The sequence below is a fragment of the Pelobates fuscus genome, chromosome 11, assembly GCF_036172605.1.
Source record: "Pelobates fuscus isolate aPelFus1 chromosome 11, aPelFus1.pri, whole genome shotgun sequence".
NCBI lineage: Eukaryota > Metazoa > Chordata > Amphibia > Anura > Pelobatidae > Pelobates > Pelobates fuscus.
Window position 1 is genome coordinate 121,258,598 of NC_086327.1, and position 72,089 is coordinate 121,330,686.

General features: G+C 42.0%; 1 protein-coding gene across 1 annotated transcript; it reads left to right on the forward strand.

The window, feature by feature from the left end:
• Positions 1–24,720: 24,720 nt before the first annotated feature.
• Positions 24,721–54,198, forward strand: LOC134577461 (uncharacterized). Its single transcript, XM_063436221.1, has 5 exons — positions 24,721–24,762; positions 40,316–40,424; positions 46,628–46,774; positions 49,758–49,897; positions 53,535–54,198. Exons 2-5 carry the CDS (start codon positions 40,322–40,324, stop codon positions 53,760–53,762), a joined length of 618 nt encoding a protein of 205 aa, XP_063292291.1. The 5' UTR covers positions 24,721–24,762; positions 40,316–40,321; the 3' UTR covers positions 53,763–54,198.
• Positions 54,199–72,089: the final 17,891 nt, after the last annotated feature.

Below are 72,089 nucleotides of genomic sequence, written 5' to 3' on the forward strand. Positions count from 1 at the left end.
TGCAGCACCACATAGTCTTAACCTGGCAGCCACTCCTCTCTTTGAGTTCAATGCTTCTCACAGAGAAGCATTGGGGACCTACTGGACATGCGCATCAATTGCCGTGCTCAGCCAATTGCATGCTTTGAATACTCGATGAGAAGCATTCTCGATGTTTGTTTGGTGGCATCATGTTGTGTGTAGTGATGTACCGAACTGTCCGCCGGCGAACAGTTCCCGGCGAACTTAGCGTGTTCGCGTTCGCCGCGGCGGGCGGACACATGCGCAGTTCGATCCGCCCCCTATTCGTCATCATTGGGCAAACTTTGACCCTGAGCCTCTCGGTCAGCAGACACATTCCAGCCAATCAGCAGCACTCCCTCCCTTCCACACCCTCCAACCTCCCTCCCAGCATCCATTTTCGATTCATTCTGAAGCTGCATGCTTAGTGAGAGGAGGGAAAGTTTAGCTGCTGCTGATTAGATAGGGAAATTGATAGCTAGGCTAGGGTATTCAGTGTCCACTACAATCCTGAAGGACTCATCTGATCTCTGCTGTAAGGACAGCACCCCAAAAAGCCCTTTTTAGGGCTATAACATCAGGCTGCTTTTTTTTTTTTTTTTCCTGTGTAATGTAATTGCAGGTGCCTGCCTGCCAGCTTCTGTGTGAGGTTCACATTGGATACTGTGCCTACTTGCCCAGTGCCACCACTCATAGCTGTTTTTACAATAGGTTAAGCTTTACATTTAAAAGAAATAATTTTTTTTCACTGTAATAGAAGAGCAGTTAGTTGTCTGCAAGCGTCTGGGTGTCAGGCCTACTTCAGCGTGTGCTCTGCAGACCTGTGCCAGCGTGCTTTGACAGTTGCCAATCATATCTGGTGTCTCTTTAGCGTGCTTTTACAAATAAAAAAGGTTTCCAGTGTAAGCTAATAGCAGCCAGTCAGTGTCCTTCAAGCGGCTCTGTCAGGCCTTCCTTCAGCGTGTGCCCTGCACAACCCTGCCAGCGTACTTTGACAGTTGCCACTCATATCTGGTGTCTCTATAGCGTGCTTTTACAACCAAAATTTTGTTTCCACTGTAATAGAAGAGCAGTTGCCTGCCTGCCAGCTTATGTGTCAGGTTGGATGCCTTGCCCATTTGCACAGTCAGTGCCACCACTCATATCTGTTTTTACAATAGGTTAAGCTTTACATTTAAAAGAAATAAATTTTTTTCACTGTAATAGAAGAGCAGTTGCCTGCCTGCCAGCTTCTGTGTCAGGTTGGATGCCTTGCCCATTTGCACAGTCAGTGCCACCACTCATATCTGTTTTAACAATAGGTTAAGCTTTACATTTAAAAGAAATAATTTTTTTTCACTGTAATAGAAGAGCAGTTAGTTGTCTGCAAGCGTCTGGGTGTCAGGCCTACTTCAGCGTGTGCTCTGCAGACCTGTGCCAGCGTGCTTTGACAGTTGCCAATCATATCTGGTGTCTCTTTAGCGTGCTTTTACAAATAAAAAAGGTTTCCAGTGTAAGCTAATAGCAGCCAGTCAGTGTCCTTCAAGCGGCTCTGTCAGGCCTTCCTTCAGCGTGTGCCCTGCACAACCCTGCCAGCGTACTTTGACAGTTGCCACTCATATCTGGTGTCTCTATAGCGTGCTTTTACAACCAAAATTTTGTTTCCACTGTAATAGAAGAGCAGTTGCCTGCCTGCCAGCTTCTGTGTGAGGTTCACATTGGATACTGTGCCTACTTGCCCAGTGCCACCACTCATATCTGTTTTTACAATAGGTTAAGCTTTACATTTAAAAGAAATAATTTTTTTTCACTGTAATAGAAGAGAGCAGTTGCCTGCCTGCCAGCTTCTGTGTCAGGTTGGATGCCATGCCCATTTGCACAGTCAGTGCCACCACTTATATCTGTTTTAACAATAGGTTAAGCTTTACATTTAAAAGAAATAAATTTTTTTCACTGTAATAGAAGAGAGCAGTTGCCTGCCTGCCAGCTTCTGTGTCAGGTTGGATGCCTTGCCCATTTGCACAGTCAGTGCCACCACTCATATCTGTTTTAACAATAGGTTAAGCTTTACATTTAAAAGAAATATTTTTTTTTCACTGTAATAGAAGAGAGCAGTTGCCTGCCTACCTGCCAGCTTCTGTGTCAGGTTGGATGCCTTGCCCATTTGCACAGTCAGTGCCACCACTCATATCTGTTTTAACAATAGGTTAAGCTTTACATTTAAAAGAAATAATTTTTTTTCACTGTAATAGAAGAGCAGTTAGTTGTCTGCAAGCGTCTGGGTGTCAGGCCTACTTCAGCGTGTGCTCTGCAGACCTGTGCCAGCATGCTTTGACAGTTGCCAATCATATCTGGTGTCTCTTTAGCGTGCTTTTACAAAGAAAAAAGGTTTCTAGTGTAAGCTAATAGCAGCCAGTCAGTGTCCTTCAAGTGGCTCTGTCAGTCCTTCCTTCAGCGTGTGCTCTCCAGAACTGTTCCAGTGCACATTGCCAATCATATCTGGTGTCTCTATAGCGTGCTTTTAAAACCAAAATTTTTTTTTCACTGTTATAGATTGAATAGCAGTTACTTGTCTTCAAGCGGGTGTGTCAGGCCTACAGTGTGTGCTCTGCAGAACTGTTCAAGTGCACATTGCCAATCATATCTGGTGTTTCTATAGCGTGCTTTTACAAAGAAAAAAGGTTTCTAGTGTAAGCTAATAGCAGCCAGTCAGTGTCCTTCAAGCGGCTCTGTCAGTCCTTCCTTCAGCGTGTGCTCTGCAGACCTGTGCCAGCGTGCTTTGACAGTTGCCAATCATATCTGGTGTCTCTTTAGCGTGCTTTTACAAAGAAGAAAGGTTTCTAGTGTAAGCTAATAGCAGCCAGTCAGTGTCCTTCAAGCGGCTCTGTCAGTCCTTCCTTCAGCGTGTGCTCTCCAGAACTGTTCCAGTGCACATTGCCAATCATATCTGGTGTCTCTATAGCGTGCTTTTAAAACCACATTTTTTTTTCACTGTTATAGATTGAATAGCAGTTACTTGTCTTCAAGCGGGTGTGTCAGGCCTACAGTGTGTGCTCTGCAGGACTGTTCAAGTGCACATTGCCAATCATATCTGGTGTCTCTATAGCGTGCTTTTACAAAGAAAAAAAGTTTCTAGTGTAAGCTAATAGCAGCCAGTCAGTGTCCTTCAAGCGGCTCTGTCAGTCCTTCCTTCAGCGTGTGCTCTCCAGAACTGTTCCAGTGCACATTGCCAATCATATCTGGTGTCTCTATAGCGTGCTTTTAAAACCAAATTTTTTTTTTCACTGTTATAGATTGAATAGCAGTTACTTGTCTTCAAGCGGGTTTGTCAGGCCTACAGTGTGTCCTCTGCAGAACTGTTCAAGTGCACATTGCCAATCATATCTGGTGTCTCTATAGCGTGCTTTTACAAAGAAAAAAGGTTTCTAGTATTTTTTTTTTCACTGTTATAGATTGAATAGCAGTTACTTGTCTTCAAACGGGTGTGTCAGGCCTACAGTGTGTGCTCTGCAGAACTGTTACAGTTCACATTGCCAATCATATCTGGTCTCACAGTAGCTTGCACGCATAGTACCACTAATCCCCCAAAAAATGACAGGCAGAGGCAGGCCACCCCGCAGGGGCCGTCGTGGTCGTGGTGCTGTGATTCCCTTTTGCCCTAGAATAATGCCCAGTTTTCAGAAGCCACGTACCCTGAACTTGAAAAGTTCTGAGGACATAGTTGACTGGCTAACACAGGACACCCAATCTTGTACAGCCTCCGCTCGGAACCTTGACGCACCATCCTCCTCCAGCTTAGCTTCAGGCACCTCTCAAGATACCACTCACCCGCCTGCCGCCACCACCAAAACTAGCACCACAGCCGCTTTACTTGGTATGTCAGAGGAGTTATTCACACACCCGTTTGAAGAAATGAGTGATGCGCAACCATTATTGCTAGAGGATGTATATAACAGGGATATGTCTCAGGCAGGCAGCATTAAACACATGGAGGTACGGTGTGATGATGATGATGTTGTACCCGCTGCTGCTTCCTTTTCTGAGTTGTCAGATACAAGCGAAGCGGTTGATGATGACGATGCGTCCATGGATGTCACGTGGGTGCCCGCTCGGCAAGAAGAAGAACAGGGCGAAAGTTCAGATGGGGAGACAGAGAGGAGGAGGAGACGAGTTGGAAGCAGGGGGGGTCGTCGCAAGGAGCTAGTGGCACAGTCAGACAGCATGCATTGGCACCCGGGGTCATGCTGTGTCCACCACCAGAATGCCGTCATTGCAGAGCTCAGCAGTGTGGCATTTTTTTTGTGTGTCTGCCTCGGGCAACAGCGATGCCATTTGCAACCTGTGCCAAAGGAAACTGAGTCGTGGGAGGTCCAACACCCACCTAGGTACAACTGCTTTGCGTAGGCACATGATCTCACATCACAAACGCCTATGGGATCAACACATGAGTACAAGCAGCACGCCTACTCTAAGTCGCCATCCTCCTCCTGGTCCAGCATCTTCAGCCACGTCAACCACTGCTGTCCTTCTTGCCCCCTGTCAACCATCCGCCAGCTCATCTGCCCACAGTCATGTGTCTGTCAAGGACATGTTTGAGCGTAAGAAGCCAATGTCACCAAGTCACCCCCTTGCCCAGCGTCTGACAGCTGGCTTGTCCGAACTATTAGCCCGCCAGCTTTTACCATACAATCTGGTTGAGTCTGAGGCGTTCAAAAAATTTGTAGCTATTGGGACACCGCAGTGGAAGGTACCCGGCCGGAATTTCTTTTCACAAAAGGCAATCCCCAACTTGTACTCGATTGTGCAAAAGGAAGTCATGGCATGTCTGGCACACAGTGTTGGGGCAAGGGTCCATCTGACCACTGATACCTGGTCTGCAAAGCATGGTCAGGGCAGGTATATCACCTTCACTGCGCATTGGGTAAACCTGCTGACGGCTGACAAGCAAGGAATGCGTGGCATTGCAGAGGTGTTGGTGACACCGCCACGAATTGCAGGCAGTCCTGCTGCCACCTCCTCTACTCCTCCTACTCCATCCTCTTCCATAACCTCCTCGGCTGAGTCCTCTTGTGCTGCTGCGTCTTGCTCCACATCAACGGCACCCCCCCAGCTCCCCAGGTACTATTCCACATCCCGGATACGGCAGTGTCACGCCGTCTTGGGTTTGACTTGCTTGAAAGCAGAGAGTCACACCGGACAAGCACTCCTGTCCGCCCTGAACGCACAGGTGGAAAAGTGGCTGACTCCGCAGCAACTGGATATCGGCAAAGTGGTGTGTGACAATGGAAAAAATTTGATAGCGGCATTGAAGTTGGGCAAGTTGACACATGTGCCCTGCATGGCACATGTGTGTAATCTGATCGTACAACGCTTTGTGCATAAGTACACAGGCTTACAGGACGTCCTGAAGCAGGCCAGGAAGGTGTGTGGCCATTTCAGGCGTTCCTACACGGCCATGGCTCACTTTGCCGATATCCAGCGGCGAAACAACATGCCAGTGAGGCGCTTGATTTGCTACATCCCTTAGCTTTGAGGAGGAGGAGGAGCAAGACCAAACACAACAGGCATCTCAGGGTGCTCGTTGTCACCTATCTGGTACCCGTGGTGTTGTACGTGGCTGGGGGGAAGAACATACCTTCAATGACATCAGTGAGGAGGAGGAACAGGAAATGAGTAGCTCGGCATCCAACCTTGTGCAAATGGGGTCTTTCATGCTGTCCTGCCTGTTGAGGGACCCTCGTATAAAAAGGCTGAAGGAGAACGACCTGTACTGGGTGTCCACACTACTAGACCCCCGGTATAAGCAGAAAGTGGCGGAAATGTTACCGAATTACAACAAGTCGGAATGGATGCAGCATTTGCAAAATAAATTAAAAAGTATGCTTTACACAGCGTATAAGGGTGATGTCACAGCACAACGGGAATCTAACAGGGGGAGAGGTGGAAGTCATCCTCCTCCTCCCACGACCACGCCGGCAAGGACAGGACGCTTTAAAGACGTGTTGTTGATGGAGGACATGCGGACCTTTTTAAGTCCTATGCATCGCCACAGCCCTTCGGGATCCACCCTCAGAGAGCACCTCGACCGACAGGTAGCAGACTACCTCGCCTTAACTGCAGATATCGACACTCTGAGGAGCGATGAACCCCTTGACTACTGGGTGTGCAGGCTTGACCTGTGGCCTGAGCTATCCCAATTTGCGATAGAACTTCTGGCCTGCCCCGCTTCAAGTGTCCTGTCAGAAAGGACCTTCAGTGCAGCAGGAGGTATTGTCACTGAGAAGAGAAGTCGCCTAGGTCAAAAAAGTCTAGATTACCTCACCTTTATTAAGATGAATGAGGGATGGATCCCGAAGGGACTGACACTGGACGATACATTCGATTAAAAAAGGCCTGATGAGATGAGCTGCCTTGGGCTAAAAATGGTCCACACGCTGCTGTATTTTAGCTCTGAATGACGTTTGACTTGCATGACTTATCCGCCACCAACTAGGGTTCAAGCCGCCATGTTTTAGGGCACTTTCTGCCTGTGAAACAAACATCAATTTTTCTGGCCGCTGCTACAGCAGCGGCTGCAACAATACCAAATTTTTCAGGCATGTGTACATGCCTAATTTTTAGGCCCACTGGTGCAGCACTGTGGCTTCAAAAACCAAACCAAAAAAAAATCCTCCAAGATGGCACCAATATACCAGTGGTCTAAGCATCTTCCCACCTTGGCCTAAAAAGGGGAGGTGATTCAACAATTAAAAATCTCTGCCATTTACACGTCCACTGATAGGAGACGCGGAAGGTATTAAACTGATATGAACAATACTAAACTCACCACTCCTATCTGGTGGCACATTAGCTTGCCCGCGCAGTGCCCCAAATTTCAAGTAAGAGGACCGACCAAGCATCTTCTTCCATCTCCCTGTTACATAAATCAATGCCATATCCATAGAAATTGTAGAGAATATCCAGGATAGTTTTACAGGGCCAAATCATGTCGCCTGTTGAAAGAGGTGACCTTGCTTGGGTCCCAGGTGTGCGGTTCCTAAAATGGCTGCCATATACACGTCCACTGATAGGAGACGCGGAAGGTATTAAACTGATATGAACATTTACTAAACTCACCACTCCGAGTGCTGTTATTTATTTAATTTTTTTGTGGTGAGGCTTTACAGGACAGAGTGCTTCTCCACGGGACATGTTAACTCACGGGCAGCTGGCTCATCAAGGAACCAGAGCAGCTTGAACGAGGTGACCTTGCTCGGGTCCCAGGTGTGCGGTTCCTAAAATGGCTGCCATATACACGTCCACTGATAGGAGACGCGGAAGGTATTAAACTGATATGAACAATACTCCACTCCTATCAGTAGGTCCGTCCCATTGTGATTTATGCCCCCCACCCACCGCGCAGGGATGGGGGCCGGGGGGGGAGGAAAGTAGGCCCCCCCCATTGTGATTTATGGCCCCCACCCACCGCGCAGGGATTGGGGCCGAGGGGGGGAGGACAGTAGGTCCCCCCATTGTGATTTATGGCCCCCACCCACCACGCAGGGGTTGGGGAGGACAGTAGCTCCCCCCAGTGTGTATCATGGGCTTTGAGGACAGGTGTCAATCCATACCTGCCAAGTGACCCTATGTAGGGGTAACAGTCCCTATTCTGCTCTGTGTCAGTGTGTATCATGGTCTCTGTGGACGGGGAACAGTCTCTATTCTGCTCTGTGTCAGTGTGTATCATGGTCTCTGTGGACGGGGAACAGTCTCTATTCTGCTCTGTGTCAGTGTGTATCATGGTCTCTGTGGACGGGGAACAGTCTCTATTCTGCTCTGTGTCAGTGTGTATCATGGACTCTGTGGACAGGGAACAGTCTCTATTCTGCTCTGTGTCAGTGTGTATCATGGTCTCTGTGGACAGGGAACAGTCTCTATTCTGCTCTGTGTCAGTGTGTATCAGGGGCTTTGAGGACAGGTGTCAATCCATACCTGCCAAGTGACCCTATGTAGGGGGGACAGTCTCTATTCTGCTCTGTGTCAGTGTGTATCATGGTCTCTGTGGACAGGGAACAGTCTCTATTCTGCTCTGTGTCAGTGTGTATCAGGGGTTTTGAGGACAGGTGTCAATCCATATCTGCCAAGTGACCCTATGTAGGGGGAACAGTCCCTATTCTGCTCTGTGTCAGTGTGTATCAGGGGTTTTGAGGACAGGTGTCAATCCATATCTGCCAAGTGACCCTATGTAGGAGGAACAGTCCCTATTCTGCTCTGTGTCAGTGTGTATCAGGGGTTTTGAGGACAGGTGTCAATCCATATCTGCCAAGTGACCCTATGTAGGAGGAACAGTCCCTATTCTGCTCTGTGTCAGTGTGTATCAGGGGTTTTGAGGACAGGTGTCAATCCATATCTGCCAAGTGACCCTATGTAGGGGGAACAGTCTCTATTCTGCTCTGTGTCAGTGTGTATCAGGGATCATTAGGATAGGTGTCAATCCATATCTGCCAAGTGACCCTATGTAGGGGGAACAGTCCCTATTCTGCTCTGTGTCAGTGTGTATCAGGGATTTGACTATCTTTATTCAGATTCCAAAATTACAATTCCAGGAAAAATGTAACAAACATTTACAAGAACATGTTATGCACATCATAGAAACAACGTAAACCTCTTTAAAGCCACAAACTTAAGACAAAAAATACGTACACACAATGTGTAAGGGTTTGAAAGAATATTCTGAATCCTTACATGTTTACTTTATCGTTTGTTTGATTTTTGTGAACCATATATAAACTACAAGCAGCGTGAAAACTATAAAAACTCAAGTGGCCATGCTGATCAAATTAAATAGTATGCTTTACACAGCGTATAAGGGTAATGTCACAGCACAACGGGAATGTAACAGGGGAAGAGGTGAAAGTCATCCTCCCCCTTCCACGACCCCGCCATATCTGCCAAGTGACCCTATGTAGGGGTAACAGTCTCTATTCTGCTCTGTGTCAGTGTGTATCATGGTATCTGAGGACGGGGAACAGTCTCTATTCTGCTCTGTGTCAGTGTGTATCATGGTCTCTGAGGACGGGGAACAGTCTCTATTCTGCTCTGTGTCAGTGTGTATCAGGGGCTTTGAGGACAGGTGTCAATGTTAGGTGATTTCTGCCCTTTATGGATTAAAAGCAGACTCTGCATCAACTGTGCAATTTTCCATGGGAGTTTTGCCATGGATCCCCCTCCGGCATGCCACAGTCCAGGTGTTAGTCCCCTTGAAACAACTTTTCCATCACTTTTGTGGCCAGAAAGAGTCCCTGTTGGTTTTAAAATTCGCCTGCCCATTGAAGTCAATGGCGGTTCGCGCGGTTCGCCGGTTCGCGATCATTTGCGGAAGTTCGCCGTTCGCGAATCGAAAATTTCGGGTTCGCGACAACACTAGTTGTGTGTGATGATGCTGAAGGAAGAAACGTTTAACAACTGAACGTCTTCAATGAGAAAGTGCCTCTAGTGGCTGTCATTCTGAGTCCAATTAGACAATGTGGTATGTAAACTTTTCGATTTCTTTGAAGGGACAATTTTTTAAAAGGGCAGAGACTGAGTATCCCTTCATTAAAAGCAAGTGTTCTTGGTGCTTACAGTGTCACTTCAAGAGAAAATAGTCAAATTGAAGAAATTCTCAAAAATTCACAAATTATGATAATTAGATTTGTTTTATGATTATAGTATTTAAATGCTCTGAAATCCATTGAGGTTCTTTTTTTTCCAAACTATTGATGGTCTCTTCCTTATTGTGTCATAAGTACCAAATAAAAAGTGTTGTAATAACGTGTTTTTGATTGAATATGCATCTCCAAATGTTGTGGTTAGTGTTTCTGCTTTTTGACAGGCATTTCATATGTACATCCCCTTCAATATCATGCTCCCAAACCATATGGTTTTTGTTTCCATTTCGTAGGTTATTATGACTGACTTATTTTTAAAATTTGTGTTTTTTGACATTTATTCTGGATTGGTTAGAATTATTGTTTTTGAGGATGAGAACACATTAAAATTAAATAGATTTTAACTTAATTTTAATTTACGAGACACTCCAAGCATTCTTAGCACTACAGGTTACTGTAGTGGTTATGGTGCTTGTAGTACCTTGTCCTCCCCCAGTTTAAGGAGTCAGGTGTTTTTGAATGTTCTAGCTTCTTACATGTGCTGTAAGCTTCACCTTAAGTAGTGGAGGCAGGGAGCAGTAGCTAGCAGACTCCAGGTGATAAGTTAAACCATTCTGTCCTTACATAATACAGATTAAGAAACAGCGCACAAATAAATATAATTTTTTACGTTTTATAAGGCTACTTAAAATCACTTATCTCACACTGGAAGAAACAGACTGCACCCCCACTAACCCTCTGGTTTCAGCACATGGAAGAGCTTCGGCGATGGATGAGCTCTCCTTACATGCAGAAGGGAGAACACAGACTTACATGACAACATGGACACACTGGATCTTGGCTACCGCACGCCCCGACTTCCAGACACTCTTAAACTGCTAAGAAACGACCACTCTGACGCACGACGGACAGACAAGACAACAGGGACAATGACTAACAGGAGTTAACAAGATCAACTGACAGGCCGGTGCGGGCTGAGGGGAGGGTGACGGACAAGCAGCAAACGATGTAGGGGGAGGAATCGGGAAGAAATACCACATAACAGAGGGCAACAGCCTGGGGGACATCCCGCCATAGAGAGAGGGCAAGCATGCCCAACTAAGGCACGCAACGCACACATGCATACCACACCCCTCGCCAAACAGACCCACACGCCAAACAGCCGAGTTCATTACCCGATAAGGGACTTGCAGGTGACGATGGAGGCAAGTTTAATATGTTTAGATACAGCGAGAAGCACTGAATTAGAAGAGAAAAGCGTAGCATACAGATAGAGTAGCTATAACGCTAGGATAACGATACACAATGCGAGATCTGCGTATCTCAAGTCAATGAATGTTGTATACGAAAACTGAAACCTGTGTGTTTCACTGTACGAACCACCTGACCTTCGTTCTGTAAGGACGAAAATTCTGAATAAAAAAAGTAATTTACAAAAAAAAAAAACCCTTATCTCAGCTAACAAATATGAGGATTCAGTTTCACCATATGGCCATATTGTGTTAAGCCCACCACCACTGCACAGTACCCCAATATACTTTACTATGTGCACTGTGTCCTATGTAAGTCAATCACAGTCTTGCTGGAAGGTTTGTTTATTTCTCAAATTGATAGTTTTGCCTTCCATCACACACTGGTTCTGACTTAATATATAAAGTAACTAAAACATTCCATTTACTGATTCTACCATCCCCGATCCATCTTCTAATCTTCACTGACTAACTAAAATACACTATACAGTTTTTCAATGAACCTTCATTTGCTCTTTATATATTTTTAGAATTACTGTAACCACTGCCTTCTAAGTGCCGTATTGGACCAATGGCTATTCATTTTTATCAGCTTTGTAATCTTGTAAGTGCTAGAAGTCCAAACTTTTGGTTCTATCTCTTCCCCTGAATATTGGGTTATGTTGCAAGTGTGGCTTGGCTGATGTGCAAAAGTGTAGTGGATTAAGGTTTCCAAAGTTGAAGGATGGTGCCCTTAAATACTGTTATGAGTTTCTTTATACAGCAGTAAGAACAACAGCAATAATACATATATTGACGGCTTATTTTTTTTCAATCATATTTGAGATACGATTGATACGAATTTAAAACTATCACTTTCATGTTTCAAAACTTGTAACCAAAACCCACAACTGTTTAACATGTCAACACTCAATGCTCTATTTTGGAGTGTGTACACTTTTTCAGGGTGGTTTACATCTGTTCCACGTGTTTGTAGATGGTGACTGTAGTGTGTTAACACTTGATAAGGCTGCTTTCAACCCAGCATTCATAACCAGTTCTTCTTTATGATTTCTAATGTATAAGTAAAAGCGGAACTCAGTTTCATTTATTTTACTTTTATTGCAAATTCTACTGTATGCAAATAAACTACTGTATGCAAATAAAAGTAGATTTGTATGTATTTATATTATGTATTGTTGCATATTAGTTCACTTTGGGTTTTCCATAGTCATTTTTAATAAGATCAGGAGCACAATGAAGAGATTTTAACTAGTCTGTCTGATACACATAGTTCTAACATCTTATGACCAAAGTCAAAAAGTCCGTGACAAACAAAAAAGTTCCAACAATTCTTAGAAATTATTGCTCAAATCTTTAAGTCGGGGGGTCTCCACATAATGCATTCCACTTAAAAATATCTCAGTGAGTGAGTGTAGGCCTGCAGAAAAGCAACATTGTTTGCCAACAGCACATGCACAGACCCATAGTAGGCTGGGCCATCAAATGTCATGCCAGAATCCTGTCTTCTGCCTCACTCCTGCAGTACTGAATATTAAAACTATTATTTTAAGAAATAGTAATGCATGAGTCTGTGAATGATATGTGGATGAATGGGATTGGAGCATTAGGCTTTTAAGCACATGCTTACTAGATATAATATAATACAATTATTGAACTATAAAATTCTTTTATCATGAAATGTACACTTAGCTTGCCAGTAGTTTCTAAGTAAGCTTTGGGGTTTAGATGTTGTTACTCAACTTAATGGTACTCGTTTAATTGACTTCACCTGACTCTGAGATACTGTAGCTGGATATCTATCTACTGATCTATCTCACCTGATATTCATATAATTTGGCATACTGTGCAAGGCTGTAAGTGCCAGGTTGGGATTGCAGGACTCGGAAGAGAATGCTGAAGCCTTGGTATCATTGCACATACATCCTAATGCTCCTGGGTTTTGTGGGACAGTCCCAAATCCTGGGTCCGTTTTCACCTTTCCAGGTTTGCATCTCATCATGCCAAGAAATTGTCTTCAGCAAACACAGTGTGCTAAGTGCAGTCTGTGAGCAAGTGAACTCATAGACAAGGTGTTTTAAAAGCGCTCATTCAACCCTCATTGTGCCAGATTTGTACAGGCTGGCTAGCTCATTTTCAATCGTCAATGAGGAAAGACATGTCACTGTCACTCTCCAAATAGGACTACCAAGCCATGTGCCGATTTTATAGCTTCCATTGTTGGGAGGTATGATGTGGTATGTGTTTTACTGCAGTTGTATGTTATGTATGGTTTCCACGTTTGTCTACAATACAATAAGAGAAAGTGTTAAGTTAATTTAGGATCCTGTGTCTGTAGGTCATGACTGTGAGAATGACTCATCAGTGTGTGGGTGAGTCATCATTTGTTGGTGTCATCAGTGTGGAAATTACAGTAATGGATTTTACTTGGATTGTAAAATCTTTAATTTTTTAACTGTTTGTATTCCAGCAAGCTTGTACATGTATGTGCAAGAAATCCTGTTTGCCAATCTCTGTAAAGCTTTCCTGGTATAACTTATAGTAACACATATTATTTATTTAGAGTGTTACAAAATTGTCATTTATCTCTGTCATTCTTTTATTCTGCCTCGTGTTAATTAGCCCAAAAATTCCTATTTACCCAGCACAAATGGGGAAAAATAATAGAACCACCGGCTCCCAGAAGGCTGCTGACTCTAAAAAGAGCTTGCTGACCCCGTCCCTCTGCCGGTACATGGCTACCCCGGCGGACCTCGCCACCCCGACGGACTCGTCATCGCAGCCTGTGTCGGAAGAGGCCTTGGACGACCAGGGTGTGGCCTCCCTCCGCTTCTCCCCGGAGGACGGATCCCCGATGCCGGCGGATGTAGAATGGCTGACCCTGCTTCGGGCATTACGCACCCTAAGGAGCACAAAGATCTTGCTGTTGTTCACCTGCGCTTCCCCACTTCTCCCCCTTTTCCCTTTTACACCCCTTACCTCCTCCTGCCCTCCTCGTCTTCTCGCCCGCCCCCCCCCCCCATTCTGGGGGCTCCACTGTTCATGAAAAACTGAGGAGCCTGCAGTAAGGAGGACGTTGTGACACCCCATCTCTGGATACGAGGCATAATCGATAGACAGAGCCAGTAGGAACACATGCACAATCTACCCCTGACGCTCAACTTAAGTACACTAGGAATCGTATAAACAATATAAAAGCGCTAACAAAAATAAGCAAACAAATATAATAAATTGAAAAAATAAGTAGAAAAAAAAATGGGGGGGGGGGACAAAATGTGCAAAAAAATCCTCACCAACTTAAAGTAAAAATACCCCTAATACTTAGGGTTAAAATGTGAACGAGCTGCTGCACACCTGTGTGTACCCAAACCACACACAAATAAAATAGACAGTATACTTATGCAGGTGGAGCGCAAAATAAGTTCCAGAGTCTCAGAAAGATCTTGAGATTACTTCAACTCAGATATATATAAAAATAGAAAACATATAATAGTGAAGCACAGCAACAATTAAATACATTTATTATTCCACACTAGACATAAAACACTCCTATCCACATCAAAGGGTCAGAGTCATGGACATTACAATAATAACAGAAAAAATAAAAGTAGCCTCTTACAAGATTGAAAAAGTGAGTAAATGCAGTCCCAGCTGCTACTCACAAACGCTTAGTGGTGCCCCTGCACGGGCTCGATCAACACAGCAGCCGGCTTCCACACATCCTCCACGGATAGGTAGTCCCACTGTGATCTCCGGCCACCAGTTATTCAGTGCATCGGCTTGGAGTCTTCTGAGTACTTTAGTAGCTCTGCTCACTTTGCGTCAACACGTAACCTACGTGGTTACGTCACTGCGTCGTCTACGCGTTTCGCCATAAAGCTTCCTCAGGACGTCAGACAGTGATACTTCAATCCCTTGCAAGTCCACTATTTAAGGCAGTCGACTTACACTCTATTGGATGAGTGTATGCAACCTCATTTGCATAAGTGCCGCTGAACATGGAAGTCCAATACATTTACATGTGAGTGGCCACTTAATAAATATTCAACCTACAGTCCCAGATACAAATTACATTAACAGAGTAAAAAATAACATTAACAGAGCAAAAATAAAATACTCTTATAACTATTGTGACAATCAAAACATCTTTTCTTTCACATAATTCATCTTTATACTCATTTTTAAAAACACATAAAAACACCTTAAGTACACTAGGAATTAATTTCCCTTGAGTTCCCTGACCGAGACACATGAACTGCCAGGAGTTGAATTCCTTTCACAAAGTTACCTTTAGACTATTACATGCCACGTGGTTAGTGGCACAACACTTTAGAGGGGGTGGGTTTCTCAACCTCAGCTGGACTGGGTGGGAGCCCTGACCCTACTGAGTCACCAATACCAGCTTTTCACTCAATGTTCCCATGACGCCTGTGTGCTCCCGCGCCTTGACGGACCTGAGTCCCCAAGCAGACATCCGTCCTATCCTTCCCGATTTGAGTGCTAGCTCACCTAGTGGTGTACCTTCCTTTACACAACTGACCTGTGACTGGGGGCAATTTAAAAAGAATTAGCTAGGCCACCCCAACAACCCCCGAACCAACCATGACCAGCCACACCTCTTACTACTTGCCCACAGACCTGAAACTGCTGTCGCTCAATACTAAGGGACTCAATACACCAGAGAAACACTCACTTGCATTGAGGGACTTTAAGGCCCAGAGGGCTCACGTGGTGTATGTCGAAGAAACACACTTTTGGGAGGGTTCTGCCCCGAAACTGACCAACTACCCTCTAGCCATTTTTGGGAACAACCACACAGGCAAATCGAGAGGAACGGCCATCCTCATTCACAAGTCCATTCCATACTTACATGGCGCAACCTTAGTAGGGTGGGAAGGCCAATACGTTTTCATAAAAGGGAAGATGCTGGGAAAGACATACACTTTTTTTTAATTCTTTATTTTTGTAGTGCAGGTGATTACATACAGCTTGTCATGCCACAATATCGTTTAACAAGAAAGTCAGGATACATATTTTACATGGTATGGTTCTCTGATGAACGAAAGAGGGGATGTCATCCGACAATACCTGGAAGCCAACGTACACACCACACTGGAGGTGGAGGGACGAGAGGCACTCGAGGCTCCCCTTTCCAACGAAGAACTGGCAGAGGCCAATGTGAGTGGGAATTTCCAATTTCAATGGTCAGAGAGAGCTATTAAGTACCTAGGGATCTGGATAACTAGAGGCATCACACCACTGTACGAGACAAATTTTATTCCGATGCTTTCCACGATACGGAAAAACCTGGCAGGTTGGATGCTGCCGTATATATCCTGACTGGGACGCATTGCAGTGACCAAGATGAACATTCTACCACGCATCCTCTACCAGTTCCAGACTCTCCCCATCAAGATCCCGGCTGCGTACTTCATATCCCTAAGATCACTTTATTAAAATACATATGGGGCTTGCAGAAACCCAGAATACGTTATCAAATTCTGACCAAACCAAAAGCGGAGGGGGGTCTGGTGGTCCCTGACTTCCTACTGTATTACTACTCCACCCACCTGCAAAGAGTTCTAGACTGGGTCAAGGGAGGGGTAACCAAATTATGGAAGGACATTGAGCAACGCCAAACAGGCGGCTCCTTGCAAGCCCTAGTTTGGATGACACAGGGAGAGAGTAAGGTGTTAACGAGCCGACAGCCGTGTGTCAGGGCGACACTTGAAATCTGGCACCAATGGGCCCCCAAAACAGGCCTATCATCCTTCCTGTCCCCTCTGTATCGCCTCACTAACAACCCTGACTTCCCACGGGCTTGGGGCCCAGACCATATGCAGACTTTTTCCCCACACACACAGGTTCAGGCCTGCCACACGATTAAAGGGAAAATACTCAAGACCTCAGAGGATCTTCTGGAGGACATCTCAGGAACATTCATACCTACAGACGCAGTGGAAGGGTTGGAGAGGACGGTGGAAGTTTGTGCCAGGTGAGGGGACAGGCCCTGGGTCACTGATGATAGGAAGCCAAAAACTAGATGGGATGCTGTAGCGGGTTAAGCAGTTGACCTGCCGACCAACATAGTGAACTTAACTATTCACTGACACATTAGTAGCAACGGGCCAAGGAAGGTACGAATTAGTTGTACCCAACGGCGCATAGCTAGGGTTTGACCTGTGAAAGTGGAATGGGACATTGGAGAAAGGGTCAACACTTTATAGCGACCATACCAACTGTTCATTAGGACATACTGATTGATACTGTAGGACTCAAGGGCCCTAGTCGACGATTTACACGCTCTTGACGTCTTGAATTCAGACCTACGCAACTGTTTATTCTGTTACCATGACTAGCTTAGAGATGGAGGCTGAGGTTAAGGAGAAAGGGACATTACCATAGGAGGAACACACTACCATTTACAAGGACTTGAAAGAGTCCCAAGTTATATTTCCATTTTTGGTTTTCATTTATTAATCTTGTTGATACTTCATCAGTCCTGCGTGGCTGCATGCAAAGTTATTATACGCTTTCACAAAAAGGTGATACAACAGTTACCATGACGACATGCATATCTTGTTAAGTGCAATTCATTTCTATGTGGTGACAAAACTTTTATTCACAAAACCAAGAATCTCATTTATCTGAAAACTACATATAAGAATTACTCACGTACATGAAAGAAAATTCCTTTCACTTAAGGCCCTGGGGAGATAGCGCAGCTAAGCGGACAAGGGCACATGTAGGAGTGTGGGGATAGATGCATGGGATTGGTTGGGAAGAGTCTGTGGGTGTGATTATGTTCTGTGTAAGACAGTGTGGGGGAGGTCTTACCTCAGTGCCACTTGGGATTCGGGCCAGCAAACAGCTTCCTGTCCTCCTGCTCCTGTTTGCCTGGGCCTGCAGATTTACACAGCTTGATGGTTGAGGCTTTCTGGCTTCCCTCAGGGCTGCTGCAGCGTGGATGGTGGCCGGCTCCTGTGGAAACAATTGGCAAGCATTACTGAAGGTATGGCTACCGGTGTGGGCCCCCCCCCCCGCGGCCTACCTCCCCCTGGAGCACCCCCTGCGGTCTCCCCTGCTGCCTCCTCCTGGAGCACCCCCTGTGGTCTCCCATGCGGTCCCTGCCCCTGGGGGCCGCAACAGCACTGGCAGGCGTCCCCACCCGCCTGCCAGGCTCTCCCCTGATCCCACTCCTCGGGCCCGGTTGATGAGGTGGAGCCCGGGCCCGAGGCATCGACAGGACCGCGTGTCTGGGGCTCCAGACACGCGGCCTACCTCCAGTGGCTGTGATTTGCGGCCTTCTGCGGCCGCGCGCGTGGCACGGCCTTTTGCCATGAGGCCTGCCACTGCCGCGGGGCCAGCCGCCTCCATTGCCGCACAGCCTGGTACTCCCAGGCCGGGGATGCGGCCTAGTACCGCCGCGCGGCCTGCTGTTTCCACAGCCGCGCGGCCTATTGCTACAAGGCCGGGGATGCGGCCTGCTAACGCCGCGCGGCCTCCTGGTGCGGCTGCCGCGCGGCCTACACGTTGGTCTCCCTCCTCACCATCCGCCCCGGCCGCCTGTGCTGGATTGCGGTCCGGGGGCGGTGGGTGGCGGTTACAGGCCTGCCGCCCGGCAACGGTCCAGGTCCCCCCGCGGCCCGCGGGGAGGTGTGGTGGTGAGTAGGCCCTCGCGGGCCGCGCGGGGTACCTTGATACCGCCGTTGGGAGTCCAGGGGGGGGTCCCTTTGCCCGTCGGGAGCCTCCTCTGCCAGTGAGGAAGGCTCCCAGGGCTGTCTCACCTGTCCCCCCCCCTCTTTCCCCTGTTGGTGCTGTCCGTTCCGCTGGGGGGCCCAGCTTACCCTTGGCTGGTCCCCCCCCTCCTCTTGCCTGGTTTCCTCTCCCCCCCCTCCCCCTCTCTGGTCCCCCCCACATCTGCTCTAATTTTCCTCCCTCTCCCCTCCTGTTTCCCCTTTTCTGCTATAATCCCCCCCCCCTCTCTGTCCCTCCCTGTCTGCCTCCCCTCTGTTCTCCCCACCCCCTATTCCTAGCCTGGCTCCCCCCCCCCTCCCCTCCCCCTGTAGGTCACTTACCTCGGCCATCTCCTCTGGGGTGTGGGCTCTCATCTTCTCTGCTGCTTCTTCTCAGGACACTGCTGCAGTTCTAGGACCGTCCAGCAGGTGGCGCCTGGAACCCAGCTGATGTCTTCTGTGGATGCTGGGACTGCTGTTTCTTCGCCTTCGCCTTCTGTGAGCGCAGTGCCGGGCTTGGATTGCCAGGCTGCGACCGGTGAGTTCATTTCCCCCCTCCTTTCCGCGCTTTGCGTGCATACGTTGTTCCTTCCTTTATTCAGTCTGGTCCTCTTGCACACACACAAAAAAAAACAAAACAAAAAAAACACTGTATATTGCCAAATGGCATAAATGACAAAAAAAAAAAATAATAATAAAGAAAAGAAAAGTGCATACTATGACATATACAAGAAGATTAAACGTTAACATTAAAAAAAAAAAAAAAAAAAACAACTATAAAAAAAAGAAAAAGGAAATGCAAAACAACAATTAAAAAAAAAAAAAGAACGAAAACGGAAGAAAACAACTGACATAGAATACAAGTACTTAGGTGCATGGACGCCGCTTCCCCCTCCCCCTTAATTTGCAGTATGCATCATATGTTTAAGTGCGCTTTCCTGCAGCGTCCCGGGTTCGCGTGAATCTGGGTGTTGCTGAGCTTATATGGCCCGCTTGGCTTGCGCGCAATGCTAGGGAGCAGATGGGGGGGAGGGGCTTTTATTGCAGGGATGTTCCCTCCTGCCACGGGGGGTCCCTTGACTAAGAGGGACATTAGGGGCTCCGGGAGGGTCGTGGGGAGCATGCTGTGGTCGGTTACGCCCCCTGGCACATATTCGAATGTACCCGGTGTTCTGGATAGCATGGTCGGGGAGACGGCTCCCCGGGGATGCGCTGCGTGGTTCTGCGGTCAGGACACCTTCGGGACGCGTATCGTCCCTGGGAGGAGCTGGGTTGGTGGAGGTACGTTTTGCACTTTAGTTGGCGGTGCAACCCTTCTTGGCCTGGGGCCGGATGGGCTTCGGCCTCTGGTTTTACTTAGTACTCGCCTGGTGCCTCAGAACGGTGCATTTTTTCGTCCTCTCTGCGATCTGTCGGGTTGGGGACGTGGGTGCTCTCGGTGCTGGACCCTCAGTCCATGTGAGAGCTCCTTCGGGTGGTGTGGGTCCAGTTTCCCAAAGAACGCTCGATTAGCCTACTTCCCAATCATTACAGGTGCCCCTGGAGTTCGCTTTGCGGTTCCCCCCCTTTGGGATGTGGTACCCATGGAGGAGCGGGGTTGATATTGTCTGATTCCTTATTTACTCGTCTGTCGTTTCCTTCCGGGGGCTGGGTTTGAGTTGGTGGCTCGGCGCATCGGTCTGCGTGGGTGGGGCTGCGGGGCCCTGGGGCCTTGCTGACGAAGGCGGCGGTGGAATCGGTCTTCCGGCTGCTGCCGGTACGCCCGTCGAGTTGTTGGTTCTGGGCTGTGTTTCTGCCGCTCAGGATTAGGTGGCTATGTGCCTCCACGTAAGTTGCTCCCGATGTCGCCTATGTGTGGGGCTGTCAGTGTCGCATGTACGCACTCTGCTGTTGCAGTGGTTTTTCTTGGGATAGTGTTTTGGAGTTTCTGAGTTCCGTGGCCAAGGCCTTATCCGTGGGTCGGGATGTGTGCTCTTGTCTCCTGGATAGTGGGATCAATTCCTGTAAGGGGAACGCCGGTGCCCCTGGCTGCGGTTTGGGGCATCAGGCAGGAGGCGTCGGTGGTTTGGAGGGGCGTTGTGGGTTTCGGCTGCGCTATCCGTGGGCTCTCCTGGGTACGCTGGGCTTTGCCTGTTGGGGTTGCCCTTGGGACTGTATGGGGTTCCTGCTGGGCCTCCTCTAATGCTGGCCTGTGCAATCTGGCCCCCTGTGTCCTTTTCCGCTGGCTTCCAACTGTTTTGCCGCCGCACCAGGTTTTGGGGTTTTTGGGCCATTTGGGCTCTCGGGGGTGTGCTGCCTCTTGCCCAATACGCTGGCTCTGGCGGACGCTGGTGTTCTTGGAGGTCCCCCCTTTCTGGTGGCATGGTAGGCATGTGGTACCCAGCTCACGAACAGGTGGGTGGGTTTTCCTTGGGGACCATCGTGGGGTGATGCTGGCTGTCTTTCACATGTGACAGTACCCTATACCCCGGTGGTACTCTGGTACTCTGGTTCGGTGCTGTTTGAGTCTAGGGGCGGCTGGTCAGGGTTTTGTCCGGTTATTACCGATAGGATGGCCGATGCTTTGTCTGGTTCATTATAGAGCGTACTTCGGGTGGAGGTGTCACGGGGTCGATTTTTCTTAAGGCAGGGGAGGGGTGGTCCCTTGGTCCAACGGTCTGCTGAAGCTGGTCTGTGGGCGATCTCTGGGGCGGCGTGGGGCCCGCTCCAGTAAGGTTGGAGTGTTCGGGACGGATGGGTATGTTTCCTTTTGGTTTCCGGGATTGGACTGCTCATCTACATGTTTGGTTCCGCTGTTGCGGGCGTTGGGGGCGATTTCTGCGATTAGCGGGGCTCGGCTTCCCGTTCATGTTACGGTCGTCGGCAAGTGGGAGGGTGTTTTGGTGGAGTTGAGTAAGCGTTGGAACGGACTTCCTTCAGGTTTCGCAGCTTGATGGCTGTTGTCGTTGGGAAGCGTAAGTTGGTTATGGTTGGCTGTTTCATCGATGGGATCTGTGCAATTCTTGGTTGTTGCGGGGTTGACTTTCTGCATCCTCCTGGGGTAGGGGGATGCACGGGGTAAATGGTTGGGCTCCTACCGTGCTGTTATGGGTTTCCAGGATGGTCTGTAGTGTACCGTTCCGATCGGGGGCGGTGCAGGGTTCCGTCATTTGCCTGTTTTCGTTGGGAGTACTGTTCCGTCCCTGGGATTGTTCGGCCTCCTCCCCGGTTTGGAACTCGGTGATGGGTTTTTTCACCCCCGCGTCCATTTAGTTGGGGTGTTCCTCTTGGGGGCTCGACTTCCTGGATAAGGATGGTGGAGAATTCATTTATTTTGGTTGGGGGCGGCTACGGACACCGCCAGGCTGGGCGTGCCTGCGCCGATGGTTCAGAGGGCTCGAATGGTGGTGCTCATGGTGGTGCTCAGGGTGGTGGGTTCCTTGGGTCGCCCTGTTGGTCTCTGCTTGGATTTATCGCCGCGTTTACGGTCCCCCCCCCCCGGACTGGGGAGGGCGGGGTTTTCATGTGTAATTTGGGAAAGGAGGAAGGGACGAGTGGTTGGATCTTCCGCCTTCTGGGGCAGAGGTTCGGTGGTCTGGCTCCGGGTACGTGGAGGGGGTGTGGCTCCTCCTCATACGGGGTCAGCTGCCCAGCCTCATGGGGTACCAGGGGTTTTGTCATCCCTGGATGGAATGACATGGGTCGGTGGTGTTTTAGGACTTGGGTGCTCGTCGACCTGGACATGTTCGCATTATGTTTCTTCCCAGAGGTTCTCACGGGCTGGGATGCGCCTATCGCCCTTTCCTGTTGGCAGTGCACTGCGCACTGTGAGTGCCCTGGTGCGCTGCCGTCTGTCATCGGACTGGATGGGTTTCTAGGTTTGTCGTGGCCATAACTAAAAGACTAACCACATAACTGACGAAATGAATATATAAAACATAAACACTTCCAGTTCGCCTTTTGGGTTTGGCTAAATGTGGTTTAGTTATCTCGAGAGAAGGGTGCGCTTGCTGGAGGTCGGACTTGGCCTCTGTTACTCTAGCGCTGCGTGAAGTGGTGGAACAGGCCATGGCTGGTTGTGGTGGGGTCCCCCGCTGATTTTAGGCGTAAAACAGCAGGGTTGTGGCGGGGGTATGTCCTTGCCAATTGAGTTTGAGGTTACGTTTAAGTAGATGGAATGAGATGAACAAGTTTTTTAAGGTCTCAAACCTCCCCTGCTCTAAAGGTTAAACTTTAGGTTGCCTGAGGTCTCGTGCCCATCGAGCGTGGATAAGGTCGGCTGATGGCAGGCATTGGAAGGATTTTTTATGACGAGGGGGGAGGTGAGAGGGAGTGGTGATTAGGAACCACTCCATGTTTTTATTGGCAAGGACGGTTGGGTCACTGTATAACACTATGGGTGGAGTTATATATGTATATATGTTAATTTATGCTTATTTATGTCTAATGTTTTGGTTACAGAAAAGAAGAGATTTAATAAATAAAGTTATGGATGTGTTATGCAGTAATTTAGTTGTGATAATAAATGCTGTGGCCTGTTTCATCCATACTAAGTGGTCTGTCGTTATTGGGGGGTTTAATGGGGTTAGATTTTGTTCTAGGCTGCATCGCGATTCCCCACTACGTACATACATGGAAGTGGTTCTCTCTCACTCATTGTTTTCAGTGAGTTAGATAACACCTGAAAAAATGTCAAGTCATAAATCTCACTGAGGAATTTGTTACAACAAACACGTGTACATGTTTGATACTTCTCCAACACAAAACAGCGAGAGCAGGGATTGACTGAGTTTTTTTTTTTACTTTTGTTTTCCTGGATGTCACAAGAGAGTATGTGTGTAGAATTATTGGAATTGTTGGGAATTTGACTAGGAGATTGCAAATCTTAGCCCAAAATAGCCATATTGGAAAAATATATTGATATAGACAATACTAAGTTTAGCAAATAAACTTAAATATTTGCTTTAACGATCAAAATAATATTTATTTGTGAATATGGAATTTGTTTATTAAACATTCGGGATTACTCACTACACTTCTGTACTGAATAAAATTAGAAATTACAGAATTCTAGCTAAAAATAGCCAAGCCACTCTTGTAGCTGAGTTTGAGAATTTTTCTTTTACAATCTTCTCTTTTAACCTTAGTTTTGCTATTCTGATTTTAAATCTGGTTATGATGCCCTGGCACTGCCCAAGCGTGGTGACCTGCCTGTTTAGGTATGGTTTGACCTGGAGTTCGCCAGCTACCCAACACTCCCTCCTTTGGAGCCTGAAGCTCCTGCAGGGAGCTTCTGTTAGCTCCACTGAGCCCAGTGCCGCTTTCACCTGAGCGCTCTCAGCCAATGAGCGACTCTCTGTACAGCTGGGCCTTGCTCAGTGCTGGAGCTTCTTGGGGCAGATAGAGCAGTAGGCATCTTGAGATCCCTAAGTAAGTCATAAACCCATTCCTAAATGGTTTGACTGCTTACAGGGCACTTCTGGCAACATAACTACTATAGTGAGTTGCAGTAAACATGGTGCTTGGAGTGGTTTTTAATGCAGAAGAATTAAAAGTTTTTTTTAACAAATCACAATGTATTAATAGTGAACTGATAAGGGAGTTGTGAATTGCATGCCACGTAGCCATGCAATAAAATTGTCCAGCTCAACAATCTTTGCAAGTCAACTGCAAAGCATTGCAATTTCTTAAAGGTACAATATAGTCACCAGACCCACTACAGCTTGTGAACATGCGCAATAGACTACCAATGCTTTCCTATGGGAAAGCATTGGATTGACTGAGATCATCAAGACTGGAGGTAAAGTCAGGCGGGCCAGCTCACCTTTTTACTGAGATCAGAGGTAAGTCGGACACCTAAACATCCACTTCACAAGGGTTCCTTTAACCCCTTAAGGACACATGACATGTGTAACATGTCATGATTCCCTTTTATTCCAGAAGTTTGGTCCTTAAGGAGTTAAGTAAGTAAACAACATTTTGTTTTGCATACACTTGTTGCATAATATGGGAAACCCCATTAAATCACTTGGTAACAACACAAAAGGCTGTCCAATTGCATCATTTCTGAAGTTGTTTTTACGTTATCCCAAGAATTTCCCAGTAGCCGCTAACAATACTCGTTTTAAGCTAAGAACAGCAAGCAGTCTCAGCAGTCACGGTGCAGGTTGTTAGGCAGTTCATACAACGGTAAGCCAAATACATTTAGTATAATTCTAAAGTTATGTTGATTTCTTTTTATGCATGTGTCTGTTGTATGTATCGTGGAGACAGGAATTGAGATGCATTTCAGCATGATTTTGCAAGTTGTATTTACTCATTTGAATCATGTTTTGACACACCCTAATTTTATTTTAGTGTTAACGATATTTTGGAGTTTATGCACTAAACAAAGAGTTGTGGGAAAACCAAACTGGAAAATTTATGCTAAAATAGCCAATTTGACTATAGCTAAATTGCAGGGTTTTTCTAAATCAGCTATTGGTGCCTAAATATTGCAATCAGTTTGCTGTTCAGTCAGTGTTTAGGGAATAAACTCTGTTGTCTTTTTTCAGTTGCTTAAATAGACTCTCACTTTTAAGTGAGTTATATTCATGAAACACTCAGATTGACGGCATTGGAATTTCTATGAAATTCGTACACAATTAACAGGTATCATAAGACAAATTAGGAACTATATTTTCTTGTGGACAAGTGTAAAAAAAACTGATGAACATACACGAAAGTGGAGCTTCAAAGAGGTTTCTGCTATGTACTCTTCTCTTATCCTTGCAACTATTGCTAGTGATGGCTGTGGGAAAGGTCATCTTTTTACACGATGCACAAAAAGGTTTATGGAGAATCCTGCAAGCTCACTGGAACTCCCATCGACCTCAGTTGTGTGAACATGTTTGAGAGTACAACATTGATGCATTTTCCTAGTGTAGGTGTAGGCAACCTTTGGAACTCCAGATTTTTTGGACTGCAATGCCCATAATGCTCGCAAAGCATCAGGGAAGATGTAGTTCAAAACATCTGGAGTGAAGAACGTTTCCTAAAGCTTTCGATAAGAATATCTCCATCTGCCCAGTACAAGTATTGTACCTGTACATACTTCAAATAGACACTTTAATTTTTAAGATAAAAACAATGCTACAAAACTATACAAAATTGCATGCACAAATTAAACCTTATTATTTAGGTAAAATGCCAAGAAATGTATAAATGTTTCTGACCTAGACCCAAGAATCTTCATTTGAGGTCTGACAGGTAATTATAAGAGAAAGTTGTCTGTATGTGAATGTTCAAACTAGCCAGAGAGATACATATAAAATAACATTGTAACAGAATCGCCTGCTTGGAATCCAATTTACATATATTTGCATATGATGGTATTGCAAACAGAATGTTATAATTTGTATTAACTTTAATCACCCTAACGACCCCTTTTTTGAAGAGTAATATTTTATTGTAGTCTGTGGTTGCCTGTATAATTCTCCATGGGGTTATGTTTTATGTTTAATGTCACCACAAGTTAAATGCAAAGTGCTGAGAGGCTAGTTTTGTTTGAATTTGAGTTGGCACAGTTGCATTAACATATATGCATATATAAATAAATTAAATTAATACGTTCTGTTTAAATTACCACATTTTGTAAATATATGTGAAATGTTAATCCAAGTGGTTATTTCATTGCAACCATAAAGAGTTAAGATAACACTCCATTGGGGAAAATCTATAATATATATACATGTAATATATTTAGTAGATACATCCCAAATAATACATGCATGTATTTTCTTTTAAGCAAAAAAAGGGGATGATCTGCTAAACCAATCACAAATAAAACAACATAGCATATAACTGTGTTTAAAAGCAAATTGTAAAAGTTGCATTCACAAGTGGCCACTCACACTTTTACTGAAGTTTGCAAGCCTTGAATATTTTTCTTTTTCAAAATGGAAAATCCAAATCTTCTGTCTGGGTTAGAATCTCCATAGATGTATTAGCATATATGTGCTCAAGAAAAATATATATATAAAGAATGAGATGCACATTCAGAGTGAAGTACAAAACAAGTATTTAATAACTTACATCAAGATATAAAATCATCAGTGTAGTCCCTCTATGTCACCACCAGGGGTCCCCTGTAATGTATTTTCTTTTTCATGTTTTATTTTATGGTTTATGAACAATTAGCTTACAACATCTGCAGATCTAGTGTCTGTAACTACTGCAAGCCCTCTTTTACCCACATTCACCGATCAGAGGCTTCTCACTGAAAAGCCTCTGTGGTGTAGCTACGAGCTCCTCCATGTAGCTTTTCATTCACAGACTTATCAATGTCCCGACGGAAAATTTAAAGCTAATTTGAAGATAATTATTGAATATGCTCATTTAATCCAGGTGAATTCCATATCTGTTAGTGCTGAAATTGTCCAGAATCCAGGCCTAGTATGGAAATATTAGACATAAATCAAGTTTCCCCCCCGATCTCATTTTTAATCCGCTTGTTAGCAGTAGAGTAAACAGGATTCTCCTGCGAGCTGGAAATGGATTTAAATAAATATGAAATGCTAATTACCTAGATCTACTAATAAGACTGAGCTATCAGGAAACCCCTCACTTCCTTACATTGAGGGTGGCGGTGAGAAAATGAATATAAGGTTCCATTTCTCCTGCTATTAACCTTCACATCACTGGCCATAGTATGAGGGAATAGTTTCTGTAGGGCCCTGTCTTGAACAAGCGTGGGTCCAAAGCCCAATCTCAAGACACAGAGTGGCAAACAAAAACACCTATAAACAATGCATGTTGCTGTGTGTTTTATTGCTCGGGCTACCTAATGTAATGTGCATTATATCATGTCAGGTAAGGGGCTGCAAGTGTAGGGCATGCAAGTCCCTATTTAGGGCCCAAATCCCTTTGTACCTCTTTTCTGTGGAGCACCATATTATTAGTTTGTCTGAGTTTACAACAGAGCTCCACAACACTGATACTCACAGTAATGTGTCTTTAGAGATCAGTCTGTGTAAATAAGATATATTGTTCTTGCTCTACATAGCATTTTAGTTCTCACACCCATAAAATGAAATTGACGCTCTTTATCTGTTTAAAAAGTTAGGGGTATGGATAGGTGTACTATATGTGTGTAAGGGAGGGGGGAATAATGTCTGTAGTGTATGTGTGTGGGCGATAGAGCCTGTATAGTATGTTGGGGTATAGAGGCTGTCGTATTTGGGAGCTTAGGGACTGTAGGGATATAGGGCTGTAGTATATGGGGGGATGCGGGCTATTGAGGGGCAGGTTTATAAAAAAAAAAAGAAAATTAAAACAAGTTAAATCCCTTCTCTGGCTTAAATTGGGTCAGGAAGGGGTTTAGTTTGATGATTAGCACAAATTTTTATTTTGACAAATAGTGTTAAATTTAATTTTGCTCATGTCTACTAGTCAAGGCAGTAAGCTTGATATGCAGGAGGTGCAATCGGCAAACTCCATGGCATTAGGATCGCCTCTTCGGGCCAACATCCCGGGAGCTTTGGCCAAAGTGAAAAAAAAAAAACAGTCTGAGACTATTTAGACAAGAGGATTTGCAATGAATTGTTTTTGCTGGATTTCCATCACATTGCTTCATGTTCACATGCTTCCAACAATCATTGCTGAGTCACAAAATGAACTTGCTTTGAGAAAGTTGTACTGAATTGAAAACTGATTTTGACTTTTAAAACTAAAAGACTTTTAGTTTTAAGTCAAAATCAGCTTTCAATTCAATTGAAAGACAATTCACTTTAGTGAGAATTGTCAGGAATTCAAAGGGACTTTCACATTTATGGTCAAAAGTAGAATTATTTTTCTTCAAGGCAGCTATAATTCCAGTTCCACGACTGTGGCCTTGAATTAGAAATTCACGTTGAATTCTTGACAAATCTCACTATAGCGGGTATCTCTACACAGAACAAGCCAGAGGGAACTGCACTCAAGGTCAATAAATAATTGATAAAGAATTTTGTCATTTCTTTTGGCTCTGTACCATTAAAACATTTTCTCATGAGGCCGGCTTCCCAAGTTTCAGTCCCCTGGAGGGAAGGTCGCCGCCAGACCGGTCGAGGCCTTCGCCGGCGGTGAGTGGGGCGGACGGCCGCTGCCCCACTATCCTGCCTGACAGCACCCGGCCAGAGACCGAACCCCGGGCGGATCCGGCCCCGTCTCCCCCCCCTATGGACCGGGGGGGTGATCCCGGTCCTACACACCGGCTCGGCGAGCTAGGCCCAGGGACATTACCGCTTCGCATGATTACCCGGGCGCACTGCATAAAATGGCGGACGCCATGTGCGTCGCGGCGAGAGACGAGCTACCACTATAATGAGCCCCCAGCAATGCTCGGGACCTCCGGACGGAGCCTTGGGGAGGCGGAGAAGCCTGCGACCCTCACTCCTCGCACCACGGACCAACGAGAGAAGTCTACACTAGCCCACCACCGAGAACTACTAAGAGAAAGCAGAGCAAATAGCTTGTCTAAGCCGCTGACTGCACTTACTCACCTTGAGGACCAGGGACTACTGCACACAACGGCATGCTCCCGCAAACCACCTATAGGATTACCCGCTGACCACAAGCTCAGCAAAGCGGCAGCTCAAGCAAGAGGATACCAACGACTCCAAGCGACAGTCTTTAAGCGACTTATTATTTATCCCAGAGGACTCTGCCAAGCTGATGCCCGATCCGGAAGACCCGCAGGACACCAACTACTGGACTTTGCCCGAACCCCCACTCTGGTGGTTTATTATACCCAGCAACACTACCAAGTCAAGCCAGACATCGGTTGAGCATGAAGCGGCGCATACCGGAGAAGCAACCTACCAGCCTCACGGACAATCCCCAGGGCCTACACCAACCCGTGCAAGTTAGACCAGCCAGGGTGACATTAAGCATTTAAACCAACCTTGATAATATGTTAAGCCTCAGTAATCTTTAGTTAAATACATCAAGGCTGTCCATCGGTAAATATAGCCCACATCGTTGCAATATATAGCATAAACAGACACATAGCCTTTATATTGGCCTGTTACTTATGCCTAGCTTTCTTGTCAAGCCGCAACCCAGCTAAGATAGCTTAACTTGTGTCAGATTCGTTAGACCTGCTCTAATTATTTAAACATTCAACTCAGCCTGTTTGTATATATGTCTAGGTCGTTCCCTTTTGCAAACTGAAGTCAGCAGCATAGCTTAGATATGTATTGCAAACATGTTTATACAATCTTGATTCAAATACTGCGTTTATTAATATTTGTACACGAAAAAAAAAAAGTGCACTGCTTATCGACCCAATACTGTAACTAATGTAACGTAACCTACATATGGAATGCCGTTGGGGTACCATGTGTATGCCTGTAACTAAAATACGCACTACAAAAATAAAGAATTAAAAAAAAATAAAAAAAAAAAAAAAAAAACATTTTCTCATGACTTGTATGCCGGGATTTTGTTTTGGATTTAGTGAATAAACGGATTCTAGCAGAACTGGAGAATGTGTTTCAAAGCAATGCATTTGGCCAAACATTTGCAATTAGGTTTTTGATCCACTATAATTCAACATAAAGTGATAAATGATAACTCTACATCGCACTCTGAAAACTCACAGAAAAAATAAAACAAAGCATTCCTTGCTGGGACGATTTATTAGAAATAGTGCAAAATAGAATCAAAGACAAAACACATAAAAAAAAAGGAATCTTTGCTTTGGATAGAAGAGGGTGGAGGGAACTCAAATAAATCCTAGAGTAACACGGAACATCATAAACTCCATTCTTTGCACCTTTCAGCAAGCGTAGACGAAGTAAAACAATGAGCGTTATGTATAAAAGTGCTCTAAAATACGAACGGTTAGCCAATCACCCTGGCAACAAATGGAACCAACAGGCACATTCCATTGGTGACTTCACCCGTTTTGAATGTTAAGACAACTTTGAAGAGCACAGCAGTTTATATATAACCCCCAGTGTTTCTGATCCTCCTCCTCATTTGTGATGTTATCTGCTAAATCTTTAATATGAAATAAAAAAAAAAAAAACAGAGCGTCATATGGAAAAAAGTTATAGGTGATTTATTCTCAATGTTTAATTCAACAGTGTAATTTCAAGAAAAGTGACTGTTCCTCTTTAATGAAAGGGGTTGGATGAGAAATTGCGTTTGCTTTGGGGGAATATCAGAGACATTTCACAATCGCTCTAGTTTTAGGAATTGAGAAATAATAGCTTATACATGTCAGAAAAGATTTATTGTTTGAAGTGCCCCGAATGAAGACAAGAAACACAACAGAATGTCTCCAGAGGTAAGTATGAGTGAACGTCATTAGTAATTAATAACAAATCATTTTTTTAAAAAAAAGTTTTTCTTTAACTTGAAAGGAAAATAATTTGGAAACGTAACAGCCGTAAGTACATTTTATTGTCTTTTTCGAAGTGTTTCTCTGTGACCGTACGTACATTCACACGTGCAAATAAAATATACCAAAAAGATACCTAACCTGTAACTACAAAATCTCACACTGGGGCAGCAGATATTTTCCCGTTAAAGTAATTCCCCAGTGTGAATATATACAAATAGAATATAGAAAACATTTGATCAGCCTGTTGTTTTAGTGATTCATTGAACCCTTGTTCCATTTAAGGATTCCTGCAAGTAACTATTGTATAAGGTTATCGCTTTGCGTGCATGGTTAATACAATATGGGTCATGGCTGTGGGTTCAGGGTTAATACAGTATGAGAGTATGACTGTAGTTAAATGGTTAATACAGCAGGTGTGGAATTTATGAATATACGTTTGTGTAATACTCTGAATTCAGAGGTTTGGTGTCATAATGTGACAAATACAACACGTTCAAAGTGCTGGATGTAGTATAGGGCTGTTTAGGCAGGGGCTCATTTCAGTATCTGGAGCAGGAAGCATACAATTTACTCTTGGACTGAAGCCCTTATCGTTTTGTAACCTAGAAATCTGTACATAAACAACAACAGAAAAATGCATATTTTTCTTTAATTTCATTTTCTATTGTTTTTTAAAACATTGAGAGGGTGGTTAAAGCAAGGGTTTCGATTGGTCAGTAGCAAGGACCATGAAGCTTTCATTGATCACTGATCAGATCAGGGGAGGTCTGGCAACTTGTGGCAATTTAGTGGCCTATAGTGCAATATTACCAAACCACCTGTTAGACACAATACAAAATAGGTATGTTGATAGACATATAAGATAATACTTGAAAACTATAGAAATCTCAATTTATCTTTCCAGGCAAAATATTTTATTAATAATATTGAATGGAAAGAATTAGAGTGCCACGCACTTGGGCATTTAGATGATGTGAAAAGGGGTTAGAGAGCAGCCCGGGGAGCAACTGTCCTGCCCACTTGATACTTGGACATCACAAATCAATAACCAAACTAATATAATTTAGGGCTGTGGTCACTGCAGTGCCAAAGAATATTAAGAAAATATTTCATCTAGTGCAGCATAAGTGTTTAAATTGCTATGGGTCCAACAGCAGGAGTATCAAACAATTTCAAGTATCTCATCACTGGTTCATCTGTGACCAAAAGTTGTTTTGTTGTTTCTGACAAGCACTGTAAAGGCTTACTGATTACTCAGCTTATATCCAGCCATAGTACACTACCTATTATAATATTATTATTATTTATTATCACATAGTGTTGAACTGGGCCCCCAATCTGTCACATTAAATGTCTCTGGAATGTACCTCTTCTTGTCCATCTTTATTCGAAGTTGATGCCTAAGAAATGTTTGATTCTTGCAAGGTCTTTCATCTTGAATTTAGCTGTGAGCATTACTTTTATCTTGTAATGTTTAATTACTGGCCCTTACGTTGAAATTATCTACCCTTATTATCAGTATAACTTTTTCATCTTCTTACTGTTTGTTGTATGCGCAGTGGTCTGCAGTGTTCTGCTCAAACTCTGCTCATGTAGTGCTTTATTACAATTTCAACCTGACTGCTTTAAAACCGCACAGTGACTTGCTCAATATGAGAAATAGTTTTCCATTTTGTTTCCTGCCCTCAAAACCTTCTGGTTGTTCTACGATTATTTCACAAACAATTGGAGTAAGTAAGTGTAACGAGAATATACCCCTACACGCAGGATCCAGCTAAACAGAAGACAGTACAGAGGTGAGATACGTCTACCGGTCCTTAGAGTGGCCGGACTCGACGTATATAGGAGAAGTACAGAGTCAGGAACGATCCGAGGTCAAGGGCACAAAGAGACAGCGTAAACGAGGACTAACCGGGGTCTGGTACACAGGAAACAGCAAGCCGGCAAACAGAACAGACAAGGATAAAGCGAAAACGAAGTCAGAATACAAAGCCAAGGTCAAATACGGAGGAACACAACTGAACACAACAAGCGCTAAAGGGAACTGAAACAGAAACCACGATAGGGCAAGGAACTAAGGGAAAAGGGTAAGTATAAGTAGCTTCAAAACTAATGTGATTGGCTCCTGTCACTTCCACACCCCCAAAAGGTAAGTGTATGGGGTGTGTGGCATGACAGGGGCCAATGGGAACCTTTTGACAATTCAGGCTCCCACTGTCTCTTTAAGAGCGCGCCCGAGACTCGCGGTGCGCTCTTAGATTCAAGCGGGACACGTGACCGCATCTCGCGGTCACTGCCCGCCTTCCTGCTAGAAGCGTCGGATGAGCCGCAGGACCGCGCGCGGCTTGAAGAGAGGACCGCAGCAGGCCCCTGGGAAAGGTGAGTAACGCTACAGTAAGTAAGTAAGCTGAAATAAGTCGTATTGTGCTGATAGTTGCCATAGTGGCTTTAGAGGATTCTATGGTGATAGGAATACAAACCTGTATTTCTAGCAATACAGAGCCCTCTGGTCCCCCCTAACACCCTTCATCAGGCCCTCCCCCGGCATTTAAAGGGTTAAAAAAAAAAACCTTTATTTACTCATCCGATTCCTGTGCCGATCTCCTGCGGTGCTGACACAGCGCTCCGTCCTCTTCGATGCATTTCATCTCTCTTAAACTACAATGTTTTACATTGCAGGACTGAGTGGGACAGTGACACTGCACCCTGACCACTTTAATTAGACTAATTTGAGTGGGTGCCTATAATGTCACTTGAAGATTCATATGTAATGTTTGCAGTTGGGGACAACGTTTCTTCGTAATCAATTCACTTTAATTGATTATAAACTTTAGCAACATATCTGGCCATATATGTTTCATTCTTTGTTGCCTCCAACCTTCCAGTGAGAGTGTAATTTTCTCTCAGTGCAGCCAATGAACGTGCTAACTCTGCATCACTCTTGTTTTTCAGTAAGTATACAAAGACTGCTCCCGAGTAGACCTGAGTGGATGCTATGGCATATTTCAAACCTTCTTTAGCTTGTGGTTCTATAGGACATGCCAAGTCAGTATGCGCCAGTTCTAATGCTGCTGTGCCTTTTTCATCTGACTCTTTGATTATACTCTGAATAGTTTTTTTTTTCGTTAAGGGCAAATTTCACAGTTTAGGTCAGGCATATTAATTTTACCCCCAATCCTAATTCCGTCTCCAACATTCTGTAACTTTGCAATGTCATCTTAATTACAGTGACCTAGAATTTCATGTCAAATGCATATATTGTAATATCCATGGCAGCTAATTTCATTTTCAGTAGAAGTACGGTATTTGGATAGTAAAATCTCTTGTATTTTTGTGTTTTGGATTTGGTGCCACTCTTACAAACACATTCACTTCTGCCTTGTCTAAAGTTAACTGGTGCACCATAGTTTACTGCTGTCTCTACAGGCAAGGTGTCTTGAGGATATTAAGGTATACACAATGCCTTGCTTGGGGTTGCTAATACTCGATTTTCCTTTACTGTCATGTAGGTAAATCTCTGCATCACCACTCCTCGGTGCCTAACTACTTTCTTATTCCCGTCTGCAAGTTCCATAAAGTGTTTTGCTAGTTTACAGTTTCCTCTGTGACCGCAATTGTAACAGACAATATCAGAGTCGTCCTTCATTTTAAATCTAGGACTTACATTGCTCACTTTCAACACTCTATCGTCAATTGAGCTTGTACATTATTTCGCAATATCTTCAAAACTTCTCAACTGTGTTTTTATCTGTACAGAAAGTACCTTCACGAAAGTACCTTTACAAAAAATACCTTTACCTGTGTAACATGGATGGCAAATGGTTTACACAATTAAAGCAAAACTTTCAGAATTATCACAATTGGCAATCCATCACTTAACGTTTCTCCCACATTTCTTAATACTGCTGTGTTTGTCTTTGCATTTGTACCTTTCTGAATCGACGTCAGCTTATTGTATAAACTAACTAGTCAGGCGTATCCTTTGCTTGCATAATAATCTTTCAGTATTTGAAACTCCTTTCTTACATCATCAGCTCCCTCAATCATATTTAACCCCTTCAGGACGGAGTCAATAGTGCACGTTCTGATCAAAACAAAACGTAAACAAAAACTGGAATTTGCGCTATATGTCTGTTCACCCGTAGTTCCCCTCTTTCATATTATATGCACCCACACTTATTATATATCATTTTGTTCAGGAGAAACAGGGCTTTAATTTATCATTAACTATTCATATATGGAACATAATTCATTATGAATACAATTTTAAACTTCGCTGAACTCAAATATTAGTGTTTCAAATTGGTAAGTTGTATTACGATGATATTTTAAGTAAAAGTGAAGTTTTTTTGCATTTTTTACAAACGAACGGCACTTTTATGGACTATATTATTGTTGTAATATGTTTTACTGTTTTAAAACACTAATATTTGTGTTTAGTGAAGTCTCCTGAGAATAACAGTACCCCCCATGTACAGGTTTCATGGTGTTTTGGAAAGTTAGAGAGTCACATATAAGGCTTGCATTTCATTTTTTTGACATTGAAATTTGCCAGATTGGTAATGTTACCTTTGAGACGGTGTGGTAGCCCAGCAATGAGAATTACCCCCATAATGGCATACCATTTGAAAAAGTAGACAACCAAAGGTATTGAAAGTGGGGTATGTTTAGTCTTTTTTAGTAGCCACTTAGTCACAAACACTGGCCAAAGTTAGCGTTCATATTTGTTTTTGTGTTAAAAAAGCAAAAAACGAATATTTGGCCAGTGTTTGTGACTAAGCGGAGCGCCGGTAAGGTAAGTATACCGGGCGCTCCAGGGCTCAAAGCCGTTATGGCGTTCTATGCCGTCGCAACGGCTTTAAAGCCCACTTAAAGCGTGACGGCATAGAACGGCGTTAAGGGGTTAAAGACATAATTTTATCATCTAAGACCTGCATTAATGGAGCATATACTTCCTCATTCGTATGTTTATCAATATCATAATCATCACCAGTAACATCTGGTTCACTCAGGTTTCTCTGAGATCCATTAACTACAGAAGTCCACAAAGTTTGCCTTCCATAACTCATAGTTCTTTTAATCTATGTCAGAGCACAGCCTGCTCCATCAGTTTTAAGCATCCCACCTGGGCCTATAACTTGTTGCAATCTGCATTCTGAAGGTAGGATAAGTGGGCAAGTTTGGAGAGTAACAGAGGAACAACACCACACATATTTAGTGCTTCACAGCTCAAGGGTAACAATTGTATTGTACCATGGACATAAACACTATTGAGAGCACCTTAGAAATATATCTAAACAACTTAATTTTTTTTGGACTAACCTTATATGGAGCTGTAGAGAGAGAAGCAGACTGTCTCTGTCTCCCCAACTCCTGCCCCAACACCTCACTAATGGAAGAAAGACCGAGTTAAATACATCACTGGCTGTTCCAACTTCTGTCTGGGAGTGTATGTCCCAATAAGATTGGGCAGCCCATATTGTATGGATATGTATATGTATCTTATTGTTTTGCTTTGTATATGCAGGAATATATCTTGCAAATGCATCATGTTAGTGGGGACATTACTTAAGTTAGCTGACATAAACAAAAAAAATGCAAAACTCAGAATGACTTATCATATTTCCTATCAAATGAATTCTTGCATCCGGGCACAGTTATTCATCAGTAACCACGTTCACCAGCATTAAATTTGAAGAGGCAGAATAAGAACTACCGATGAATGGTAGATGATCAAATACTCGAGAAATCCATAGATCTACAGTTGTAGAAAGTCAGAGAAACCGTGATGAGCATATGAGTAGAAATTTGAATATAGGTAGCCTAGAGCTTGGTTCAGCTAGCAGCTGAATCCAACATTATAAACAAGATAAAGACAGAAAGAGATTGGGAATACTCCAGCACACCAGGACACAACAAGAATAACTTTAGGTTTACAGCTTCATCATTTGAATCACTCACACACTTACACCTAGGAAGCAATATTAACATGTATAATAGCAAAAATAAATCATCAAACATTATTACCAATTCTTTTAAAATCCCTAAAAAAGTGAAATGGCAAATATGATGCATCAAAACCCATACGATCACCCCCGCTATGAGCTGTCAACAAAGCATCATGTGACATCCAAAATGTATCTGACATCCAAAATGTATCCAGCAGCTAGACATTATCTAAAATCCCTTGTTTGTGCTATTATATGATGCTATGTATATTTTCTGTTGCAACATATTTGCCATTTGATTTTTATGACCACTTTTTAAAGTATTCATAATAGAATGTGACGTGACGGCAGATAAGAACCATTCGGCCCATCTAGTCTGCCCAATTTTCTAAATACTTTAATTAGTCCCTGGCCTTATCTTATAGTTAGGATAGCCTTATGCCTATCCCACGCATGCTTAAACTCCTTTACTGTGTTAACCTCTAACACTTCAGCTGGAAGGCTATTCCATGCATCCACTACCCTTTCAGTAAAGTAATACTTCCTGATATTATTTTTAAACTTTTGTCCCTCTAATTTAAGACTATGTCCTCTTGTTGTGGTAGTTTTTCTTCTTTTAAATATAGTCTCCTCCTTTACTGTGTTGATTCCCTTTATGTATTTATTTATATGTTTCTATCATATCCCCCCTGTCTCGTCTTTCCTCCAAGCTAGACATGTTAAGATAACCTTTCCTGGTAAATTTTATCCTGCAATCCATGAACCAGTTTAGTAACCCTTCTCTGAACTCTCTCTAAGGTATCAATATCCTTCTGAAGATACGGTGGCATGAGCACTTCCCTCTTTCTACTGCTAATACCTCTCCCTATACAACCAAGCATTCTGCTAGCATTTCCTGCTGCTCTATTACATTGTCTGCCTACCTTTAAGTCATCAGAAATAATCACCCCTAAATCCATTTCCTCAGATGCTGAGGTTAGGACTCTATCAAATATTCTGTACTCTGCCCTTGGGTTTTTATGTCCAAGATGCATTATCTTGCACTTTTAAATGTCAGTTGCCACAACTCTGACCATTTTTCTAGTTTACCTAAATTATTTGCCATTTGGCTTATCTCTCCTGGAACATCAACCCTGTTACATATCTTAGTATCATCAGCAAAAAGACATACCTTACCATCAAGACCTTCTGCAATATCACTAATAACAATATTAAAGAGAATGGGTCCAAGTACAGATCCCTGAGGTACCCCACTGGTGACAAGCCCAAGCTTCGAATATACTCCTTTGACTACAACACTCTGTTGCCTGTTACTCAGCCACTACCTTACCCATTCAATAATATTGGAATCCAAACTTAAAGATTGCAATTTATTGATAAGCCTTCTATGTGCAACAGTGTCAAAAGCCTTACTGAAATCTAGGTAAGCAATGTCTACTGCACCACCCTGATCTATAATTTTAGTTACCCAATCAAAAAAAATCAATAAGATTAGTTTGGCATGATCTCCCTGAAGTAAACCCATGTTGTCTCTGATCTTGAAATCCATGTGTTTTTAGATGTTCAACAATCCTATCCTTTAACATGGTTTCCATTACTTTCCCCACTACTGAAGTAAGGCTTACTGGCCTGTAGTTGCCCGACTCCCCCCTATTAGTTTTATACTTTATTTATCTACCTAAATTCACTTTCCTTCTTTAATAAAGTGATTCAATGAGATTGCACTGCCAGAGACTACGTTTTACCACCCTGTCCGTTAAACCGTGTTGGTGAGATTGCTGTGAAATGCTGTTTAATTGTGCTTAACAGAAGAATTAGAAACCATACAAGGACATCAGACTAAAGGAGCGGTGTTATTAAATGAAAACTTTAAGTTCTCTTGAAATAACATCCTTGAACTAAACATTAGAATACAATTCATCCTTCTCTGCTTGCTTTGTCTGTGGTATTAACTGTCTCTCCCACCCTGAATATACAAGTGGAAGTATCAATCCCGACGTATAGGTGCAAAGGCTATGTTATGTTTTGTAGGGGGCTGTTTTGAATAACAGAATATAACAATAGCTGACAGAGCTATGTTGGAAGCACTCAGTTCCAGGTTGGAGAGGTTAATACAGCAATGTGAATTACCTACTCTTTTTTTTATTATGGGACATTGGTGCAAATATGCTGAACCTTATCATCTCAGACCATCTTTGCTCGTTTATCTACCACAATTAAAGGGACACCGTATGCACCAATAGTGGTCGGTAACGTGTAGAAGTGCAGTCCTATTAATAGAACCAAAATTTGTCACAGCGATTAGGAAACAACATGCTGTTGTATTGCGATTTCTGTGTAGGGCATTCTCATTTACTAACTAGCTGTTCACTTAACATAAGAAAAACATTTCTGCATAGCACATTTATATTTAGATAGTGCTGTGGAGGTAGGGTAATAAACAATATAATTGCCTGATTTGTGCAGGCTACACTGCAAAAATGTAAAATATTTGCATTTCATTTATACTATTACATTATTTTCTTTATTATTTAATTCATTCATTATTACTGTCTACTCTGTTGCGGTTGACTGTCTGCTCGTGGTTGCACACACTGTCACAGCGCACACACAGACAATTTGTCTGCCATGATATCTATGTTCGCCTTTCACAATACATCCACTTCACTTATTTTCAGTTAACCATGAATTAGTATGTCCTTTTCTTTTTGTGTAGGCAGCAGAAATAGGAAGCATCTTAACTCTACTTTGTACCAATTTGTTGTGGTGGTTTTTTTTTTGTGGCAGTCCTGTGTACCCACAATACATATTCACAGAATTGAAAGTACATTTTGTTTCTGTGGAAAATTGCCTGTGGTAAGACTGGGCCTTAACAGGCTGTCGTGAATTTGATTCTAATAAAAAAAAGAATGTCTAGCAATCATTGTGTGTGAAGATCCCCCTTTACTCTTTTATTAGTGCCCCACCAAACCAAGTAAAGTCTTGAGACTGAGTCTTTATCAAACTCTCAAATACACTGTAAATGCTACAACATTAAAACTATGCACTTGTGAACATGCAGTGACCTGGTTAGCCCAAAATGAGTAACATTACCCTTGTGATAGTAGTCATAGTGATTAACATTAAACTACCTGAAAGTGCCAAGTGCAACAACTGTTAATTATTTAATTACTCTTATGTAAACCATATTACAGCATCATAATTAAAAGTGCATTGTTAAAAAAAAGTGCATTATTATATGTGTATTTAAGTAAAAAAACAAGCACCAAAAAATTTAAAAATAAAAATGAAAAATAATAAAAACTATTTTTATAGATTTATTTATGTTTTCAGAAGATTCCCTGAGGATACAAAAGAATATAAGTAGTTTTTAATTCAGTTTTTTTCAATTCATTTAACATGAGACTAACCCTTGCTCTTTCGGCAGGATTCAATGGAATCAGCTTGGATTCAGTTTGATGTTTCTAGCAATACAGTACGATATAAAACAACAACGATTCAGTTTGATGATGCTAGCAATACAGTGCGATATGAAGGTAAGTGAGTACATAACTAAAGATGCAAATGGTGATACTGTAAACGTATCAAACATTATGGCTCTCCAAACTTGATCACACAAGTCCTGGGCAGTAGACTGACCCTAACATCCTTTGATCACATTAGTACTCGTTAAAAGCTATTGTATGCATCATTTGTGTCCACTTGTTGACACTTGTATTCTGTCATGCTATGCCATTGGCATAGCTGTATTGCCCCATAAGGTCTTTATCCCTATATAATAGTGTTGGATGAAACATGTAGGACCATTTATGAGGTTTTATTTGTATGTTTTTAAGTTATACCCAATTGGAAAATAAAGTGAAATTTTGGATACCCGTCCTGGATGTTATCCCTGGTAAGAATATATAGTGGATAGCCCCCCAGATATCAAAGGGGAGGTACAAAGAGGGTAGGCAAAATAACCATCTGTTCTCTGAGTGCACTTCTAACTGTGCAGTGCTTTATCCTGTTTTAACTGTATTACACTGTGCCGTTATTGTTTTTGTAGATTAACAGCTGTATTCCCTACTTACTATATATTGCGACTGTTCTACAAGTGGACATATGCTGGGATATCACCTGGGGAAAGCTGTATATTAAATAATTATACAAGATAAGTGTGTTTTATCCACATCTACAACATATCCATGTTTGATATCTGCTAGACTTCTTTGATCTCTTTTTTTTGATCAGGAGTTTGGTTCCTGACAACAGAACAGACTTATAGGTGTTTGCTCCCAGACTATCATTCCCTAGGTTTCTGTTTACACCGTGTAATACCATGTCATATCTAATCTTGTAATTATTGCTGCAATAGCCCTTCCCACTTCCGTATGTTTAGCTTTGTGATGAGACTGACTACAAACTAGTTTCAATGTGCTATTATTATTATTACTATGAAACTGTGCTTCAGGTTATGGATAACTTGACAAATGCTGGTTGTACGGTGATAAACCTACGGTGATAAACAAACATGGAATTCTTGTCCTATGTTTACAGTGCAAACAACATTTGTTAATGGAAACACGTGATCATTTTGCTAAATCTCTAAGTTCCTACTTAAGAGACACATTAAAATAGCTTTTGGGTTAAGACTGGATTAAATACTAATTATGGAGGTAGACTTGTCAGTAGTTTTGTAAGTGTAATCTCTATTTCTCTATATATACAAATGTGTCTCATTTGGTATGATTGGAGAGCAGAACTTTTGTATTTATGTTGTATACCTAGCAGTGGACTTATCATGCATTTATTTCTGGATGCTTTTTTTAGTTTTTGATAAAGAATAATGGTTTTGTCTTTGAGGGCCATGCTTACAGTTTGACCAAAAGTATTTCATTGGAGATTAACGGTGTCCCTTATGTGTGCCTAAAATAGAATTTAGGGTTTATTCGTTAAACCAGGAATTGTATTGATTTGAAATTTAGATTAGAAGATCTTTTTTTTTTTTTCATTCAAATCTGTTAGAAATCATGCCTTTACAAATCCGATTTTCAGTTCACTTGACTGTTTAGGGAATGAACCACAGTTCCATAAAGTCATGTACTCGTAGTTTTTTGGACAGACAAGTATCCATTTCTCGGAATGACTTGTGACAGAGTGTTGGGGATGGTGGTCAAGGGTGTATATCTGACACCCAGACTTTTGCGCAGCCACTATCCTGACATGTGATTAAGCACATGCAGCCCCAGGGAAAGATTAAATGTAGGTTTTTTTTCTCTGTTGTTATTTGGGTCCCTGGGGTGGAGTATTCGGAAGAGCAGGATGGGCCAATTTTACACCCACTGTCAGAGTGGCTGTGCATGAGTCCAGCCCAGGTTTTCTAAGGAGTTCTGGCTAACGAGGTCATTAGCCTCACCTGTAGGGGCCGTGAGCAGCTATTTAACTGCAGTTACAGTAGGGTGGAAAAAGCCCCAAAAAAGGGCAAATAAAAATCCATAATAACCGACGCAATAAAAAAAAAAAAAAAAAACGAGCGCAAAAAAATAATAATCCATGTTCACCCGGCAAGGGCTCCGCGCAGACTGAGCTCTGCAGGGCGGGGGAAGGTTTATAAAGCCTTGCTCCACCCTGCAATTAGGCTCAGAGTACTCTGGTGGGTTTAAGCCATCCAATCAGAGTGCTCTGACAGGTAAATGAAGAGACTGACAGGTAAGTCTCTACATTTACCTGTCACAGCACTCTGGTTGGTTTGAAATCCACCAATCAGAGTGCTCTGTGTCATTTTACACAGCGTGGGAAAGTTATTTGGAATTTTCCCACGCTGTGTAATTTGACTCATAACACTCTGATTGGTTACTTAACCAACCAATCAGAGTGCTGTGAAATGTAAATGTAGAGACTTACCTGTCAGTCTCTTAATTTACCTGTCAGAGCACTCTGATTGGATGGCTTAAACCCACCAATCAGAGTGCTCTGAGCCTAATTGCAGGGCGGGGCAAGGCTTTATAAGCCTTGCTCCGCCCTGCAGAGCTCAGTCTGCGTGGAGCCCTCCATGGGTGTAGATGGACTATTTTTTTTTGCGCTCGTTTTTTTTTTGTTATTGCGTTGGTTATTATGGATTTGCCTTTTTTGGGGCTGGAAAAAAGATTTTAGAAGAAAGAAAACATCGAATGGTAAGTTTATTTTTATTTTTACAGGTATTTAGTTTAAGGTCCCCCCTCATTATTTTTAGGGTGAGGGGGGTAGGTAGGAGTTTATTTTTTTGGAGACGGGGTGACTAGGGGTTTGGGGACTCCTAGTCACCTGGGGGAGGGGGTTAAATATGTATTTAGGGCCCCCACCCTCCGCTCAGGAGTGGCGGCCAGGGGGGAGGACATTAGGTCCCCCCCTTATTCTAGTTTAGGGCCCCCACCCAACACTCAGGGGTGGGGCCAGGGGAGAAGACATTAGGTCCCCCCCTTATTCTAGTTTATGGCCCCCACCCACCGCTCAGGGGTGGGGGCCAGGGGGGAGGACATTAGGTCCCCCCCAACTTGTATTTAGGGCCCCCACCCACCGCTCGGGGGGGACATTAGGTTCCCCCCCAATTTGTATTAAGGGCCCCCACCCACCGCTCAGGGGGAGGACATTAGGTCCCCCCCCCTTATTCTTGTTTAGGGCCCCCACCCACCGCTCAGGGGTGGGCGCCAGGGGGGAGGACATTAGGTTCCCCCCCCCCCAATTTTTATTTAGGGCCCCCACCCACCGATCAGGGGTGGGGACCGGATGGGGGGACAATAGGTCCTCCTCCCTTTTTTTACTTTAGGGCCCCCACCCGCCGCTCAGGGATTGGGGCTGGGGGGGGCAATAGAACCTTTTTTTTTTTTTACAGTGAGCAGCCATAGGCTGCTCACTGTTTAATAGACATGCCCCTACTCGCGGTATAGCGGGTAGGGGCATAATTTACTAATACTAAGTAATCTTTAGTAGATAGCTCCCTAATACCGTGGGAATTAGGGAGTTATCTACTTATTCATTCCTGTCATTACATTGACTGGCCAAGTAACTTACATTTTATATGAATGTATGTTACTTGATTGTTGTAAGTGTTGCAAACGCTTACAGCTGAATCTTGTCTATGTTTGTATACTTTTTATTTGACATTTTATACAGTGTAACATTCTTCTTCTTTCCCTGGTTAAGTATATTAGTACTTAGGCAATACTGTGCTTCGGAACTTCGGCACTTTGACACCTCGGAACTTCGGCAACTTCGAAACTTCGGCACTACTACACTTCGACAATTCAACTATTGCACCCGAATGTCCGAATTAACCGAAATTCGGCCGAATTTTAATTCGGACCGAAACGAATTGCACATGTCTAATTTTCACTTTACTATTAGATTTTGTGTAATTTTACCCTTTAGAGTGTAATCTTTTTTTTAAAGAAGGCCCTCACCGTCTCTTAATTCTGTCACCAGTGGACAAGACACCTAATGATAAATATCTACCTACCATAGATTGTAAGCTTGTTTGAGCAGGGCCTTCCTCGTCTTTCTTTAATTATAAAGTGCTGTGAGATATTTTGGTGCTATATAAATACTAATATTAAAGGGACACTAAAGTCACTAGAACAACTACAGCTTAATGTGGTGGTTCTCGTGTTACTAGCCTGACCATGAAGGCTTTTTAATGTAAACATTGTCTTTTGAGAGAAAAGATAGTGTTTACATTGCTGTCTAATATCACCTCTAGTGGCCATAACTCAGACTGCCACTAGAGGTGCTTCCTGTGTCAGTGCTGCATAGTGTGCAGAAGTGACGCTCACTGTCTCCATGATCTGCATGGAAACGCTGAACGTCCTCATAAAGAAGCATTGATTCAATGCATCTCTATGAGGATACTCTGATTGGCACAATAACCTCCCAATAGCTAGTTATGTGTATTTTGGTTTATTCCATACTTTTACTTTGAAGGAATTATATATGCATTTTAACCATTTAGATTATCATGTTTCTCCAACTAGGAGAAATATTCTCTCTCCATTTTTTCTCCTTCTGCAACATTATCTCCTTTCATCTTGCTGGCATGCCAAGAGCTGCTTTATCTGGTTTTGTGAAAGATCCTGCTTGACTGTAAGAGGATTCTCGTATCTTCTCCTACCTGCACAAGGCGGCTATACCAGTGAAATCTAATTTGCATTGTGCAAATTACAATTCCAGTCCTGAGTTCAGATTTATCAGGACAAATTCTTGGTTTGACACCTATGGTGATTTGAGATTCGTCAAGCCATTTTCAGTTTTGTATTTTCACTTTTTTTTTTTTTCTCGAGAATCACAGTGCTCTGCTATATGTTGACATTTCTAATTAGTAATATTTAGACTATTTAAATTTGCTCTGAATTTTTATTTCTATTTCAGCATTCATATCTATTACTAACAGCAGAACACCAAAAATTGGCAATCTACAATACAGAAATAATAGAGACGGACATAGCGCAATATTGTTGCAGAAAATAAAAATGAGTGATATAGATAATTGCACTCATATTTTTTCATTTTTATTTTATTTTATTTTATTTATTTTTATATATTTTTTAATTTTAATTTTTTTTTATTTATTTTCATTTATTTATATTTATCTTTATTTTAATTGTTATTGTTATTATTTATTTTCATTTATATGTGTATTTATTTTTATGTATATCTTTATTTAATTTTATTTTATTTCTATATATATATACCTTCTTTTGAGCAATATTATTTATTTTATCTTGTTCCATTTACTTTATGTCCTTTTTTTACCAGTTAGAAGTTTTTTTTTGGTGCTGTTTCTATTGCTATCTAATATATATGTGATATGTTGTTAACCTGTATATTATATCCGTTTTTTCATAATATGGACTTGTGTTTGCAAACATATGAACGAAGTGGAATCCTTTCTCCCTGTTATTCCGTAATTGTGAACGAAACCAAAGCGAGGCTTGGCCAGCAACTCCGGAACGCATGACGTAACCGGAAGTGGTTTAGAGTCCGAACCCGGAAGTAAGCGATTGAGTCGGCGTTTTCGCGCCAAAACGGACGGATTTAAAAAGGGAGTCTGTGGACTAGAATTTTATGCCTGGATATGGACGGTATTATGCTTGATGCCCCTGAGGAAGTTCAATTTTGAACGAAACGCGTAGGGCTTGTTCATTACAGTGTTTTGAGTGTTTTATTGTTGATTTTATTTTATTTTATTTTATTTGTACATCTGTTTTTCCTGCTCCACTGGATCCTTCCATTGGGATTCACTACTCCATCTGAGCCTGATGTGCCTGTTTGACACTTCTATTTTGTAAGTGTATTTGTGAATAAAGCGTGTAACTTTTTTACTTGGATACTCTGCACTATTATTTCTCTTTTTCCTCCTATGCATGATACTGATGTTCCACAAGTCCTGAAGTTTCCACATCATTATATTTGATATGCCTTCAATCAAACTATTTTTGTGAGTGCAATTATCTATAAAATTTTTATTTTCTGCAACAATATTGCGCTATGTCCGTCTCTATTATTTCTGTATTGTAGATTGCCAATTTTTGGTGTTCTGTTGTTATTGCCTTGAGGATATAAGAGGAATCCTTTATCTACAATACAGCTAATTAAGGGTAATTTGTGTGTTTGTTTCACCTAATACCCACTAAGTGTGTTTGCTGTCTGCACACAGGTGAATTTATACCGTTTGCTGTTTGTTTGGTCATATCTATTACTAACAAAAACTGTTCCCCACTTTTAGATGAATTAGACGCCTTCAGATTATATACTCCATCTACTCCTAAACCGAGAAGTTTTCGAAACTACCACCATCGGATTCTGATTGCAATTACAGACATAAATGAGGAGAGTTCGTGCGCACATTTTGAGTCCTATGCTGATTACAATGGTAATTCATGCAGACATATTTTTTGCTTCTTAACCCTACTACTTTAGTGATCGCACAGCTTTTATCATATCCCCCACGTTGCTATTTTTCCTGTGTTTTTATACCTCGCCTCCAGAATTTTGTAAACTTGTTCAACCATTGTCAATACACATCTTATTTCGTGTTAACATTTTTTTTTTTTTTTCATCATTATTCTGTGGTTTTGAATGGTAATGTGAATATGTTGAGCTCTACTGTCTTTTATATACATATAACAGGCAGTAATACAAAGGAACACTTTATGCATGCATAAACTGTTCTGCTAAGAATAAGAAAAATAGCATTTTGTTTTGTTATTCATTCCAAGACAAAAAAAAAGAAATAATCTCAATGTGAAAGAATAAAATGGACAAAAATAACAACAGAAACATTGCTAAAGCCTTCCTAAATACTTGTATATATTTAGCCAAGTATTGACAAAATGGCTCGTATCACTTAATACTCGTTGATCCTATGATAGGGCCTTCTCATTATCCAACATGTTTGATCTAACAAATCTGGTAGGTTCGCTACTTTTGGCCACCTTAAATTAAGACTATCTCACAATACTATCAAGTTATACCTGACTGGCATACAACATCACATGTTCTCTACTTTTCCAAACAATTCCAATTTCATATCATCCTATCCAATAAAGGCTATACTTAAAAGTATACCTGTACAGGAATGCGGAAGACTTTTGTCAAAATGTCCTCATAATGTAATATACATCGTATTATGTTTATTGTCTAAATAAATATACAACAGCATTGTATTCTCTGCTTTTAGCCCACTTTTATTTCCAGACCTACCGCACCGTCAGTTCCGACACACCTCAACCGAGTTTTTCCTATTACAGGTTAAGTCACAGCACAATCTTGTATCATCAATATCGATGTTTCTCTGAACACAAATGTTAAGGCTTTGCCTGGAGTTGTGGGAGAGGCTTGGTGTTACCTATAAAAGGGACTCCCCCCTTTCCTACCCTACCGTTAATGGTCTGGCGATCTGCATGCCCTCCCTCCACACCCTTTATTCATTAATATTCTACTAAGAGTGGGCCTTTTATTTCCAGGCCTATCGCACCGTCGGTTCCGACACACCTCAACCGACTTTTTCCTATAACAGGTTAGGCCACAGCACAATCTTGTATCATCAATATCGATGTTACCCTGAACACAAATAAATAAAAAAATATATACGGATATATAAATACATACATACATACATTCTAGTGAAAAGGTGAAATACATCATATGTTGCCATTTTATAAATCAGAATAACAATTCACTTCTTCAGCGCCAGAAAAGAGCATCCAATAGTAGCAGAAATCTATTACCTATTCCCCCTAAAGGTATATTACCTAATTACCCTGAGTAATATGTAATAGTAGGAGAAATCTACTACCTATTCGGACTAAAGGTATATTACCTAATTACCCTGAGTAATATGTAATAGTAGGAGAAATCTACTACCTATTCGGACTAAAGGTAATGGTAGCAGAAATCTAATACCTATTCACCTTGAGTAATAGGTATAGCAGCAGAAATCTGTTACCTGTTAACCCTAACGGTAATATTACCCTGACTAATCAGTAATAGTAGTAGAAATCCATTACCTAATTACCCTGAGTAATCAGTAATAGTAGTAGAAATCTATTACCTAATTACCCTGAGTAATATGTAATAGTAGCAGAAATCCATTACCTATTCACAGTAAATGTAATAGTAACAGAAATATATTACTTAATTACCCTGAGTAATCAGTAATAGTAGGATAAATCTATTACCTATTCACTCTGAGTAATAGGTAATAGTAGGAGAAATCTATTACCTATTCACCCTAAATGTAATAGTAACAGAAATATATGACTTAATTACCCTGAGTAATCAGTAATAATAGGATAAATCTATTACCTATTCACTCTGAGTAATAGGTAATAGTAGGATAAACCTATTACCTATTCACCCCGAGTAATAGGTAATAATAGGATAAATCTATTACCTAATTACCCTGAGTAATATGTAATAGTAGGATAAATCTGTTAATAGAAAAAAAGAAGAATGAATGGAGCTGATCTGTATAATCCTTCTGCAAAAGAAGGGGGACTGCGGCTCTAGAGAGATTAGCCTCGATTCCTCTGGTACAGGAGTACCATTAGGGTTAGCTATCTTTATCCTTGGTGTCTCAGTGTTTCCTTAGCTCTATGGACTATTTTTTCTATATTGAGTGTCAGTGTTTGGGGGAGGATTTTTCTTTTTGCGGGTAGGAGGTCCTAGCTTGACCCTCTCTGTGCCTTGCAAGAGATGCATGGATGGCATCATCTAACGTACACTACAGGGTTTGGAAAAATGATCTGCTTGTCCAGTGGCATAGTCACACTATATCTTGAACTTCAGCCTTGGTTTCCATTCAGCTCCGCAAGAGGAGTCATGTAAACCACTAAGTTCTTCCACTGTCTCTCTGTATTTCATTTCACATCAATCCAACTTGAAAAAGACGCCAAGTAGACTAGCATGTAGACTTTGTGGAAATCTATCTATGGAGAGTCTGTGTAACTAGGCATTTTTTTTCTTAGACAACAGAAATAAAGATGATTATTGTTAAAAAAAAAAAAAAAGCATACAGAAATGAAGGAAAGCATTTCATCTTTCGTCTCGGACCATCAGTTACTTTTATTTTCCTATGATGGACAATGAGCAAGGAAAGTTAACATAAATAATAGTAAAAAAATAAATACAACAATTTGATGTTGAAGACAAAACAAAAAGACTTAAAGACAAAACACTGTATGTTGATTCTTATCAGTGTCAGCTGATACAGTGAACATCTCAGTTGAATAATTCCATTTAGTTGGGTAATAATAAGATCAAGATATACCTGGAAACATTTCATAGTTAGGTTCTAGTTAAATAATTTGCTATTTATATCTTACATTTAATTGGTTTCCTTTTGTTTCTTTCAGACACACATGCAAAGTTCTTCCTACACAAATACAGACAAACAGGCCCACATCACAATGGCACACCTATAATCTTCACCCTTGAAAAAGACAGTAAGAACTACATTATGTACTGTACCAATGATAACTCCATCCATTTTAAAGTGAGTATACAGACACTATCCCCTATAACCAATTGTTGCTATTTTCAAATATGTCTTTAATAAAATTACTCTTTTCATTTGTTATCATTATGAGATTCACAGATCCTACTAGGAACTATGGTAGACATAGCACATGGTGTAGAGTGGGGACATGGTGGGAGGGGTATAAGTGACTATATAAGGGTGGGGGCCATACAATTAACCTTGGGATAAAGCCCCAACTTCAATGGGTCTGTATGGCCAAAACGATAGTCTGTATTTGTATCCCATTTTCCCTTCTTCCAAATCCCAAGTAAAGAATGTTGAGGGTTTCCCCATTTTTACAGAATGCCTTTTATCATCTGACCAGCTTTTTTTCATTGAGTCTCAATATCTCTTACAAGAAGTCACTAAAAGCCTACTATTTCAGGCAAGCATGACTACTAATTAATTGAATTAATTGAATTCCCTCCCTAAAATAGTAAGCACATGTGTGACGGATCACCTGGGTACCTCTGTCAATAGCTGCTTCCTAGTACTATGAGTACCATAAGCACTGCGCTGGAACACCATAACTACTGCAAACCCCACGAACCACCGCAGCTTGGTTGGGATCTCGCTGTCTCCCACCCACCCTGGACCTATGACTAGGATCCAGCTTCCAGTGGGTAGACCTCTCTTAGTCCAGAGAGCGTAGCAGGAACAAGCTCTTACAAGAGCTTAGTGATTATACTCAGGGGAGTATAGTGATTATAGCAATTCCCCAGAGTGTAGTTCTCCAATCCCCCAAACATGAGTCGAAACTTCATGAAGGTGCAAGATGATCTGAGCTTTAATGGTTTAGGTTGTCTTTTAGAGGAACACCCCCTGGACCTGATGGGGCACAGGAACACAAAGGACATAAACCAATCAGAACAAACATACAGTCTGTGACACACCCATGTACAGCACACAATCCCTCCCTTCTGGTTGGGAGATAATTGAGAAAAGTCCTGTAAGTAACTCAATGATCTCCAAGCAGAAAAAACACATTTTCACAAAGTTCAAAAAGTACCCCAAAACATTACATACCCCCAAAAACCCAGATCAGAGCAGGGGTTCACAAGTTTCATGGAAGTCTCTTTTTGACCGGCCGCAAGCATGGTTTCATGCAGTGGCGTACACATGACCCATGGGGCCCCGGTGCGAAAATTGATCCGTGGGCCCCCCCTCGCGCTTACTCTGCGCGGGCCGGGGCAGCAACACATGGCGGCGGGCACCTGGTCGCAGGGGTTGCGACCGCGGTATGTACGCCACTGCATGCAGATGCACACACACTTAAAGGACCACTACAGACACCCAGATCACATCAGCTCAATGAAGTGGTCTGGGTGTCAGGTGCCTCTAGTTTTAACCCTGCAGCTGAAAGCATAGCAGTTTCAGAGAAACTGTTATGTTTCACTGAGGGTTAATCCAGCCTCTAGTGACTGTCTCACTGACAGCCGCTAGAGGCGCTTCCGCCATTTTAAGACACTGAACGTCCATAGGAAAGCATTGAGTAATGCTTTCCTATGGGCGGTTTGAATGCGTGCGCGGCTCTTGCCGTGCATGCGCATTCGGAGCTGAGAGGCGGAGGGATCCCCAGCGCCATGGGAGTCCGGCGCTGGAGAAAGGTAAGTGCTGAAGACACACACACACTCTCACGAACAAATGCATACACACTAGCTAACAGACACACACATTTACTGACAAAGACACACTCAGCGGCAGACATACATACACACTCACTTACAAAACATACACTCTCACTGACAAACACACACTCACTAACAGACATCAAACAGACTCACTAACACACACACACTCAGTAACAGACACACACAGTAACACACTCACTGACACTCACTAGCAGACACACACTCTAACACAAACACCAACACTCACACTAACACACACACACACACTAACACTCACACACACTAACACACACACACGCTCACACACACACTAACACACACACACACACTAACACTCACTCACACACACACACACACACACTAACACTCACTCACACACACACTAACACACACACACACACTAACACACACACACACTAACACACACACACACTAACACACACACACACTAACACTCACACACACTAACACACACACACTAACACACTCACACACACACACACTAACACTCACACACACTAACACTCACACACACTTACACTTACACATGTTTTTTTTTTAATTTAATCCCCCCAGCCTCCTTACCTTTTGGAGTGCTGAGGGGATTCCCTGGGGTCCAGTGGTGCTGCTGGGCTCCTGGGGGGGCCGGTCACCCGGCAGGCTGGCTGGTCCTGCGGGCGCGCGAGGGAGCACTCTCCCCTGAGTGCTTCCTCTTCAGCTCCCTCGCGCGCCGCGTACTGATACCGGCGCCGGAAGATGACATCGGTGCGCGAGGGAGCTGAAGAGGAAGCACTCAGGGGAGAGTGCTCCCTCGCGCACCCGCCGGCCGCCGGGTGTAAGCAGGGCCAGCCTCGGGGGGCCCGGAGGTGGCCGGCTCCTGGGCCCCCCAGGAGAAGAGGCTGGCCCAGAGCGTACATACCGGGTCGCAGGGGCGGCCGGGCCCCCTGGTGGGCCGGGCCCGGTCGCAGCCGCGACCCCTGCGACCCTGGTATGTACGCCACTGGTTTCATGCCCAAAACAGTTCCAGAGAATCAGGGCTTGCGGCCGGTCTAGTTCGGTAGTTTGCAAACGAACAAACAAACGAACAAACTACCGAACTGAGTCAATAGTCTTACCCTGGGGCTTGTTTCCTTCATCCAGACGAATTATCTCATCGAACAGTGCCCTTCTAAGCTAAAAAGAAACCAACGCAGGCGAAGATGGAAGTTCAGCGGTGTTCGGGTGTTTCTGTATCCGATTTCAGTTCCATGAGATTCATGCCCAGACACCGCTGTCTGCATTCATTCGAACAAGATGGCCGCCACCTCGTGGTTGTTCAAAGGAACTGCGGCCACCCAGATGAACAATTAGAACACTGCGGTGAGAAACGTTCCAAGCTGTTAATAGGTGTTAACAAGCTCCATGGTGGCCTCTGTTCGTGTGGTTATTTCGGTAAACGAACCATATAGTCCCAATTGCACAAACAGAGCCTGTTTGGAGTACATTAGCCAGTTCTATTGCAGGGGCCATAGTCACAGGGTAGGAGGCTGGCAAACAGGCCTCTCCAAAAACTCGTGGCAAACTCACAGAAAAAGGGGAGTTTGTCACAACATGTTTCACCCAACATAACTTAGCCTCCCTCTGTCTGCTCTTAGCCTATTTCAACCCCTTTTTATCATAACTACCAAGTATTGTATAATTATCAATATTTATTTATTTTGAACACTGCTAATCTACTTTCTGTCATCAAAACCCTGCATTACCTTTTGTGTAATTATACCTGATTTTCTTTAGACTGACATGGTTAATTGTCACAAATTTAAGCCAAATTGGAGAAATTCTGCATATCAGCTACTTTTCAGTTAAGCTACAATGGCTTAAAATGTGTAAGCTTTTTTTTCAGAATTACTCGCATGTTTTCCCTTAGCAGTGTATGTTAGTATATTACAAGCAATACTTATAACAGCAAATTGTTAAACTTTTTTTTTTTATCTCTTTTACAGGTAAAAGAGTTGCCAAAGGAAATACCTTTAATTAAAAGTAAATATATTTTTTACCAGAAAACATTTTCGCCTGGACAAAGTTGTATATGCTTTGAGTCTTCTTTAAAACGAGATTTTTATCTTTCATTTCTGAAAGAAAACTACGTCCAAAAACTGATCTTAAAGCACTGTCCTCTGGGGAAATTCGATGAAACCATAAAAATGTACAGCAGTGATCCAAATCTGTAACCTGTTTCCAACTTGTAACATACCAACGGTGTGTACTTTATTCATGGCCCGTGGTCACTTACTATTTATTGTCAACAAGCTATAGGGAACCTTTTTTTTTTTTTCTATACATTTGATGGGATATCTCATCAGATTTACTGTATAACAAATATAGTATGATGTACTCTAGTTCCCTTGCTGTCAGATATGCTAGATTCTCACCTATTTACCTATCAACAGTTTTAACGTACCTGCTATAATATAAATACACGCTGCGTTCAGTCCATAACATCCAAGGTTGCTGGAAGGCCAGATTTTCTACCACTGTTACATCCTGATATTTGTATTATTTTTTTTTTATTTATTATGCATCAAATCAGATAGGTGGCTGTAAAACATTATAAACTTCTGACTTTTATTAATTTATTATATTAGTTCTTAAAGGGTAACTCCAACCCTTTTGCCAATTAATGTTATTTAAAGCTATGTATATGGCTTACATAGTTACATAGGCTGAAAAGAAACATGTGTCCATCAAGTTCAGCCTTCCTCACACCTACCTGCTTTTTACCGTTGATCCAAAAGAAAGCAAAAAAAAATAAAAACGGTTTGAAGCACTTACAATTTTGCAACAAACTAGAGAAAAAAAAACATGCTTGACTCCAAAATGACAGCCAGATTTATCCTTGGACCAAGTATCAATTACCCTACATTGAAAAATTATATAATTGAATATGTTTTTGCAAGTATGCATCTAGTTGCTGTTTAAACATTTGTATAGACTCTGACAAAAACACTTCTTCAGGCTGATAATTTCACATCCTTATTGTTCTTATTGTTATTACAGTAAAAGATTACATCTTCTTTCTTTCAGTCTAAGCGCATTACTGCGTGTCCTATGTATAGTCCTGTTTGTAAATAGATTTCCACACAATGGTTTGTATTGGCCCCGGATATATTTGTATTTGTAACTAAAGAGGTTTCAATTTGTTAACCTTTCTTCATAGCTGATATCATCCATTCCTTTTTATTAATTTTGTAGCCCGCCTCTACACTTTTTCTTGTGCCATAATATCCTTCTTTAGAACAGGTGCCCAAAATTGCATAGCATATTCAAGATGTGGTCTTACCAGTGATTTATAAAGAGGCAAAATTATATTCTCATCCCGAGAATGAATGCCCTTTTTTATGCATGACAATACCTTACTGGCCTTAGCCACTGCTAATTGACATTCACATTGTTGCCTAATTTGTTGTCTATAACAATTCCCAACAAACTAGGCAACAATGAGCAATGCCAATCAACAGTAACCAAGGCTTAATGTACAATTCTCATTTATTTAACCCACACCCCCATTTTATATTTAAGAACCTATGAAGTAATCTAAAAACATACCTTAACTCCCCACTTCCCTCCTATTTCACTGTCAAAACACATCACCGATACGCTGTTGGAGGTCCAATCAAATGCTTCTCATAGAAAATCATTGTTAGACCTTGGGTACATGCACAGCCAGTAACCTACTGCAAATCTTCTCAATCAGAAGTACTGAACGCTACATTGTGCATGAGCATGGTGTCCATTCACACCAGTTACACACCCTCAGACACCTTTGCCTGTGTTTATGACATCAGCTGATGTAACTCTGCCCTTTTTATGTCATCCCACTCCATGATATCATTGTGTCATTGCTGACGCCTTCTCATATTTTGGAGTGGCGCCTACCAAGGAAACACACAAGGCCTATAAATACTTGTGCTTTTCATCTGTTCAATGCCCAGTTGTGGTTTCCTTCTGGTCCCAATAGTATGTCCCTGAGTATCTGTGTTTTCCTAGTTATCTATCTTGGCTTATCCAACTACTTTAATCTTTGTACTCCTTAACCCAGCTTGGCTTTTTTGGTTTATTGCTACTGTGTTTTCTAAAAAATCCATGCACTCGCTTTGTTTCCCTTGACTTTTAAACTCTATGGTCCAGTAATTAGTTAGTATCCTTTGTTCCTCTCTTAAATAACATAGGTTTAAGTACTACATGTAGGGTTTGCATACTTACTTTGATGCAGCGAGATAATATGACAGTTTATCTTACCACTAATGCCAGCCCAGCTTCCAATTCTGACGAGAGAGGACTGGACAATTGTCGTGTGGGAGTGGACAAAGAAAGAAAGAACAACAATATATAAAATAGTTAGGTGGGGTGGGCTGCATGGAGGTAGGGGAAAATTAAAATATGCAGGAGGTTATTTGGACTGTGTGCACGCAAACTGGACAGACGCAGTCTTACAGGCATCACATTGCAGGTGAGCTCACAGCGCTGCCTGCAAATGTAGAAGCTCATTATTAGAAATATGCATAATTATGTCCATCACCAGCGTGCAGGGCAATCTGACGATGGATGTGTTTTGTTAATTTTTTTTGCACAGAACTCTCATTAGTTTAGAACAGAGTTCAGGGCTGACTAGGGCACGTGTTCCAGAGGAATACACTGGCACAAATTTACAAATTTCACTGTATTGGCAGAGTTTCAAGCTTGCACCATGACCACTTTTAAAAACAGAAAAGATCACTGTGGTTGGAGTAACTCTTTAAAGGATAAAAATGTTGCATAGTAAAGAAAACGTCTGTGAAGTTACAGATAAATAAATCCATTTACTCACATTACGGATATACCCTCAATTGACTTATAAACGGCGTATCCCTTAATTTAAAAAAATGTTTTACTGCGATTTGGAACACTAGACATATTTTAAAAATCGGTTTTGATTTAATTATTATTTCTTTAATTTGCATAGCTTTCTCTAAAGATAATAAATCTGCTTTGATATCAGTTAACCTACATACATTGTATTACATATTTTGTGCAAGTTGTTTAATTAGTATACATTCTGAAATAAAAAGTAAAATATTAAAATAATTATATTTTGTTTGTTCTATTTTGTTCCAACTAATTTTTGTCTACAAAAATCTTAGCATACCATTTGTTTGATACATGAGGTGTATTGCAATTATATGTATAGATTGCTGTTGTGACAATCATTCAAGTTATATTAATGTACACATTTTCACTTTTTTTATTCAAACAGTCCGTATAGCAATGTCAAAATATTTAGACAGTTTACAATATCTCTATATACAGGGCCTGAAATATTAGTAGGAAAGCAAAATTGTTGTTTGTCAAATAGATACAAATGGTAAAATGATTGCTTATCTAAAATCTACTATGTAGTTTACTTTTTATTTTTTCCACAGAGTATTCCTTTAAGCAGGGCAGTTATGGATAGACTGATGAAATGTATTGTTATATAGTCCTATTCAGAATAGTAACTATCAGTTTAATACTTGCCATCCAATGAATATATTAAAACGTTTTATGTCCTTTTCAAATGTATTTTAAGTAATTCTGATCTTACTGTTTAAAATAATGCTGCATAAAAGACTGCAGTAGGAGGTATGGCTATGCATTGCTTGTGAATGGCGGCCACCTAGTGGAGTTTCTCCACCAAGGTAAGCTACTTAATGTTTCTAGAGCCAATAACAAATTATGAGGAACAAGAAGAGGGAGTCCGAGTTGATCCCAGGGGACATCACCCCTGCAGAAAACAGCTCTTGTCTTCCTTCATGATCACAAATGGAACCAGACAGGTGTGCCCACTGTCCCCATTGCTTTTTCTGATGGCACTGGAGCCTATGCTACAGGCTATAAGACACAATCTCCTCGTAGGTTTTTCAGATACCAGGTAGGGAAACAAAGATATATGCTTTTGCAGATTATCTTTTATTTGCTATAACTGACCCCATGATTTCTTTAAAACATATGGTTAAGGAACTGGATAGATCTAGCGCATTATTTAACTTGTAAAGTTAATGTAAAAAAATGTGGAATAGGGATCCCAGCGACCATACAATATACGATATCTAGTGAATTCAGGTTTTGCTGTGTAACTGCATGTATCAAATATCTTGGCATACATGTCACACCCAAGACTACTGGCCCATATGAAACCTGCTCCACTTCTCCTTTATGGTGTGTATTAATATACTAAAGATGATAGCCCTCCTGAAAATTATGCATTATCTGCAAACGTTTTTTTTATCCAATTAAAAACTGCATTTACTGGTCTTGTGTGGGCAAGCAAACACCCAAGATTGTCGTATCTTGCCTTAAAGGGACACTATAGTCACCAGAACAACTACAGCTTATTGAATTTGTTCTAATGAGTAGAATCATTACCTCCAGGCTTTTTGCTGTAAACACAGTCTTTTCAGAGAAAATGCAGTGTTTACATTACAGCCTAGTGATAACTTCACTGGCCACTCCCCAGATGGCTGTTAGAGATCCTTCCTGGGTCATGGCTGCCTAAAATGCATCCAAACATTCAGTATCTCCTCTCTCTGCATGCAGACACTGAACTTTCCTCATAGAGATTCATTGATTCAATTCATCTTTCTGAGGAGATGCTGATTGGCCAAGACTGTGTTTGAATCATGCTGGCTCTGCCCCTGATCTGTCTCCTTGTCAGTCTCAGCCAATCCTATGGGGAAGCACTGTGATTGGATCAGGCTACCACTTCTGTTGATGTCAGCAGACTGCTGTTTTTTTTTAGGCAAACAGCATGCAGAGTTACAGCTTCAGGCTTGAATACAGTAAGATTTTGCTATATTTATGGAGGCATGAGGGGCCCAGGGGGGCTAGATGGTGGTTTTAACACTATAGGGTCAGGAATACATGTTTGTGTTCCTGACCCAATAGTGATCCTTTAACTACAGCTAGGGAGCAGGTGGGCTGAGAATCCCACACATACACAACTATTACAAAGCTGGATTACTCACTAGAATAATAGAGAGGACAAGAGTAGACAATCGCATATCCTGTTATGCAATTGAACAGAATTGCTCTAAGGCACCCTTACACATTCTCCCCTGGCAGCAATGCCCTATGGGTGAATCAACCGATACAGGGCACCCACTAATGGGACTAATAGTTCAGCTAGCATTTTAATACCATTATTATGGAAGCAGACAAAGAGCCCATCCATTAAACAATGGGTTCAAAGGGTAGAAGCCATGCTATTTATGGAAGAGATCCACTGGGCAATGTTGGGGAAGAAAAACAAATACATTCAATGGGTTGAGTTCTTCCCAGGTGACCCTAGAAATACTGAGGCAGGGAGGGACAGAGTCTGAGAAAAAGGTTACCCCTATTATTTAACTAGTCAATACTTGGTGCTATGGAGCTAATCCAAGAAAATGCATTGTTACAGACATGGCATAGACCGCAATTTTGCCTGTTATACTTTATTACATTTTATGTTGTTTATTAATACCAAGCATGCTACATACCTTAGACGGAACAATACAAAATGTCTTAAGCTAGACATCTCCAACATCTACATCTACCTGAGGTGGGGCAATCTAGACCTCAACATCAGATAAGGAAAACAACTATTTTACCTTACTTAAGGGGTATTGTATTTCAAATGTATATACCAATATAAACTGCAGGGGGGTCTCAATTATATTTACATATGCGTATACACTCTCAGAATGATGCCAACTCCATGTATGTTTACTATCTTTGTCTCTGGCACAATTATTTTAGAAAAAATAAAAGACTACAGTAGGGGTATGTTTTTTTTTGTTGTTTTTTTTTTGTTTTTTTTGTATGACTCAACATAAGAAAAAATAGAGTAAGGAATTGAAATTTCATGTACAGTTTAAAACAAATATCAGTTTGGAGAATAACCCTGTTCTCCAATCAAGATATGCCAGGGATATGAGTTGATAATTCATGTTACGGTCAATACGGTGTATATATATATTTTTACCCAATATGTTTTTGATTTCTTTTGCATTTTTATAATGCTCTGTCTATGTTTATATAATAAGTTAATTTATGGGAGTGGTAGTCTGTTACAAGTTGTCAGTTAGGTGCATTTTATTAACACTAACAATGCATGCTAACAATCAGATTTATGGGTTTTTTTTTTCTCCTACCTGTTTCCCAGATATTTTTATTTTTAGTATATTTTTAGGGAAATGTTTATTACATTTTTGTAATACTTACTGGTACCATATTTTTTGGTAAGGAATGCTTATACATAATATGGCCAAAAACATATTATGGAACATGGAACCATGGACATTAATAAGAAATGAACCCCTCTTTCCCCCTTTGTACCAGTATCCACCACCATTTTCAAAAGATTGTAAATTGTGTCCATTCAACCATTAAACAAAGGTCAGGTACTGATGTTGGTGGTCTGGTTCACAATTGGCATGTCAATTCCTCCCAATGGGGTTGAGGTCACACTTGAGTTTTTTCCCAACTTGTCAATCCATGTCTTCATGGACCACACTTTGTGCACAGAAGCACAGCCATGCTGAACAGGATAGAGCCAACTGTTGCCACAAAGTTGGAAGCGATTGTCTAAATTGCCATTGTATCCTTTAGCATTGAAGGGACACTCCACTGCCCAAAATACATAAATAAATTACTTTTTAGTAATATACCCCCAATGAAATGCATGCCTGCATTTAATTATAGTTTTTTACATTGTGTGTATATCTAAAATCACCTTGCAAAAGTGGCAGATTTCCTGTCTGCAGCCTTTGCAAGCCATCCCCTTTTTCCCCAGCCCAGACTTTCTGTGGTTGTCCAATCACAGACTTCCCAATGCAGCTCAATAAAAAGTATTTTCAAGGCAGGTGTTCTGGGCAATTGCTGCATCTTTAGTTTAACTCCAAAATGATCAGGAAGTAACAGGACCAGAGGACACACTCTTCACACGTAAAGCACTTCAGCAAACTGAAGTGCTTTAGGGGTCTGGAGTGTCCCTTTAAAATTACCCTTCTCTGAAACTAATGGCCCTAGCTCAAACCCTGAAAAACTACACAACACCAAGTAAAAATATTAATCTTTTTTGTATCACATTGTTAAAATCTCTCACAAAAATGACATGTAATCAAGAGACATTAAATACATAGTAACAGTCCTCTGAATTGGATTTGTTTTTCTCTTAAATATTTGAAACAACATTGTACTGGATATTTGTGCAAATTGTGTGTTTCCATGGTTAGCTGGTTAGGAATAGGTTGAATTAATCATTTTTCCCTACTGAAATCTTACAGAAGGGTTTTTGAACACATTTCACAAAGCTCCCGATACACAAATAGTGTGTGATGCAACAGATGATATGTCATATCTACGCGCTACACACGTCAGCACTCAGCACCCTAAATTTAAGAGATCTATGGCAATATACCTCAGCACTAGACATGTGCAATTTGTTTCGGTCCGAATGTGAATTCGGATAAATTTAGGGCAATATGGACATTCGGTTACTTCCGAATAGCTGAATTGCAGAAGTTCCTAAATTTCCGAAGTTTCCGAAGTGTCAAAGTGCCGAAGTTCCGAAGCACAGTATTGCCTAAGTACTAATATACTTACCCAGTGGAAGAATGAAGAATGTTACACTATATACAAGTTTAAATAAAAAGTATGCAAACATAGCCAGGATTCAGCTGTAAGCATTTTCAACACTTACAACAAGTAACACGCATTCATATAAAATGTAAGTTACTTAGCCTGTCAATGGAATGACAGGAATGAATAAGTAGATAACTCCCTAATTCCCACGGTATTAGGGAGCTATCTATTAAAAGGCTGAAAGACCTAAATTGGTCTTTCAGACACATTTACTAATACTAAGTAAAGATGACTTAGTATTAGTAAATTATGCCCCTGAACTGTAGGTGGGGGCCCTAAAGTAAAATAAGGGGGGACCTATTGTCCTCCCCCCTGGCCCCCACCCCTGAGCGGCAGACAGGGGCCCTAAAATAAAATAGTGGGGGGGGGGACCTATTGTCCTCCCCCCTGGCTCCCACCCCTGAGTGGTGGGTGGGGGCCCTCAAAGAGCGATCACATGGCCCCCTATAGCTGGCTGTGGATCTGCCAGCAGGGGGACTGTCTGAAATGTCAGACAGTCCCCCTGCTGGTGGGAAGTAGTAAAAAAAATAAACATGTTAAAATAAATTAAATGTATTTTTATATATATATATACACAATATATATATATATTACATATATAATAATACCTTGGTAGAGAGCACTCGTAGGACTTGTCGTGGTATTTTTATATGATTAGCTGGAGGTTGCACCGAGGCATGGACAAGACTGGGAGCATTTTAGTGCGAGACACAAGAGAATATATATATAATATATATATCTTATATATGTGTAAGGGGCAAATAGCCGTATATGGAGTAAGGATCCAGCATAAGCGTAGGATAGTATAAAGGGAGCAAGTCGGTTGTGGTGTGCCGAGACCGATGATACGGTAGGCCTGTAAATAAAGAGGGCCCACCAAGGAGTAAGAAAGTAAAGTAAATGGAAAGAAAAGAGAAAGTGTTAAAAATGAGGAGTGGGTGGGAGGGTCATTCTGATGCTGACCTCAAGCGATATGAGTCAGGTAAGGGGTGTCCCTTATATAGGGGAGTGAATTAATTTAAGCCCCTCCCACAAATACAGGCCAAACGGCCTTAACACTTGTGTAAGGGGCAAATAGCCGTATATGGAGTAAGGATCCAGCATAAGAGTAGGATAGTATAAAGGGAGCAAGTCGGTTGTGGTGTGCCGAGACCGACGATAGAGTAGGCCTGTAAATAAAGAGGGCAACAATGAATAATTAAAGATTTAATACAGTCAACAAATATATACAAATTAACCAGACATTTCCTTAAATGCGTTACAGTATTTAATTCCTGGAAGGATTTTGAAGGTAGGAATCTAGGACCGAAAGTGGACAAAATTTGTTGTGGGTAGGATAGAATGTTATCTCTACTGTTGGTGCGTGTTGACTCCTTTCGGAATGTGGTAGAGCCAATAGGTAATGATATATGTGTTTACGTACGTGGGATCGTTGAAGACAATGATCTGTCTGAGTCGTGGTGATGGTAGTGGATTCTCTGGCCTGAGAAAGGCATAAAAGGCAATGTGCATGGCGGTAATGGCAGACTTGGTAGTATAATTGAAATGTAGATCTAATAGGTCCGATAAGGATGAAAAGTTGGATGGCTATTGGTAATCTCTGAGAGGAACGTGGGGGAATGGATTCCTGAAAACCTCTGAGTATATTCTTGTCTGGTATGATAGCATGAAGTTATGGTAGTTTTGGCCATAGGTTATCCTGTGTTGTTGAATGCCTATAAAATATATAATTAATGGTGTGTGAGATAGTTTAAGGTGGCAAAAAGAAGCAAAACCTAGGAGAATTGTTATGACACAGGTTGAGCTATGTCGTGTTCCAATGAGATTCTTTAAGCCAGGTGAAAAGCTATGTTATGCGTTCTACAAGTATGGGATAAAAGTGCTAGGTGGGATAGTGCATGCTATGCTGCATGAGTATGTCTAATCCATGATTTTGTCTCTGGAACGAAAGAGTGGCCGTGACTGTATGGGCGACTGTAGGAAGCGTATGATGAACATGCCTGGAAAATGAGACAATACATCCCTGCCGACAATTGTCTCATTTTCCAGGCATGTTCATCATACGCTTCCTACAGTCGCCCAGACTGTAGGAAGCGTATGATGAACATGCCTGGAAAATGAGACAATTGTCGGCAGGGATGTATACCCCCGCATGGTACATGAAAGTAGAAGACATGTGATAAGTTGCCAGCCAAGTGAGTTCCCCAGAAATATCATGACCTTATGGATGAGTAGTGGCGTTTGTTGATGATATGACATGTGCTTAGTTGTCTGAGTAACAACAGATTGATGACCCTGACCATGATTTACCCCATGCCACAGCAGCTGCTACAATGGGGTAGATCCCCCAAAGGGGCTGAGGTGGTGGAAAAAATTTCCAAACCTGGATGCCATGGCCAACAGCTCCAAAGCAATCGTTCCCGGTAGATCGCTGTCAAACCCGTGGTAGATGCCGCGTCCGACCATCTGGTTGGAGAAGTGTCAGACAATCCTGGATGGAACATGCTTTTACCATGCCAAGTGGTTAAGAAATCCCCCCCCCCCCCCCCATGTGCAGGTCTGCTGTTGCTGGGATGTCTAGGGACATCCTCTGATCGTCATGTTGGAAGTGTGGAAAAAAGGGGAAAGTACTCTGGATGTGAAAGCGTGGTCTTGTGGTATGATTGGCATGGCAAAATTAAGGAACCTGGTAGGGATTGTAGTTCCTTGCAGTTGTAAGTACTAAGCAGGAGGTAGTGATTGATGTAGTTGAGAATGTTCCCTATTTGTCTTGTGGTAACTTGCGTGTATGGATGCCGACTCAAGTCGTATGCCCAGTAATGTGATGATAGTGTCTGGGCCTTCTGTTTCTTATGGGGTACTGGGATGCCCAAGTGGTCAACCAGACTAAGCTGCCGTGAGGCTTCTAGTGAAAAATAGGTTATCTTTGATCAACAAGAAGTCTTCTAGATAGTGTATGACTGTAAGGCCTCTGGATATGTTATCATAACCGGCACAGAGTATCTGCGAATATCGATAGTAGGCTAATCTGTAGCCTGAAAATTGAGCGGGGAAAGGATTGCCCATTTTATGCCATGTAAGTGCCAGTTTGTAGGGTAGATGGTAGCCGTTTACTGCGTTGATGATATTGGTCTTACTTAACCAAGTTTCAACCCATGCTTGAGTGATAGCTGTAAAGGTAGATCAATGGTGTTGTATAGTAAGGAAACTCCTCGGAGGGTATGAGGGAGTTGAGACTTGGGGTAGCGGAGGTGTGTGGTGCCAATAAGTCTATGGTTAGTCTTTGTTTAAGGGAAGATTTCCTTGTGACAATACCAATGTGTTTGTTTGGTGCCATGCTGTAAATGGTGGAGATTGGAAGACCCCTCTGCAAATCTTGGCTATGAGTGTGTTTACAGCCAATGGTTCTCTTGTGCTGACTGTAAGTGAGGGCATGCTATATTCCTTGAAGGTGTATTTATGATACCTGCATGGGAGCCCTTTGAAGCTCCAGAGCTTTAGTAAATCTACTACAAGTCTGGAAGGGTGATGAGTCAGGAGTGTTGAAAATGCATTGGTGTGTACAGATGGTGAGTACGTTATTTGTAAGTTTTATTGGGACACATGGTTTGTCATGTGCCCTGAACCATTTGAACATATATGCAACAGTCTATATGCAACGCAACTACTCATATCAATTGTCTCTGGTAATTCAGAGGTGCTGGTACCTGGAGCCTGAGAGTGCTCGTCCATTTGTTTGGGACACAATCCCTTCTGTATGGGTACCTGCACAAATAAACATCTCTACAAATTCCAAATGCCAACCCAACCAAGGGATGGTCAGTTCCCGATTTACCTGGAATCCCTGGATCTACCATCACAGATACATCATCATACATATATATGCCTTGCTTCCCCAATGTGCTGGTATCATACGTGCAGGGTGTGTGTCATAAGAATTGATTGTACGAGGTAACTGAGTTTCGGTTGGTGCTGGTTGTACAGTAGCGTGAGGCCCAGCCTTGTGAGGGCTGTGGGGACTGACTCGAGATTGCCAGTCTGTCATACATTTTTTGTCTCATGAGTTTGAGTGAGGCTAGCATGGCCTGGGTGTCACCGGAGTTGGTGTAGCTGGGCCTTTCCCTCCCTCTGTGTTGTCCGTTGATGTATGGAGGAGTTTGAATAACTCTGATTTCCTTGCTGTGGCAGGGTAGGGGATTTGTCACCTCCTTAGGTCGGTGGTAATGTGTGGGATCCTCCAGGATCTGATTGCTGCTGGACTAGCAACATCTCCTCTGCTTGAAGGTGTATCAATTCTAGCCGGGGTGCTAGGAAGAGGTGATTCTTCACCATCTTTTTGAAAAATACTTAAATAACAATAAAGATTGCAATTATTATTTTTACCCAGGGGTCTTGTGCTGGCTTGCTAGCTAAGCCGTAAGGCGAAACGATTAGGCTTGGTGTTTTTTGGTGACTGGTGAGGCCCTGCTAGTTGCCAAGTGGCTTGAGAGGCTCTATCTATGCTTGGCGCGAGGGGATTTTGTGTGGCCACCGAACATTGTGGCAGGATGTTGGCCTCTCGGTGACAATAACCAGAAAATAGGAAGGGGAGTGACAGGTGAGGCCCTCTCTATGATACAATGCGAGGCGGCTAGCTCACGAGTGGCCTGAGGGGTGTATGCCTCCGAGTGTGAGGCGGGGTGTTGGCCTCGCGGGACCACTAACCGAAGCATAATGCAGAGAAAAAAAGGGGGTAATACCTACGGGCCCTAGAACCCTAATTACCAGTACACTATTACTATTCCAGGGAAAGTAAGAGATGGATAACTACGTGAGCAGGTGTATGTACCTGGTATTGGTATGGTATTGAACCTGACAATCCGTATAGGTTTTTAAGTAGTAACTGTAACCTGAATGGATAAAACCGTATGGCATAAGGAAATATGGCATAGACCAAGCTTATCTTAATACGTACAGTATATGTGAAAAGTAAAGTGCCGTGATGTGTAAATATTAAACATCGTAGCCATAGTGGTTAAATATGTATCAATCTTAACCCATTAAGTGCCATATGTACGAGTGAAAAAGTGGTCTGTCCCCACCTTGTATGTTATATGTCACCTTGCTAGTGGAAAGTCTGTTGTGTGAGCAGCGTTCTGTGAAAAATGTATGTGAACTATATTTCCAGTTACGTATATACAGATGCGCCTGCTAATGTGTAATAATATATGTATTTATACCAGATGTTTGATATAGTACTTGCTATGTGAATTGTTGTATGTCTTATTGAATGGTAGGGGTCAGTGAACATGGTGCAAAATGCAAGCGCACTGGAGATCTGCCGAGTGCCCTATAGGTGGCAGTGTAGTTGGATACTGATTGGTATGTGAAATGTTGTTTGTCTATTGACCTATAGGTGTCAGTGTTTTGGTGTTTGTAAAACCCCAGGAAAATTGTCAATGTACTTGACATACCTGTAAGTGGCAGTGTTGATAGAACCACTGTTGGTCTTGATGCGAAGTGTAAATTATTGTGAATTAAACCTGAAGTTGAGCCCGTGCTGGAGTTTAATTTATGGTTTATGGTTATGTTTAAAACAATCTTATGTGTAATTTATATTGGCTGATAAATTGTATATGCCATGTAAAGACAGTTTTCCAGTAGGGGTGTTGACCAGTAGGGGTCAGAAATGCTGATTGTATGGTAAAAATACCCTTTAATCCTACTGTTTGACAGATAGGAGTCAGTATAAAAGCGAAAATGCTCTAGTTAGTTTGTTTGCTTATGAAGTGAAATAAAGTCTGAGAAGCCTGTAGTATTCCGATTGACCGGTAGGGGTCAGCATGTAGGCGAAAATGCCGTGGTTCGTTGGTTTGTACATGAAATGCAATAATGTCTGAGGAGCCTGTAGTACACTGAATGACCGGTAGGTGTCAGTGTGTAGGTGAAAATGCAGTGGTTTATTGTTTTGTACATGAAAAGCAAAAACGTCTAAGAAGCCTGTAGTACACCGAATGACTGATAGGGGTCAGTGTGTAGGTGAAAAATGCAGTGGTTTGTTGGTTTGTACATGAAATGCAATAATGTCTAAGAAGCCTGTAATACACCGAATGACTGATAGGGGTCAGTGTGTAGGTGAAACATGCAGTGGTTTGTTGGTTTGTACATGAAATGCAATAATGTCTGAGAAGCCTGTAGTACACCGAATGACCGGTAGGGGTCAGTGTGTAGGCGAAAATGCAGTGGTTCGTTGATTTGTACATGAAATGCAATAATGTCTGAGAAGCCTGTAGTACACTGAATGACCGGTAGGGGTCAGTGTGTAGGTGAAAATGCAGTGGTTTATTGGTTTGTACATGAAAATGCAAACAACGTCTAAGAAGCCTGTGGTACACCGAATGACCGATAGGGGTCAGTGTGTAGGTGAAAAATGCGGTGGTTCATTGGTTTGTACAAGAAATGCAATAATGTCTGAGAAATCTGTAGTACACCGAATGACCGGTAGGGGTCAGTGTGTAGGCGAAAATGCAGTGATTAGTTGGTTTGTACATGAAATGCAATAATGTCTAAGAAGCCTGTAGTACACCCAAAGACCGGTAGGGGGTTTAAACGAATGATATGCATGAACATGCAAAGGTTTTAGAACAGACTTAGACAAAATGCAGCCATAAAGTGAGGACCTGACCCGTGTATGGTGCCGTGGGACTGATGCCTGGCGTAACGGGTAGGTCGACTTACGGTTTGTGAGTCACTTAGACATCATCCACAGCGATGGATTGAAGAAAGAAGGTGGTAGGCCGGAAAAGCCTGTGGCTGGATTCCTGACAAAGCTCAGCTTAGAAAACCTCATGGAGTAATCAGGTAAAATGGCGTCTGGATGACCCGGAAGTGGAAATCATTCTGATGCTGACCTCAAGCTATATGAGTCAGTGTTGTGGTTTAAATTCAGCAGACAGCAATGTTTTCTCTCAGGTATGAAGACAAGGAATGGACACAGCAGTACTCCGTCACACAAGTGTATGACAAAATACTGCTCCTAAATTTAATGGGGAAAACACAGATCTTATAACAGAATTCTGTACACATCCAAAAGGGGTTGTCTTTACATAATACAGTCATGTCCTGTCAATTGCATATTCAAAGAACTTAAAGCACATTTGGCATTAGCTGGTCAAAAGGTGTTACTTGATTACACAAACACTTCCCAATAGTCATAAAGACAAGGTGTTAACAGGATATGCAGTGCAGGGGGGGAAACAAGAAGAAGATACAAATCAGGATCAAAGGCCAGCTGTTATAATAGAGCATCCTGACATTACTTAATCAATTGTGTAGTGTGACACAGGATATAAGGGGAAAGGTGCTCATTAATCCATATCATTCCAATCTTTTTATTCTGAAAGAATAACATATCAGTAAATTAATTAATTGTCTATTATAGCACTCAGGGAAGAAAAAAAAACGTCAGAACCGTTATTTCTGAAGAAAATCTCCGGGGAGCCATGGCTATAATAAGACCGTCCCTCCCTCCTGGACGAATTAAGGTTTATTAAACAATTAGTTAAATTTTAGGGCTTGGTATAAATTCTTTGCAGATCCAATAAAATGATTGTCTGTTTCCCATGATGAAGAAGATAAAGCCTGCTTAGAGTGAAATATATTAATAACATATTTTACTATCACTGTTCTTTGGGACCACATAATATTAATCAGCGCATAACCAAGTCCCATGGAAAGAAGAATAATTAGGACTAAAAGGAGCACTATTGTTCATTCTGGATCAGTCTGAGGTTGATCATTCTTTGCTTGGAATATCCAGAGTGCTTGATGGCACATCTTTCTAATCAGCTTTCACGAATCCACATCTGGTTCTCCTCGGTCAGAAAATGGCTTTTCTGGTGATGACAACAACGGTTGTCAGAGAGCTGTATGGTGGATCAAAGTTTCCGGATTTGAAGAGGGACTTCACCAAGACTTGGTCTCCAGGCTTAAAAGGATGTGTGGTAGTACCTGAAGGATGAGGAAGAGATAGAGACAAATCACCATAGATGCCATTCAATTCGTCTACAAGGTTCAATACATATAACACAACATTTAGGTCTCCGCTCACCATCGAAACACCTTTGAACTTACACCATGAAGTTGGAAAAGGTCTCCCCATTAAAATTTCAAATGGTGAATAACCCGTAGTTGAACTAGGGGTCATTCTGATTTCAGCTAAAACTGCTGGCAAATTGGCCAATTACGTGTGCTACCCAAGCCTCCTTTTGTCAATTTCTTCTTTATCGTTCTATTCATCATTTCTACTTGCCCTGATGACTGAGGGTGATGGGGTATATGAAATTTCCAATCTATACTCGACATTTTACAAACCTGCTGTGTAACTGCTGAAGCGAAAGGAGTTCCTTTATCACTATTAATCCTAACTGGGCAGTCAAAATGTGTCTACAATGACAAGTAAACACTTGAGTCCACTTTTGCCGTTGTCATATGCATGAAGTTAATTTGTAAATTTAACATTTGGCCTTCGGCTGCAGGAAGGTGGTCATGTTTACCAAACTGTGGTTTGGTACCATTAACTCTTGCACATGTTAAGCACCTGGATAAAATATTGGTAACTGTATGATCTTACCTGTTAATTACAAATCATTATTTTAGCATAGCCAATACCCCTCTTCGTCCGACATGTCCATAGCCATGGAACTGTCGGACGAGTAACACAGTAGACGCTTGAGGGATCTAGCTAAGGATCTAGGTAACAGTATGGCCCCCAATAATCCATCAATTAATGCAAAATGAGAAACAGTTCAACCATCAGCTTCAACAAAACCTCTAGCCTGCCAAATGACACCAAAATCATGAACCACTCTAAAGGCAAATCTTGAATCAGTATAAATAGTCACATCTTGATCTTGAAAAGCAACACAAGCTTGTGTAAGAGCAATCAACTCCGCCTGGGAACTAGTACACCATAACTCTTATAACCCTCATCCACCACTAAAACACTAACAACATGCTTATTCCCTGAACCAACATCCACAGACTTTCTAGTCACTTTCTCATCTTTCATACCAACATCAACACTTTCTGCAGTGCATCTCACCATTGCAGAAGGACTCACAACCATCTATCCAACATGCCTGTTCCTTCTACCAATTTCCATTAAAATTTCATCCGTATCAATATTCCAAAAAATATATATATTTTTTTAATCCAAACTGTGATATAATGGTACAACAGAAGGCACATAAGCAGGTGATGCTGCAGAAGCCTGAACATACTTTGCAGTCTGATCAGAAACAACCCATAACTGAGCACACTTTAACCATTCTGTAGCTGCATTATGCATATACTTCTTATCCCATTTTGGATCTCCACCTGGACCCCACTTTTTAAAACCTTTAATACATATACCTTTCAGCATTTGCAAATGAAAATCACTAAAAGAACCCTCTCTTGGCCATGGATTACAAATCATTTTATCACAATTCTCTGACCATACAACTAAATTTGTACAAAATGGCTCAGCATAGTAATCTCCAATAGGTTCTTGAACAAACTGGCATTGAGTTTGGCCTAATCGAGGACCCTGAGACTTGAGGAGTACGTGACACAGCACTATTAGGGACATCTTTAGATGATTTAAATTTTACAGAATTTTGTTGGGAATTTTTACCATTACTGGAGCCCATTTCCAACTTCACACAGATAACACTTTACAATATATAACACTTTATATATGAACAATGCACACTTTTTAAACAATACAACTATACATGCAGCGCTGCAATAAACAAAAATAAGATTTGTTCTACTGTGTCCAAACCGTGCATCCAATATAGTGACTAAATCTGGTCACTCACTGGGACTGCTATACCCACTATATACAACTTACCGGTAAGATGGGACTCTAACTCATAAAATATCAATTTTTTCTCTTATACAACTTAACATGGGACTCTAACCCAAACTTAATAACAACTTATTATGGGACTCTAACCCATAACATAATAAAGTATGCTGTAAAAATATAATATTATGTAAAATATTATAATGCACAGCTACTTGGGGACTCAAACCCTTTTAACTTCTGAGAGTACAACAAAAACAAAAAGAAAGGCAAAACAAAACCAAAAAAAACATTACTTTTCTGCAACCACAAAAAAATTGTTCAGAGAATCCAAACAGGGTAAAGAACACAAAAATAAAACAGAAGATGTTCTTACCCGATTTGGACTCCCTCCACTTCTGACACCATATTGTTGTGGTTTAAATTCAGCAGACAGCAATGTTTTCTCTCATGAAGACAAGGAATGGACACAGCAGAAATACGAGCTCGGAGGGCAGTACTCCGTCACACAAGTGTATGACAAAATACTGCTCCTAAATTTAATGGGGAAAACACAGATCTTATAACAGAATTCTGTACACATCCAAAAGGGGTTGTCTTTACATAATACAGTCATGTCCTGTCAATTGCATATTCAAAGAACTTAAAGCACATTTGGCATTAGCTGGTCAAAAGGTGTTACTTGATTACACAAACACTTCCCAATAGTCATAAAGACAAGGTGTTAACAGGATATGCAGTGCAGGGGGGGAAACAAGAAGAAGATACAAATCAGGATCAAAGGCCAGCTGTTATAATAGAGCATCCTGACATTACTTAATCAATTGTGTAGTGTGACACAGGATATAAGGGGAACGGTGCTCATTAATCCATATCAGTCAGGTAAGAGGTGTCCCTTATATATGGGGAGTGAATTAATTTAAGCCCCTCCCACAAATACAGGCCAAACGGCCTTAACACACATATATATATATATATATATACTGGTAACAAAATACACTTAGAATGACATTCTATATCTATCTATCTATCT

Excerpts from the sequence above, each read along its gene's own strand:
- LOC134577461 (XM_063436221.1), top strand. The coding sequence starts at position 40,322 with ATGGAATCAGCTTGGATTCAGTTTGATGTTTCTAGCAATACAGTACGA. Across the intron at positions 46,775-49,757 it reads GTCCTATGCTGATTACAATG|ACACACATGCAAAGTTCTTC; the intron begins GTAATTCATGCA and ends TGTTTCTTTCAG. Across the intron at positions 49,898-53,534 it reads ATAACTCCATCCATTTTAAA|GTAAAAGAGTTGCCAAAGGA; the intron begins GTGAGTATACAG and ends TCTCTTTTACAG.